Source organism: Marmota monax, unplaced genomic scaffold, assembly GCF_021218885.2.
Source record: "Marmota monax isolate L192 unplaced genomic scaffold, Marmota_monax_Labrador192_F-V1.1 WCK01_AAM20220418_F8-fsc00155, whole genome shotgun sequence".
Classification (NCBI taxonomy): Eukaryota; Metazoa; Chordata; class Mammalia; order Rodentia; family Sciuridae; genus Marmota; species Marmota monax.
Window position 1 is genome coordinate 3170664 of NW_026694554.1, and position 72089 is coordinate 3242752.

Sequence of the window (72089 nt, forward strand, 5' to 3'; positions counted from 1 at the left end):
AAACAAGACAGAGCTTCCAGACTCTGGTCCATTGGCATTCTTATCCTAATGCAGAGAAGTTAAGAGATCACAGTCATGGGCTGGGGGTGTAGGTCAGTGGTAGGGCGCTTGTGTAGCATGTGTGAGGCCCTTAGGTTCTATCCCCAGCACCACATACATACACAAAAGAGAAGACAGCAAAGACACCCCCAGATCTCTAGGCAAAAGATAATATGAGCCTGTCAGAACCAAGAGACAGGGTGTGTAGCCAGAGCAAAACTGTGAAACAGGAGAATGTGCCTTCTGTCTCCATTCACGCCTCTCATTCCCTGTTCTCCTGCTGCTACCTACTCACACCTCATTGACTCATTCATCCAACACGCACTTACTGAGTGACAGCCACATGCTGAACCCTGCGCCAAGTACTGGAATGACAGGATGGAACTGTTGGCTTCAAGGAACTCAGCCTGGTAGAAAGACATGGAAAGGGAGGGTGCAATAGATCCAAAGGATGTCTGTAAAGAGGAGGCAAACCATGAAGGCCTATGTCAGCCTCAGAGAGTCAGGAGAGTTGGTAAAGACACTTGAAGCTTCACTGATGGGTGGGGGAGGGAAAAGTACCAGAGAGTAACAGGTAGCTTTCCAAAGACAGGGACATGTACGAAGGAGGCCTTTAGACATGGAAGAATGAAGCAAGTTCAATGCATTTCACACAGATAAGTTGTGCTAGAATATCAAGTGCTAGATGAAGGGTAGGTGATGAAGCCAGGCAGACTGGAGTCAGGTGAGAGAGGTGCCAACAAAAGGAGGTTTTATTTAAATCTGAAGGCAATAGGAAGTCACTGGGACATTTTGAAGCAGAGCATGATGATCCAAATTATCTCTAAGAAACACTGCTCTCTAACCGTGCACATGCCTGTAATCCTAGCTACTCAGGAGGCTGAGGCAGGAGGATTGCAGGTTCAAAGCCAGCCTTGGCAACTTACCAAGACTCTATCTCAAAATAAGAAATCAAAAGGACTGGGGGTATAGTTCAGTGGTAGAGCACTCCTGGGTTCAATCCCCAGTGCCATAAGGGCAGGGAGAATAGAAACACTGCTTTGGCAGCAGAGGTGCCAGAGTATTGAGGTAGGGAGATTGAGGAAGAGGCTGTTGCAGAAATTTGAGTTATATGGATTCAAAGCCTAACTAGGGCATTGGGGGTGCAGTGGAGGAGAGGGGGAATCTGAGAAGCCTTAAATAAGCTGGATCAACAGGACATGGAAAGTGTTGGGAAGCAGGAGATAAGTAGCAGGGATCATGCTAGGAACAATCTTTTTTTCTGGATGGAGTGACTGGATACATGGTGGTGGTAAAACTGGAATTTTGAGATGAGGCCAGATTCTGTGCTTCTATTGGGGATGGGGTTTGTGCTAGTGGCCCATCTCTGTAGCAGCAACTGCCCACTTTAGTGTTAGCAGCTACACAGGACAGGAGACAGCTACCGGGTCAGCCCTGAGGGTTGTACCTGGTAAAGCTGGAGTTTTCCATCACTGTTGAGTGGTGTGGTGCAGCAAACCCCAGTAACTTGGTGCCAATTCCCTTCTGGGTTCTTCTTCAATTTGTCTTGCAAATTTGAAGAATAAAATCCACAGACAATCACAGAAGAGAAGAACAAATGGAGGAGAAGTTATTTGAGAAGAGAAAAGACAGAACCCTCACGATGCAGGAGGGGACCTGGAAGTAGGATATCATTTTGCTGTGCTAGCTCAGGGGTTTATATAGGTTTGGGATATGAGCATCCATCAAAATCTACATAAAACAGGCATTGAAAACACACCAAGGTTATTGCCTTGAGTTTTAATCGGGTTCACCTCCACTTTCTGAGTTGTTCTCACAGGTGAGCATCATAGATTTTACATGTGAAGAAGGCCTCTATGGTGTCTACTATTGCCTTTATTGATTAGCTTCCTGGTGTGGTTGAATGAGGCCCATTACCCTGACTGCCTGCTATCTTCATTCAGTGGCATTCACTGAAACTGGGAGCATAGGGAGGACCCAGGTTGGGTCAGGAGATGAAGATGAGAGCCACTGTGGATATGCTGGGTTTGAGATACCTGTGGAACATCGATGTAGAGATGTCTAGTAGTCACTTGCATATATAAGCGTTCCATTCAGTAAAAAAGGTCTGACTTGGAGATACAGATGTGAGTGTCTTGATCACTGAAGCCAAGATCAAGAATGAGATAATGATTTTTTTGAGAAGAGAACTAAGAATGGAGCCCTGGGGCTGGGGATGTGGCTCAAGTGGTAGCGTGCTTGCCTGGCATGTGTGCAGCCCAGGTTCGATCCTCAGCACCACATACAAACAAAGATGTAGTGTCCACCGAAAACTTAAAGATAAATATTAAAATTCTCTCTCTGTCTCTTAAAAAAAAAAAGAATGGAGCCCTGGAGATCACAAGCATTTAAGAAATTTAAATAAAGTGGCAGAGAGCCAAGCATCCTAGAGATGATGAAGCTGCCCCCTGAGCCAGGTGCAGCAGAGGTAAGATAAGAAAGACAGGGTTGACACTGGGGATTGAAATGGAGCAAATTTTGTTATATGCATTTATGAATATGTCAAAGTGAATGCCAACAATTATGTAAAACTGTAATGTACCAAGAAAATGATATAAGTTTAAAAAAAAAGACAGGGCTGGGGTGAAGGTCAGTGGTAGAGCACTTGCCTAGTACATGTGAGGCTCCGGGTTCTATCCCCAGCACTGCAAAAACAAATAAGATGGGGCTGAAACAAAAAGAGACATACCAATGCAAAAGCCAGACTACAGAGAGCTGGTACAAGAAACTTAATTGGAGAAGGGCAGGAAACAACAGAAGGCGGGGGTTGGGGTGGGGGCTCTGTGTCAAAGGAAGTGTTTATTTATTTATTTATTTATTTATTTATTTTTTGTGGTGCTGGGGATTAGAACTGAGGGTCTTGAGCATGCAAGGCAAGTGCTCTACCAACCGAGTCATATCCCCAGTCCAGGAGGTAGTTATTTAAAGTACTTGTTCAAGTTCACATGCTGAGGAAAACAGTTGGGGAAGTTGAAACTTTAGGAAAGACAGGAGATAAGTGATTAATTCCAAGGAGAGGTGAGGGAAACCAGACCTGAGCAGGTGAGGGAGATGGATATCGGCCTGGGGCAGGAGGAAGGAGTTGTGGGAGGGGAGGAGATTCACTGAGAGGCAGACTCAGGGAGGAGATTGGTAAGCAGGAGACTTATTCAGGGGTGCTCTGGGGACCAGAGGGGAAGGGAACATATGGAGCAAGAAGGAAGCAGGGAGATATTGGGCTGCAGTGTAGGCTCCAGCCTATGGCAAGCTCTATATTATGATTTGGAACATGGGGTTGGGCCTATATTACCCTGTATCAGTCACTCGCTGGATGCAGGCTGCCCTGGGGAGGGAGCATGCCCCTGGACAAAGAGCTCCCTCCAAATGAGGCAGTCAGCAAAGGAGTCTGTCTGACCACAAAGGCAGAGTGAGTCCTTGTCCAGAAGCCAGCTCTGGAAAGCACATCGCAGTGTCCATGATCGAGAGGAAGAGGGCGCTGTTGCATTTGAGGTGAATCCACCGCCAGAGGGCCTGAAGCAGAGAGTTCACACTATTGGCCTGAATTCTGCTCTGTGAAAATGAAAGTGGAGCTTTCTGCTGAAAAAAAGGGCTAGCTAACTCAGATTGGCAAGACTGGAATGGCTGCTTTGGGATACTGGAGAGGAGCTTTACCAGGGGCATACAATAGGATTGCCAAGTGGTGTTATAAGGTCTCAGTTGAAACTAGAGAACAAATCATTTTAGCAAGCCCAAATTGTTCCCATTTCAAGGTCCCCTTGTCCTTAGTCACTTAGATCTGTCCTCCCTCCCTCAGATTTAATTAGTTCATACCAGGAAATGTCTATATTATTCAGAGAGGAACATCTTATGAAACTATGTTCCTAAATTCCCCAATTTTTTTAAACCTAAATTATTTCTGGAACAAGTCTTAAATTCAAGGACATCGGTCTATAATGACTATTTTGTGTTATGACAATAGTTACCAATGCTAATGACAACAATCTTGCTGATGGCAAACAAAACTGTGTGGATATTAAAATATTATAAACCGATTAGAAAACTATTTCAGGCTTGACAATGAAAGAAATAAACACTTGTCTACAAGTAGATGAATAAAAATTACAGGAGTCAGGATTAAACCTAATTATACAGAATGTAGAAAATTACAAAGGAAAACTAATTATGAAGCTACAAAGGGAAAAAAAAACTGCTGCTATAATGATGAAATATGGGACAGGTGGCTCATCAGGTACTAGAGTGATAATAGCCAAGTACACTGCCCAATTAAATAGGCTTTTAAAATCCATACAAGAATTATATGGATAATCATTCAAAATGCCTCACTGTTCTGAGAAGAAAGGATCCCAAATGAGGGAAAACATATAATGAGAACTCACTGGGCTTGAAGCATGGGCTAAGTACCCAACTGTGCCTTGCTCAGGAAAACAGCTTGACATATCCATGAGTTTTATGGTTTGGGGTGAAGTGTCCCCCTGAAGCTCATGTGTGAGACAATGCAAGAAGGTTCAGAGAGAAATGATTGTGTTGTGACAGTCTTAACCCAAACAGTGAGTTAATCCCCAGGGGATTAACCCAGTGGTAAGGTGTGGCTGAGGAGGTGGCAAATGGGGGCATGGCTTTGGGTGTATGTATATATTTATATCTGGCAAGTGGAATCTCTCTCTCCATTTCCTGATGGTCATGTGAGCTGTTTCTCTCTGCCACACTCTTCTACCATGGTTTTCTGCCTCACCTCATGCCCCAAGGAATGGAGCTGACCTTCTATGGACTAAGACCTCTAAAACCATGAGCCCCTAAATAAACATTTCCTCCTCTATAATTGTGCTGGTCAGATCCTTTTAGTCACAGCTATGAAAAAGCTGACTAAAACAACGAGTAACAAGAAGCAAGTTCCAACAACTTTCCTAGCCAGCAGTAGCAATATGGCTCTTAGAGAGAAGAAAGGAAATATCTAATTCAGGAACAAAGTCAATAGTGGTGAAGGGCCTCACCCCACTTCCCTGTCCAGATTTGCCACTGAGCTTACGTGTCAACAAATGCTGTTGCTTAAGCTATTAGCGACTCTAATTAGAGAAATTTTAGGACACAGAAGATGGTAGACTTGTAGGGGAACTATTCAGAAGTTATTACCTCATTGCATCCTAAAATCACTCTAGATATAGGGGGAGTCAGTCCTGCTTCCAGACCACTTTTGGAGGAGAGATGGGGATATGCACAGCTTCCATAAGTGTATTACTTGAAGGAAGTATAATTTTACAGCTCTTTCCCACCAACCCTGCCAGACCTCTAGGCCTAATTCCAGAAGCTCCAACTATTATTCCCCACCCCAATCTCAGAATCCCAGAAACAAACAAACACACACACACACACACACACACGTACCAGTGATCTTCTGAATCTTTGAAGATAATACCTACTTTATCATGTTCCATGCAATATACTCAGGGCTATGTGCTTATTACCTCATTTTTACCTCTCAAGAATCCTATAAAGGTCAGAGTGGTGGTGCACGCCTGTAATCCCAGCAGCTCTGGAGGCTGAGGCAGGACGATCATGAGTTCAAAGCCAGCCTCAGCAGATGTGAGGTGCTAAGCAACTCAGTGAAATCCTGTCTCTAAATAAAACACAAAATAGGGCTGGGGATGTGGCTCAGTGGTTGAGTGCCCCTGAGTATTGTCAATCCCCAGTACAAAAAAAAATCCTATAAAGGAGGTACTTCTATGACCCCCATTTTATAGATGAGGACACTGATGTACAAAGAGGTAAAAGGATGTGCCTAAAATTACAGTCAGCGGGTGACATAAACTAAGGCAATCTGCTGGTATGGGTGTAAATTCCCATAATACTATGATGCCTCTCACATTCTGAGGACTCAACCAATGATTCCTAAACATTCTTTCTTTATGCCCCACCAAAATCAAGTGATCAATGCATCCTCTCCCCAGAAAAAATGTTCCATCTGTTCATATACACACTAGACATGTTTAATTTCAAGGGGTTTGGGAATTCCCTGATGTTTATCCCTGAACCCCGTGGAACCAAGCTTAAGAGCCTCTGTTGAAATAGGCAGTGGAGAGAATTCTGAATGTTCCCAATACAAACAAATGGTAAATCTTGGATGTGACGGATATACAAATTACAAATTACCCTGGTCTGATCATTACACATTGCATACATGTAACCAAAGGCCAAATATTCTCACTGATATTTGGATGCTAATCAACAACAAGTGGTGGGGATAGTTCATTGGATTAGACAAAGGAGAATGAAGGGAAGAGAGGAGGATGGGAATAGGAAAGACAGTAGAATGAATAGGACATAACTTTCCTATGTTCATATATGCTCACACGACCAGTGTAACTGCACATCATGTTCAACCACAAGAATGGGATCCTAATTAGAATAAGTTATATTCCATGTATGTATGTCAAAATATATTCTACTGCCTTGTATATATAAAAAGAACAAATAAAAAAGTCACACTACCCCCTATAAATATATGCTAATACTATTGTCAATTAAAAATAAAAATTTAGGATTGGGGATGTACCACAGGGGTAGAGCACTTACCTAACAAACATGAGGCCCTGGGTTCAATCCCTACCACTAAAAACAAAACAAAAAATATTTATTTTAAAAAAAGTCATAGGCCTATCCTTAAAAACCAAAGAAAGCACCTCTGTGTTAGGCTAGTCCTACTTCACTCACCATCTCCTCTGCTTAGAGGCTACTCTCAACAGCTGAAGCTCAGAATGCCCTGGCTTTGAATTCTATTATTTGTGCTCTTGAATTTTCCCCAACATATCATGCCCATGCCAATTCCTATTGCACCCAGATGAAGTTTCTACTGGGCTACCCAACCCTGGCCTGGAGAAGATAAGCTATAAGTTTAAGAGAGCAGGGCAGGGGCTAGGGTGTAACTCAGTGGTAGAGAGTGTGCTTAGCATGTGCAAGGCCTTGGGTTTGATCCCCAGCACCAGAGAGAGAGAGAGAGAGAGAGAGAGAGAGAGAGAGAGAGAGAGAGATGGATAGATAGAACATGTGCATGAGTACACAGGGCATGACACATACTTAAAGGACAAAAATGGAGAAAGGGAAATCAAACTCCCGGAGAGCAACTAGAACCTGGTGAAGACAAGGGGCTCCTTAAGCACTGCCCCAGGTGAGAACTAGAAGTTCAGTCAGAAAGGATACAAGAGGACAGAGATGGAAACACTCAGGGAAATTTAGTGAGAGGCTTCACTGAAGTCTGTACTACCCCACCAGAAATTCAGTAGATTTGAGCTGTTCCAAGAGTGCTCAGCAGCAAAAAGAGTCACACCTGAGCTCAGGATAGGTGGGGCAATACCTTTGTAGTTCTTTCATTCAATCAACAGATAGTATTCATTTTATTTTTGGTACCAGGGATTGAACCCAGGGGTGCTTAATCACTGAGCCACATCCCTAGCCCCATTTTAATTTTTGTGTGGGGGGACAGGGTCTTCTCAAGTTGCTCCGATACTCACTAAGTTGCTGAGGCTGGCTTCTAACTTGTGCTCCTCGTGCCTCAGCCTCCAGAGTCACTGGGATTAGAGGCATGCACCACTGCACCTGGCAACGAATAGTATTTGGCATGAGTCTCCTTACCAAATACCTATATGCCAGGTGCTGTTCCAAGCATGTTATGAATATCAACTCTTAATTCTCACAATACCACAATCAGATGGGCACTACTATTATCTCTATTTCTCACACAAAGATCCTGAAGCAGAAGAGAGATTTAACAACTTGTCTTGAGTTATACAGATATAAGTGGCAGAAGGCTGGGCTAGGTCTCAGTGGTAGAGTGCTTGCCTAGCATGTGTGAGGCCCTGGGTTCGATCCTTAGCACGACATAAAAATAAATTTTAAAAAATAAAGGCATTGTGTCCAACTACAACTAAAATATTTAAAAGAAAAAAAGATATAAGTGGCAGAGCTGGGATTCAGAGATTCAAACTCAGGCAGTCTGGTCTACAGCACCCCACACTCTGAACCAGGATGCTCTGTAGTTAGTGTGATCCAGGGACTTAGTTATCAGTAACAGAGGAGTGAAAAGGACAGATGTGGTCTCTGCCTTCAAGATGCTTATGTTCCAGAGTGGTCAATGGGCAAGTTCATCATGTTATGATGAGTTCCATGATGTAAGTGCAGGAGCCTGGGACTGAGCTCCAGAGTGCGCCAGGGTTCTGGGGTTCAAGAGCAAAAGTCAAAGGTTTCAGGGACTCCTTTCTTAGGCCCAGGATCAAAGAAGCCAAACAGGCGCAGAGGAATCATTTCTGTTATGGGTATGCCATTCAACTCCCACTGTGAAGCCTGGAAACCAAAGAGCTGTGAGCAAGTCTCACATCAGAAACTGCAGGAGCACTGGAATCAGGCAAGTGGGGTCTCTCTGTCCAGGGCATCAGAACAGCAGGACCATACAGACCTGTTTCTTCATCAGTCTCTTCTTACAGAGACCATATGCTTCCCAAGGGCAAGACCTAGGCCTGCATCTTTCTTTTGCCCAGGGGTGTGTTTCCACTGAGTTACATCCCCAGCCCCCTCCCCACCTCACCCCACCCCTTTTTTTTGGAGACAGGGTATCTCTAAGTTGCTGGGGCTGACCTTGAACTTGTTATCCTCCTGAATCAACCTCTAGAGTCACTGGCATTACAGGTGCACACCACCATGCCTGACTCCTCTTTTTCTTTTAAAATGTTTTAATTGACATAAAATAGTTGAACGTATTTATATGGTATACTGTGATGATTTGATACATGTATTCAATATGCACTGATCAAACCATGGTAACTAGCATTTCTATCTCAATTATTATCATGTCTGTGTGCTAGGAACTGCCAGGTTTCTGTTCTCACGACTAAAAGGCTTAGGGGTCACTCTAGTTAAACTGGACTAACTGGGCTGCACGAAATAACCACACAAGAGACACAAATACCTTTTTCTTTGGGGTCGCTGTGACGGCTCCTCTGACCTTAAGGGTCCGCAGAAAGAGAGAGAGCGAGAGCATGCACTGACCCCTTTTATTGAGGAGAAGCTATTCAAAAGAGGCAAGGGGTCAGGTTTCAGGGGGCTGAGTATCTTCATGATGTCCACTGTCAGCAGGTTGACTGACACCTGGGTAGGCCACACCCAAGGGCACAGTAAGAGGAGGGGACACACACAAGGCACTTCCATGGAAGATTCTATCCTAAACAGGGCAAGTGGTTATATTACAAAGGAACAGGTGAGCATAGCTTCACCCATGGGGCTGTAGCAAGACACACCCATTTCTGTGACTGAGCACCTCAGCACCCAGCCGGGGAGTGTAACTCAGTCACCCGTAAGGTTGGCCTCCCACAAGGAACCTTCAAACTCTTCTCCTCCAGGCCTGCATCTTACTCTATCATACATTCTTTCAGTGTCCAGCACTGGTTGCCACCTACTCAGCACTCAGTAAATGTTTACTCAGTTAATTCATTCAACTGATATTTATTGAGGACTGGGAGTGTACCTCAGTAGTACAGCACTTGCCTAGAATGCACGAGGCAGTGGGTTCCATCCCTAACACTACAAAAAAGCATCAACTAATATTTATTGAGCATCTACTACATTGCCAGGAACTCTACTAGGCTCTGGGATGCATGGGTGACCCCCCAAATCCCTGTCCTTACTGAACTTTGAGCTTTCATTACACTGAGAATACAAGCTATTAAATAAAATGATGAAAAAATATATAAGGATTTATGAGGAATCTAAACTAAGGAAGGGGACAGGAAGTATGGAGTGGTGATGAAATTTAGATACAATGGTCAGCAAAGTCCCTGAGAAAATGATATTTTCTCTCTTTTTTTTCCATAGCTTTTTTGAGGTAAAATTGAAGTACAATAAAATGTACATATTTGAAATATAAAATTTGATCAGTTTTGACATGTATGTAACCAATACAATCAATATAAAAAGGGCATTTTCTTAAAGAACATCAAGACCTGAAGGAATTGAGGGAGGAGCTCATGCAAATACCCAAGGGAAGCCAGGTATGGTGATTCACACCTCTAATCCCAGCTACTGAGGAAGCTGAGGCAGGAGGATCACTAGTTTGAAGCCAGCCTCAGCAATTTAGCGAGGCCTTAAGCACTTAGCAAGATGCTATTTCAATATTAAAACGGGATGGGGATATAGCTGAGTGGTAAAGTGCCCTAAGGTGGGAATATCCCTGGCAGGGAGGAGACCAGTGTGGAGTAAACTCAGGGAAATCACAGTATGCATTAAGGTCAGAATGAATGAACAAGTGGAGACCAAGAAGGTTCTCCAGCCTGGAAGCCTCCTTGGAGGAAAGGCAAGGGTATTCCTTGAGTGCATTTCTCCTGCTCAGTTGAGAATTAGGGCTGAGCTGGCAGGAACAAGCTGAGACTGAGAACGGACTTGTAGACTTTACAGAGTGCATCCTTCCTCCAAAGAGATGCTACAATGGAGGGTGTAATGTGCTTTGGCCATCTTCTCCCTCTTGTCCTTCTGAGAGAAAAACCTTCAATTTGAGTCTTTATACCATAAATTTCTTTCAAAGTCCCACTTTTCCAAATCCCCTCCTCACTCTGGCCCTACTACTAGAGACAAAAAGAATAGTCTTCCCTTGAAATCTATAGGGTATAGGTTCCAGGACTCTCCTTGGATACCAAAATACACAAATGCTCCAGTCCCTTATATAAAATGGTGTAGCATTTGTATATAACCTATGTACATCTTCCCATATGCTTTAAATAATCTCTAATTATTTAAAATACCAAATATTGTTTAGGGAATAATGACAAGAAAAGTCTGTACTTGTTCAGGACCGACATGTTTTCTTTTCAATAATGGGGACTGAACCCAGGGGTGTTCTACCACTGAGCTACTTGCCCAGCCCTTTTTATATTTTTGAGACAGGGTCTTGCCAAGATTCCCAGGCTGGCCTTGAACTTACCATCCTCTTGTCTCAGCCTTGTGAGTAGCTGACATTATAAGGTGTGCCATTATATTCCATTTTCCCCCTGAATATATGTTTGATTGAAGCCACAAATGTGGGACCTGTAGATACAAAGGGCCAACTGTAACTGGCACTGCTATCCTTTCAGTATCCCTATGTCCAAGGACCTGGGCCTGAACTGTCCCCAAAGAGTCCAAAGTCAAACTATCCATTTTCTAATAAAAGATGACTTAGGAGGGGCTGGGGTTGTGGCTCAGTGGTAGAGCACTTGCCTAGCATGCCTAAGGCACTGGGTTTGATTCTCAGCAACACATACAAATAAATAAATAAAATAAAAGTACTGTGTCCATCTACCACTAAAAAAAATATTTTTAAAAAAGATGACTTGGGGGGCTGGGGTTGTGGCTCAGTGGTAGAGAGCTTGCCTAGCATGTGTGAGGCACTGGGTTTGATCCTCAGCACCGCATATTAATAAAAATAAAATAAAGGTCCATCAACAACTAAAACAATATTTAAAAAAGATGACTTAGGAATTTTTTTGAATATTTTAGATACAACTTCTTTGCCATTTTTCTGTATTATATTACATATATTTTTACCTATGCTGTGGTTTGCTTTTTCACCCTCTTCATAGGGTCCTTTGATGAACAGAAGATCTTAATTTTAATACAGTTAGATGTATCCATCTTTTCTTTTATGGTTACTGCTTTTAAAAATATATTTATTTATTTGTTTTTAGTTATAGGTGGATACAATACCTTTATTTTTTTTTAATGTGGTACTGAGGATCGAACCCAATGCCTCATGAATGCTAGGCGAGAGCTCTACCTCTGAGCCACAATCCCAGCCCTGCTTTTGTGCTTTGATTAAAAGGTCTTCAGTTTCCCAAAGATAATGAAAATATTTTGTTATTTTCTAGAAGCTTTACCATTTTACCTTCCACATTTAAGTCTATGATATACCTGCAATTTACTTTTGTGGATGATGTGAAGTAGGAGGTCAAGTTTTCCTTTTGCCATATGAACAGATACTTTCTCTAGCAAAATTTATTAGAAAAAATCTTTTCCCTACTGAACAGCACTGGTGCCTCTGTTGTATATTTGGTGACTGTATATGTGTAGGCCTGTTTCTGGACTCTATTCTGTTTCACTGGTCTATTTGTCTATCACTGGGCTAATACCACACTGTTATAATTACTTTCAATATATGATAAGAAAATATCTAGTAGAAGAAGTCCTCTCATCTTGTTCTTTTAGCGTCTTGGCTATTCTTAGCCTTTTCCATTTCTGTATAAATTTAAATTAGTTTGGGAAGTCCCCTATGCCTCTGCCACCCAGTAACCCCTCTGCACACACAACTGTTGGAATTTTGACTGAGATCTCATTGGATCTATACAGCAGTTTGTAGAGAACTGACACTTTATTTTTTTTTTTCTTTTTGGCACCAGGGATTGAACTCAGGGGCACTCAACCACTGAACCACATCCCCAGCCCGGTATTGTATTTTATTTAGAGACAGGGTCTCACTGAGTTGCTTAGCACCTCACCATTGCTGAGGCTGGCCTTGAACTGTGATCCTCCTGCCTCAGCCACTGGGATTATAGGCATGTGCCACCGTACTAGGCAAGAACTAACACTTTAAAGCTATTGTGTCTTCTAATCCATGAACACAGTATATCACTTAATTTACTTTGGTTTTAAGTTTTCTCTTGGGGCTGGGGATATACCTCAGTTGATAGAGTGGTTGTCTTGCATGCACAAGGGCATGGGTTCAATCCCCAGCACCACACACACACACGAAGTCTGGGGGCTGGGGATGTGGCTCAAGCGGTAGCGCGCTCACCTGGCATGTGTGCGGCCCCGGTTCGATCCTCAGCACCACAAAAGATGTTGTGTCCGCCGAAAACTAAAAAATAAATATTAAAAAATTCTCTAAAAAAAAAAAAAAGTTTTCTCTATAATGCTTTATAATTTACTATGTAAAGGTACCATGCATTTTCCCTATATTTATCTCTAGATATGTTTTATGCTATTATAATGATTTATATTATTATTATTATTGGTTTTTATTTATTTTTACAGTTCTGGGGACGAAACCCAGGGCCTCATGCATGCTAGACAAGCCTTCAACCACTGAGCTACACCCCAGCCCAATATATTTCTAAATTTTAAGTTTCCAATTGATGGGTGCTTATATACAGAAACAGAACTGATTTTCTATACCGACCACATGTCTAGCAACCTTTCCATGTTCATTTGTCAATTTATATATTTATTCTTCAATTATTTTAGATATTCTATATACATAATCATGTTTTTTTTTGTTTTTGTTTTTGTTTTTTTTTGGTACTGGGTTTCAACACAGGGCCTTGCACATGCTAAGCAAGCATTCTATCTCTGAGCTACATTCTAGGTGCCCCCCCACCCGACTTCCAGCCTTTTTTGAGACAGGGTCTCATTAAGTTACTGAAATTGGCCTCAAACTTGTGATCCTTCTGCCTTAGCCTCCCAGTAACTGGGATCACAGGCAAGCACTACCATACCCACACACCACACTCATATTTTCTACAAACAATGATAGCATTGTTTCTTCCTTTCCAAGCTTTAAACTTTTTGTTTCTTTTTCTTCTCTTATTGTACTGGCTAGGACTCCCAATATGATGGTAATAAAGGGAATCTTTACCTCATTTCCAATATAAGGAGGTAAGCTTTTTTTTTTTTTTTTTTTTTTTGGTACTAGGGATTGAATCAAGGGGTGCTCTATCACTGAGCTACATCCCTGGTCCTTTTTGTTTGAGACTGGATCTTGCTAACTTGCTTAGAGTCTGCCTAAATTTCTGAGGCTGGCCTCAAACTTGCAATTCTCCTGCCTCAGCCTCAGTCTGACACTTTACAGCTTTTGATTACAGGCTGACACCACCTCACCTAGCTATTCTATTTTCATATACAGGAGAAAGTTATCTTTTTCTATTCTCTGAAACAGTTTAATAACTATTTGTTCATTGACATTCTTCTGGAACTCAATGCCACACACTCACTGCCCAGAGACCACTGATTTTATCATCTTAATGCCTGTCTGTTTGGATCTCTACCACTTTCCTCCAACCTCTCTCCCTGCCTTCCCTCTCCCTCTTTCCTTCTGTATGTATATACAAAAATAAGTGTGTGTGTGTGTGTATGTGTGTGTGTGTATATATATATATATATATATATTACTGTACATACTGTCCTACAAGATGCTTTTTTCAGTCAACAATCCCTACCATTTTAATAAATTTTCTTTTCATCTAATACCCCATATTTACATTTTCCCAATTGACTCTAAAATGACCTTGACAGTTTGTTTGCCCAAACCATAATCCAATCCAGAACAAGGCAACTGGTTGTTTTGAAAAGGAAAAAAAATTCTAATAATTGTATCTGTCTTAAAATGGAAATGGCTGCTTTGGGAAAGTCTAAGTTTACCATCACTGGAAATTTTCAAGCAAAGACTGGAATGATATGTATCTGGGAAGCTGAACAGGAAATTCCTGCATGCAGGCAAAGGTTAGAGTGCATGACTTTTATAGTCTTTTCCAAATGTGTTACTGAGTTTCTTTCTCTCTTTCTCTTTCTTCCTCTTTCCCTCCCTTCCTTTTTTGCAGGGCTGGGGATAGAACGTGGGGCTTCACACATGCTATGCAAGTGCTCTACACTGAGGACACTCCCAGCCCCAACTGACTTTCTATAAATCCTATTATTGTACCACTCTGTACCAGATTCCATCCCCTCCTCCATACTCATCACTCTAGTAATCCTCTCTCCTGCATTATTTTTACTTGTCTTGGCTTTTTCCTTATCAGTATTCAAAAATGCTGTTTTTTTTCTCCATCTTGAAAATATCTACTGTAAATCTCACTTCTCCCTCCACATACCACCCCATTTCTCTCCTTCCCTCTCACAGTGAAACTCCAAAAAAAGGGGTGGGGGAATTGTCTTTATTCACTGCTTCAAATTCTTCTTTGCCTACTCTCTCTTGAACACACTCCTGTCAATCTTTTGCTCTTGCCTCTCTATTCAAACTGCTCTTGTTGAGGTCACCAACCATGTCATTGCTAAATGCAAAGAACATTTCTATATTCTCATCTTTCTTATTTGTGGCATTTGGCAGATGATCATTTCCTCTTCCTTTAAACATGGCTGGTCATTTGCCTATTTGCTCTCAGACCCATTCCCTTCTTCCTCTGCTCTGCTAAGTATAGTAGATGATAACATTTCCCAGGCTCCTTTCTTTCTCAACTCTGGCCTTTGTGTGTGTGTGGGGGGGGTGGGTGGGGGGGGTACTGGGATCAAACCCAGGAGAGTTCCTCCCCTGAACTACTTCCCTAGTCCTTCTTTTCTTCTTTTTTTCCCCTTTTGTTTATTTCTTTTTATGTGATGCTGAGGATGAAACCAGTGCCTCACATGTGCTAGGTAAGTGCTTTACCACTGGGCCACAATCCCAGCCCTCCCTAATCCTTCTTTTAAATTTTGAGTCAGGAATAAATTATGGAAACTGGTCCTCAATTTGTGATCCTCTGCCTCATATTGCTGAATTGTTGGGATTACAGGCATGCAACACTGTGCCTGGCTTGACTTTGATTTGATAGGTTTGGCCAATGGACATCATTGACAGATTAGAGAGCAGGAGGGAAATCACGAGTATTTCCTTTCCTTTCCCTGTTTGAAGCATCATGCTTTGAGTATCGTCTCCAGAAGAGACTGTATCTCCTCTTCGGCTCCCATTGGATTGGTGCTCCCTCCATGGACCAAGCTCCTGTTGGGCCTGCCTTCCTGATTCTTCTGGGTAGTCCCAGATTCTGAACTTGAGTAATGCTACCTTCTACTTTTTTCCCTCCTGCCCTAGAAGTGAACCTTTCTGCTGTTGCCATATCTCTGGGTTAATTCACCACCTGCCTCCTTAGCTTCTCAGCTCTTCCATCACCCGAATACTTAGTTCCTCATGTTAAAATTTGGAATGTAGGGTGGGGAGGTAACTCAGTGGTAGAGACCCTGTGCTTAATCCCTAGCACTGCAAAAAATAAAATTCAGTGTAGTTTCTGATTTATTAATTACACCTTACTGATATAAAACACTTGCTTCTCCCCCCACCCCCGGTTTTATTACCAGGCCCCTCTTCAATGCCCATCCCTGAATTACCCATCATTCTCCATCACATCACAGTGTGTGTGTATAACTTTTTTTGTACTTAGGGATTGAACCTGGGGTGCTTTACCACTAAGTTACATACCCAGCCCTTGTTTCTTAAATTTTTGACACAGAGTCTTGCTAAGTTGCCCAGGCTGGCCTTGAACTTGAGATACTCCTGCCTCAGGTTCCTGAGTTTTTGAGATTAAGGTGTGCACTACTACCACATCTGGCCAGGACATCACACTATTTTTTTTAATATTTACTTTTTTAGTTGTAATCGGGCACAACACCTTTATTTTATTTATTTTTATGTGGTGCTGAGGATCGAACACACGGCCTTGCACATGCTAGGCAAGCACTCTACCACTGAGCCCTAACCCCAGCCTGATATCACACTATTTTATCTAATATTTTTTCTAGTTCATTTATTTGTTGATCACCCCTGCCCTCAAAATATGAGCTGCTTTGTTCTCTACCATCTCCCCAGTTCCTAGTGTAATAACTGACCCACAACAGATACTTAATATCTTAGCTGAATGACTAAAATGTAGTGGATTGGCCTTGAGCAAGAAAGAGGGTATCTTTTCCCCTAAGACTGCAAGGACAAAAGGATAGGTACAACCAAGTATGCCCCTATGTTCTTGGTGTTTGGGGGAGGGACGGCATCTTCTGAGAGAGAAGGCTTGCAGAAAAGGTTTGAGGAAATAGGTAAACAGGAGAGTTGCTGACCTAAAATATAATGGGCTGACTAACAGTGATGAGAACCCATCTGGGAACTGGAAACATCAATTCATGGAGTCAAACATCTACTCATTTACAAGACCTGGCCACTTAACTATCTGGGTTAAAAACCAAAAAAAAATCAATGAAAACACACTACAGGACTGATTCTAAATTGAGAGGCTACAGGATGAATGTTATAGCCATAGTATTAAAAAGACGTAAGATTTACAATAGCACCAGAAAAAATGAAATACCCAGTATAAATTTGAACAGTATGTGCAGGATCTGAACATGAAAAACTACAAATCACTTATGAAAGAAATCAAAGACCTAAATAAAACGTAGAGATACATCATGTTCATAGATCAGGAGATTCAATATTATTAAAATGTCAATTCTCCCCAATGTACTCTTTAGACTTCACAAAATCAATCAGAAAGAACACAATATACCAACATGCTGATTCTAAAATTTATATGGAAAGGCAAAAAATTAGAGTAGCCAAAAATAATTCCAAAAAAAAGAACAAAGTGGGAAGAATCATGCTACCTGATATCAAAATTTTAACTACAGGGCTAGGGTCATGGCTCAGTGGTAGAGCACTTGCCTACCATGTGTGAGGCAAAGGGTTTGATTCTCAGTACCACATATAAATAAAATAAAATAAATGTCCATCAACAACTAAAAAATATTTTTAAAAAATTTTAACTGTAAATCTACCATAATCAAATCAAGACATTGTGTATAATAACCAAGTGCAGTAGCCCATGCCTGTTATCCCAGCTACTCAGGAGGCTAATGTAGGAGGATCTCTTGAGCCTAGGAGTCCTAGAACAGCTTGGGCAACATAGCAATTCACTATCTCAAAAAAAAAAATGTAAAGGGGATTCAGGGTATATATCAGCAGGAGGGTGCATGTTTAGGATGTGTGAGGCCCTGTGTTTGATCACAGAACAAAAAAAAGTTATCAGTAAAAGGATAAAAAGTCTAAAAACAAATTTATTTTTGATAAAAGTCTAAAAGCAAGTGAGTAGAGAAAGTCAAGTCTTTTCAACCAATGGTTTGGGAACAACTGAACATCTGTATGCAAAAAAAAAAAAAAAATGGACACACAAGTCACTCATTTTATAAAAACTAACTCAAAATACATTATAACCTAAATGTAAAATGTAAAACTTCAAGAAGAAAATCTGTATGACTTGGGTCATGAAAGGCACTACACTATTAAGAGAATGAAAAGCCAAGCTATAGACTGGGTGATATTGCAAATCACATATCTGATAAAAGACTGATATCCAGACTACATAAAGAGTTCTTAAAACTCAACAATAGAAATGGATAGAAAATCTGAACAAAGAAGATATACAGATGGCAAGTTAGCATGTAAAATATGCTCATAATAAAAATATTAAATAACCCATTTAAAATGGGTAAAGGACTTGAATAGACATTTCCCTGAAAATGATATATACAAACAGGCAATAAGCATATGAAAACATGATCAAGCTGAGTGTGGTAGCACACACCTGCAATCCCAGTGAGTTGGCAGGCTGAGGAAGGAGGACTGCAAATTTAAAGTCAGCCTGCGCAACTTGTCGAAATTCTGTCACAACATAAAAAATACAATCAATCAACAAATATATGAAAAAATGTTCATCATCTCTAGCAATCAGAGAAATGCAAATCAAAACTACTCTAAGATATCATCTAACTCAAGTCAGAATGGCAGCTGTTATGAAGATAAACAACAATAAGTGTTGGCGAGGATGTGGGGGAAAAGGTACACTCATACATTGCTAGTGGGACTGCAAATTGGTGCAGCCAATATGGAAAGCAGTATGGAGATTCCTTGGAAATCTGGGAATGGAACCACCATTTGACCCAGCTATCCCTCTACTCAGTCTATACTCTAAGGACTTAAAAATAGCATAATACAGGGACACAGCCACAGCAATGTTTATAGCAGCACAATTCACAATAGTTAAACTGTGGAACTAACCTAGATGCCCTTCAGTAGATGAATGGATAAAAAATAATGTGGCATATATACACAATGGAATATTACTCAGCAATAAAAGAGAATAAAAGCATGGCATTTGCAGGTAAATGGATGGCATTGGAGAAGATAATGCTAAATGAAGTTAGCCAATCCCCAAAAAACAAATGCCAAATGTTTTCTCTGATATAAGGAGGCTGACTCATAGTGGGGTAGGGAGGGGGGGCATGGGAGGAATAGACAAACTCTAGATAGGACAGAGGGGTTGGAGGGGAAGGGAGGGGGCAGGGGTTAGCAAGGATGGTGAAATGTGATGGTCATCATTATCCAAAGTACATGTATGAAGACACGAATTGATGTGAACATACTTTATATACAACCAGAGATATGAAAAATTGTGCTCTATATGTGTAATAAGAATTGTAATGCATTCTGCTTTCATTTATTTTTTAAAAATCAATTAAAAAAAGAAAGAAATGGTAGGGGATATAACTCTGTGGTAAAGTGTCTCTGGATTCAATCCCCAGTACCAAAACAACAACAACAACAACAACAAAAACCCACACAGAACTAGAAAAAAAAAAAAAAAACAGTCCTTAAATTCCTTTGGAAGAATAAGAATCCCAGAATAGCTAAGGCAATCCTGAACAAGAAGAGTGATGCCGGAGGCATCACAATACTGGACCTCAAATTATACTACAGAACTATAGTATCAAAGCAGCATGGTATTAGATCAAAACAAGCATGAAGATAGAATAGAATAGAAGACACAGAGACAAACACACACACTTACAGCTATCTAATACTCAACAATGTAACAAAAACATATGTTGGAGGAAAGATAGCATTTTTAACCAATGATGCTGGGAATCTGGATGTCTATATGTAGAAGAATGATCCCATATGGTCCCATCTCTCACCCTGAACAAAAGTCAAATCCAAGCGCATCAAAGGCCTAGAAATTATATCAGAAACTTTGGAACTGCTAGAAAAAAAACATAGGGTCAACACTCCAACATATTGGCATAGGCACCAACTTCTTTAACAAGACCCCTAAAGCTCAAGAAATCAAATGGAGAATCGATAAGTGGGATGACATCAAACTAAAAAAGGTCTGTATAACATACATAGGAAACAATTAAGGGCATGCATACAGAGAGCCTACAGAATGGGAGAAAATCTTTGCCACCTGCTCCTCAGAGATGGGATTGATATCCAGAATATATAAAGAACTCAAAAAACTTATTGCCAGGAAAAAAAAAACAAGAAATAAATGGGCAAAAGAACTAAACAGACACTTTTCAAAAGAAATACAAATGGCCAATAAATATGGGAAAAACTGTTCAACGCCCCTAGTAATCAAGGAAACGCAAATTAAAACTACACTGAGATTTCAGCTCACTCCACTTAGAATGACAATCAAGAATACAAACAACAATACTTGCTTGGTGAGAATGTAGGGGGAAAAGTACATTCATTCATTATTGGTGGGACTACAAATTAGTATAAACACTTTGGAAAGCAGTATTGAGATTCCTCAAAAGATGAAGAACAGAACCATCATATGACCCAGGTATCCCACTCCTTCGTATACACCCAAAAGTACACTATAGCGATAACAGGCACATCAAAGTCTATAGCAACATAATTCACAATAGCCAAGTTATGGAACCAGCTGAGGTGCCTGTCAATAGATAAATTAATTTAAAAAATGTGGGAGATATATACAATGGAGTTTTCTTCGGCCACAAAGAATGAAATAATAGCCAGGTGCAGTGGCACACACCTGTAATACCAGCAGCTCAAGAGGCTGAGGTAGGAGGATCTCAAGTTCAAAGCCAGCCTCAGCAACTTAGTGAGGCCCTAAGCAACTCAGTGAGACCCTGTCTCTAAATAAAATACAAAATAGGGCTGGAGATTTGGCTCAGTGGTTGAGTGTTCCCGAGTTCCATACCCAGTACCCCAAAAAAGAATGAAATAATAACATTTGCCAGTAAATGGATGGAACTAGAGAATATGATGCTAAGTGAAATAAGCCACACCCAGAAAGTCAAGGGTCAAAAGTTTTCTTTCATATGTGGAAGCTAGAACAAAGGGGAAAAAAGATAGGGGCAAATCCCATGAAAATAGAGGGGAGATCAGTGGAGTAGAGAATGAAGTGGAGTAGAGAATGAGGGGGGACAGCAACAGGAAAAAAATGTGGAATGAAACTGACAAAATTATACTATGTACATATATGAATATATCACAGTGTATCCCATCTTTGTGTGTGTATGTCTCTCTCTCTCTCTCTCTCTCTCTCTCTCTCTCTCTCTCTCTCTCTCTCTCTGTGTGTGTGTGTGTGTGTGTGTATAGCACCAATTCAAAAACAAATCAAAACAAAACACAAGTAGTGACACATACCTGTAATACTAGTGACATGGAAGGCTGAGACAAGAGGATCATTAAGTTCTCAGCAACTTAGACCCTAAGAAACTTAATAAGAGCTTGTCTCAAAATAAAAAAAAAAGGGCTGGGGCTGTAGCTCAGTGGTAAAGGGCTCCTGGGTTCAATCCCCAGTACCCAAAACAAACAAACAAACAAAAGGGAAACAAGGAGAGGAAGGAAAGAAGGGAAAGAGGAAGAACTGAGGACTGAAATGGAGCAAATTATATTCCATGCCTGTATAATTAGTCAAAATGAACTCCACTATTATGTATAACTATATGTACTACAAAACATTTAAGCCTAAATAAATAAAATAGGGAGAAAAAAAAGGAAGGAGATCTTGCCGCAAGATATAATATGGATGAACACTGAAGACATTATGCTAAGTGAAATAAGGCAGAAATAAAAAGACAAATACTGTATTATTTCAATTATAAGAGTTATCTAAAGTAGTCAAATTCACAGAAACAGAAAATATAATGGTAGTTACTAGGGACTGGGGGAAAAGAAAAAGTAGGAATTGTTTAATGGGTAGAGTTTCAGATTTACCAGATGGAAAAGTTCAAAAGATCCAAATCACAAAATGTGAATGTACTCAACACTACTAAACTGTATAATTAAAATGGTAAGGTGTTAAGCTTGTGTTATGTGTTTTTTTACCATAATAAAAAAAACAGTATGTTCATCATCATTTGTCATTAGGGAAATTCAAATTAAAATCATTAGATACAGCTGGGACGGGTGGTGCAGGCCTATAATCCCAGTGACTCAGGAAGCTGAGGCAGGAGGATTGCAAGTTAGAGGCTAGCCTCAGCAACTTAGCAAGACCCTGTCTAAAAATAAAAAATAAAAAAGGGCTGGGGATGTAGCTCAGTGGTAAAGCACCTCTGGGTTCAATCCCCAGTACCAAAAAAAAAAAAAAAAAAAAAAAAAAAATTAAGAGCAGAGAAACTGTTCTAAAGACCTTAAAATGGTTGAGACAATCTAGCCTTTTATTTCATTTTATTTTTTTGAAACGGGGTCTCAGCATATTGCCAAAGCTGGCCTTTAACTCCAAGACTCAAGCAATCTTCATGAGTATGGGGACTATAGGCTTGTGCCATTGTCCTTAGCAAGGCAACCCAGGTTTTAAAAAGCTTTTCAATTTCTCTTAAACAATAAAGTTATGTTACAAAAATGTCACCAATTACTACAATGGGAATATTTCACACACATTTTAATATTTTTCTCACAATGGATATTTTGCAAAAAGAAAAAAAAAAGGAACAAGACCCTCCAAAATTTCAATATGGCTCTTTATCTCTTTGTACTAACATTAAAACACTGTATGTGCTATAATATGAGTTAACAGATTAGAGGAACTATGTTATTTTTTAACAATTATTTCAATATAAAAGAATAAAACATAATGAAGAGCATATGTGGCTTGGTGTTAATGACATAACATTTCACAATCATATAGAAGAAACAAAATGCATAACTTGAACCAGATGTTGAAATGGTTTAGAACTAGTATCTAAAGACAAATATTTCAGAAAATATGTAGAAATGTAACTACAGATTTATTATAAGGAGTTCTCTATGCAAGAATTTTTATAATGCACTTTATTTGGTTTCTCAAAATGAAACTGCATTCTGATCTTAATAATATATATTTTAAAAATTCCACAGGAGAAGCAGTTTTCCTGTTCTAGTTTTAAAATCAAACTTTTGTCTTTACCACATACTGACTAGGGGATCTTAGGAAACTTAAACTCTCTGAATGTCAGAATACTCATTTTTAGAATGGGAATAGTAACATCTAAACTTTAAGAATTATCGTGTTGTTTAGGTAATACCTGTAAAGTACTTTCCCTGGCACCTGACACATAGTAAATACTCAATAAAGAGTGGTGAGTATTTTTGCTATTACTACTACTACTATTTTTCATTATTTACTACTAACAATCACCCTTCAAATCTAAAAACAAAACAGCTTCAGAAGAAGTGAATGATTGTGATCAGAGAACAAAATATTGGATTTCAGAGGTTGTGTAGATGATATCCAGGCTGTAATCATGGGAGCTTATGACTAAAGTGAAGTAAAGGTAGAGGTCATTGTCTGGAGTTGAGGTTAGAAATTGTGAGGAGGTCATCCACGTGATTGTTACTTCTTTCTCAGAATAAGGACAGGAAATGAGGTGAAGAGAAAGACTCAGTTGCAAAAAGCCTCATGGAATGTAGAATAACCTGGAAGATGGTAACACAGCCCTATTTTGGGCCTTCTCAGGACTCCATCCCTCTTTTGTATATCTGTTGCTAGATTATATCTACTCTGATTCCAACCTACTTTTCTGTGCAATAAAGAAATCAGAGGCCGGGCACGGTGGCACACTCCTGTAATCCCAGCAGCTCAGGAGGCTGAGGCAGGAGGATCATGAGTTCAAAGCCAGCCTCAGCAATTTAGCAAGGCACTAAGCAACTCAGTGAGACCCTGTCTCTAATAAAATACAATATAGGGATAGGGATATGGCTCAGTGGTTGAATGCCCCCGAGTTCAATCCTCAGTACCCTCCCCCAAAAGAAAGAAAAACAAAAAAAATCAGAAAAGACACAAAGAAAACTGTTCTACCATTTCCCAGCAGCACCTCACAAACAAATCTTGGATGCTTGCTAATAACTGTGATCCATTATAGATAATATGAGGAGGTTAACATGCTTTCTGACCCTACACTGTGTAATACAGGGAATAGATAAAAATATTAATACAAATATACAGATATTGATATCACTGAAGCAGCATGACATAAAATATTTATATACACAACATTCCTCTGCAAATAACAAATGTAAAATAAACAATACCTAGCAGAAAATTTTATTTATTTCATGTACCCACACAGAGAAGCAGTACACCCAGCTGTTTCACTAGATAGCAGCTCCCTTGGGTTACTTAATAAGATCCTTTTATAATTCAAATCTGAGCTAACCAACTCTCTCACTACACAATCTGGCTTTTCACTTTGGGGTGTGTGTGCATGTACACACGTATGTGGTGCTGGGGATGGAACCCAGACCTCACACATGCCTCACATGCACTCTATGACTGAGCAATATACCCAGCCCTGTAGCTTCTCCTTCTTTAAGTATAAAGTCTGATATGGTATGGCTCACCTATAACTCTTAATATTTGAAGTAAAGAGAACTTTATGCAGATTTTGACTTTCAATGGAACTCTGCTGACAGGACAAAGATTGCCAATTCTAAGAGCCATTATAAGACCAGAGACAGAGTCACTTAAAAAGGATATGACTTGCTGTAATTTTACATATAATTCATGCTACTTTTCTCTATGACACACCATAATATTTTTCCAAAAATCTTTCAATATTCTATTAACTGAAAAAGGAATAAAAAGTCATTTTAGAAACTAGACACACTCAGCACTAATCTATTCATAAAGTTTTTATGTAGCTGAAGAATTTTATATCAAATGGACAAAAAATAGTTCATAAAACCTACGTAAAGACTTAGAAAAATTCATCTCCTAGAAATCAGGTCAAATGGACTCAAAGACCTCACTGAATGCAAGAGAATCAATCGGAAGCAAAATAAAGACTCCTCCTAGGGAATAAACAGAAACCAGTCCATGTAATCAAGAAGTTATTTTTCTTCTTGATCTAAATGCTTGCCTCCAGTCTGGGCTCAGAGAAAAGTCTTGGTCATTTGAACTGGTTGTCAATCAAGGTCCCCTTCATTTTAGCTTTCTTGGCTTCCAGTTCAGCCTGGAAAGGAAAAAAAAATGTATGCCTTGATATATCATTCAAAAGTCTTATTTTTCCTTCCTTATTTGAAGAAAACACTTGGAAACACTCTCCCTTAGTGATATTGGCCAAACTATACTGTCATTTTGTGTGCATGTATGAATATGTAACAACAAATCCCATCATTATGTGCAACTATAATACACCAATAAAAAAGATGGAAAGAAAAAAAAATACAAAGATAGGAAAAAAATGAAACCCTCTACCTTAGTACACATATAGTGTACAAACCAGAAGTGATTCTAAAATCTTTATGTGTCTGTACAACTTCTTTCCAACCCTTCTGATGTTACAGCACAATCAAAAAATGGTACTTGTAGGCAAAATACAGGCAGAGATACAAGGCTGTGGCTTAAGACAATGAATGCAGGGATTCCAGGAACCCAGCACCTCCCAAGGGCTGAGGGAATCAATGTCATGGCATATTCTATCCTTATCCTATTCTTGGCAGAATAGGGAAGAACACCATTCCAAAACAGTGCTACTAAATTTTGGAGTCCATGAACTATTTGTTAATCAGTCATGCAACATACATGCAAAAATCAAGAGTAAACATTAAGAAACTTTTATAGCAATTTGATAGAGTAATAATAAAATGAAATAATTTAATAATACAAATTGAGGTCAATTCAATATTTATATTTTATAAATTACAAAATTGGCAATTAAAAAGAAAACATTGTTTTTTTCATCTTATAAAGTTTGAGACTACTCTAGACCACTATTGCAAGGTAAAACAGCAACCAAAAATATACCAGTCAGGAGCTGGTGTTGTGGCTCAGTGATAGAGCGCTTGCCTAGCATGTTCGATTTTCAGCACCACATATAAATAAAGGCCCATCAATGTCTAATATATATATATATATATATATATATATATATATATATATATATATATAGCAGTCATTAGAAGAAAATGGTATATGTCTTTTGATAAGGCATCAATGAAGCACTGTCAGAGTTTAATAAAATATTAAAAGCAATTATAAAAAAAGAGAAATGTAGGCACCATCAAATATAGATATGCATGCTCAAACCCTGGAATAACACAGGAAACTACCAGTGCTTTAAGAAGTAATAACCGGGGCTGGGGATGTGGCTCAAGCAGTAGCGCGCTGGCCTGGCATGTGTGCAGCCCAGGGTTTGATCCTCAGCACCACATACAAACAAAGATGTTGTGTCCGCCGAAAAACTAAAAAATAAATATTAAAATTCTCTCTCTTTAAAAAAAAAAGAAGTAATAACCACCCCAATGCAGGTACTGCCAATAACACTATCATGCATCATTACATCCTGGGAGAGTATCCAGAAACTCTCACCTTTAAATGCCTTACCTTGGACCATAAATAGCAGATTAAAATATCATCCTAGTTAGATAACAGGTATTATAATTTAGGGCCTGGACCCTGCAGCCTCTACTACAGAGAAGGTTATACCAACAACCACAAGCTAGGGTTAGCAAGTCAGCAGCCAACTATACTGGTCACCCCCAAGAGATTTCCTAAAGTATTTCCCTGCCTGCTGGACAGTTGTTCAGAGATGAAATCCAAACAAAGAAGCCAGAGCCTTCCTATCCCATGGCACTCACCAGCTCTTGCAGTCGCCTCTTGCTCATGCCTTTGCGCTCCAGCTGTTTTTCAATCACTTTGGCATTCTGTGCATATGAGTCAGCAACTTCCCTCTGAAGGAAAAAAGAAGCATCCTTAAACTAGCTCTCTCACTGAGGAATTATAATAAAGACCATAGCAACAATTTACAGTGTTCAAGTCATGAAATCATTACTAAAATGACAGGCCTCTGTTTCCTTTTCAATAATCCAGAGAAATTCAGGCTTCAACCAAAATCATTTTAAAAATAACAGCTCACATCTCTCCATAAACTTCATTCTACTGAAGTAACAGAAAGGTAATTGTGGCTGCTACTGCTGCAGCTGCTGAGAACAGACTGCCAAACCATCAGAGCTGGACTGGAAAGGCTCTAAAATAATTTAGTCCAGTAGTCTTCAAATTTAAGAGGAATGAAAGAGTTCAAACTCTCTTGTGCACATCTTACAGCTATCCCTGAGGTCCTGGGAAACAGGCTTTAACCCAGTGTCACATAGTTTCTTACTAGCAGAGCAGGGTCTGAAAGCAATGTCTCTAATTGTTCTCTGGTACATCATGCTCTAGCTCTGGAGTTCCCTTTCTTAACCCACCCCAAATTCAAATTCCCTTGAGAGGTGAAGCACTTACAGCCTCAATCTCCTCTTCCTCTTCATCAATGGTAGACACAGTGACAGAGCTGAACTTGCCCATGTCTTTAGTCCGTTTGGTCATCATCACCTGAAACAGCAGGAAGAGGAGTTAGTCTAGTTCACCCCAAGAGGATCCATAAGTCACATGCGAGTGTGAGTGTACACACACCTGTGTACAGGGTGGGGGGCACTGCCTCTTTGGGACAGGCTGCCTATCTAAAGGTGTCAATGTTTTTATTTACATTTATATTTTTATAACATTTGGCACCAAGGGTTTTTAAAATGTTTTCTAAAATTTAGCCTAATTAATTTACTGTTTAATTATTCACACTGGAAAAATAATTTTTAAGGAAATAAATGAGAATAAAAACTACACATTTTCTAAGATTACTCATGGGGCAACTGTAGGAAAAAAAGAATAGGTGTTACAATTCTGTAATATCTGCTTAAACACAAAATGACATTCTCTTAAAAATGAATACATCTAGGGGCTGGAGTTGTAGCTTAGTGGTACAGTGCTTGCCTAGCACTGGGTTCAATCCCCAGCACCACATAAAAATAAATGAACAAAAGTATTGTGTCCATCTACAACTAAAAATTTAAAAAATGAAGACATCCATAAAGGGCACTTTCTTGTGTACTAAACCCTTATTTTAAAGTATGGGGGCTGGGGGTGTAACTCAGTAGTATAGCATTTGCCTAGCATGTATTAATCCCTGAGTTCAATCCCTAGCACCACAATAAAAGACATTTGGGAGGAAATCTGTAGCTGTATTAAGCAGTCTGTCTCCTTCAATGATAATTACCTTCTTTGGAGGCTCTTGTTTCTGAGTATATATATTTGTTTTCCCAAAACCCTGACCAAATTTCACTACTGCTCCATCCACAATGAAGGTCACAGGGGCATTCTTCGGCTGGGACTGGTAGAACAGTGGTAGTCCACACCTGCAAAAGGCAGAATGAACCTCTAGAAGAACTCTGATTCCAAATTCCCTCAGAGATTTGCAAAACATATGTAGACCCTGGGAATATTTTTGTGTCATAAAATAAGGATTAGCTTTTCTCAATGACTGATTCCCAAATGGTGCTTGTTAAAATTGCTGTTAAGGGGCTGGGGTTGTGGCTCAGCGGTAGAGTGCTCGCCTCGCACATACAAGGCCCTGGGTTTGATCCTCAGCACCATATACAAATAAATAAATTAAATAAAGGTATTGTGTCCAACTACAACTAAAAAAATAAATATTAAGAAAATTGCTGGGCTGGGGCTGTAGCTCAGAGGCAGAGTGCTCGCCTGGCATGCGTGAGGCACTGGGTTCGATCCTCAGCACCACATAAAATAAAATAAAGTTATTGTGTCTACCTATAATTAAAAAATAAATATTCAAAATAAATTGCTGTTAAGATTCCTAGGTCACTCCCAAAAGATCCTGATCCAGCAAATGTAGGGAGTGAGGACTGTGAATCTGCAAGTTTATTGAGCATTTCAAGTGATGTATAATATTCAACAAGTCTGATAAACCCTAGCTCATGTTATTGATTGCTTTGCAGTCAAAACTGCCACTATTCTTCCCAGTCACCTGGGTAACTGGTTTGAGCATTTTGTCTAGATTTTTTTCTGTTCTGTTTTGTTTTTGTAGTGTTGGGAGGAGTGTAAAGGTTCCACTGTAGTGGTTGGCAACCAGTCCTGGTAGTAATCACCACTTTCTTTGGCTGACCATTATTACACTTATTGAGCTAAACAAAGTAGACCTACAAGAAATGATAAAACCAATTTCATCAATCCAATATGGCTGGGAGTGAAAATGCATTCTTATCCATTTTCCTCAGCTTTAATCTCCTAGTTTGAGTCTTCTGAGAGACAAACTATAACCGTAGTTTCATCAAGATTGAATTTTTTAGTTTAATAGTCACTATTAATAGCCTAAAACTGGAAATACACATAATATTCTTTAAGATTCTTGAGTCTATGATCCTATAATAGACTTTACAAATAGGTCTGGATTAAGTTACACTAGTTTCGTTTACCATATGGCCCAGTCAATTCCACTCCAAGAGAAAATACATGTTCACACTATAATTTATACTAGAATATTCACAGCAACTTTACTTATAATAGCCCAAACTGGAAACAACTAAAACACCGTTCATCTCAAATGGGTGAATGGGCAAACAAACTTGGATACATTGAATTCTGCTTATTAATAAACAGGAATAAATGATTAATGACATAATAACTTTTTAAAATATTTATTTTTTAGTTGTAGTTGGACACAATACCTTTATTTTATTTATTTAGTTTTATGTGGTGCTGAAGATTGAACCCAGGGTCTCACACGTGCTAGGTGTGTTGAGAGCCACAGCCGAAGGGGCCCCAGCAAACTTCCAGGAGCCAATCAGTTGGCAGCTAGAAGTTTGCTGGGGCCGCTGTGAGCCAATCATCAGCTGGCAGCTGGAAGTTTGCTGGGGCCCCTTCGGCTGTGGCTCTCAACAAGGTGAGGGCTCTACGGCTGAGCCACAATCCCAGCCCCATGACATAATAACTTGAAGGACTAAAATAAGAGGTGCAAAAGATAAATACTATACATATATAACACATATTGTAGAATTTAAATTTTAGGAAAAGCAAAACCACTGTTAACAGAAAGCAGTGCCTAATGGGAGGGTGGGGGTTGGACTGCAAAGGCATATGAAATGCTGGAAATGTTTGATATCATGATGATGGTGGTATTACATGACTATATTCTTTTGTCAAAGCCCATCAAACTGAACACTTAAAATGGGCACGTTTCATTACATATGGATTACATCTCAACTTTTATAAAATTGCACTATGTTAAAAACTCATTTTTGTGGCCAGCTAGTCAGGGATGTAACTCTGACTAGTCTCTTTAGGAAATATATTAGTATTTGGTTTGAAGGCAGTTGAGATTATAAAAACAGAGACACAACAGAGTATTGTATCCAAATAGTTATTTTCGTAATCTATTATGCCTCTACTTGCCTATTTCTGGAGAAACCCACATGGTTAACACTTACTTTGCACACTTCTTCCTGTATTGTCGTTCAATGCCTTCAGGCCTGTACAGAAAATGGAAGTAAAAAGTAAGAAGGCAGGAGTAAATCCCATAACCTATTAACCATACCATCTAATTTCTTCACATACTAAAAAGGCCTTTCAAAAGTTTTCATTTCAGGACTGGGGTTGTGGCTCAGTGGTAGAGCACTCGCCTAGCATGCACGAGGCACTGGGTTCGATCTTCAGCACCCCGTAAATGTAAAATAAAGATACTGTGTACACCTAAAAAACCAAAAAAATAGATATTTTAATTTTTTTTTCATTTCATAGATCAATTGGTTAAATGTGTTAATTTTAAAGTTCCAACATTCCTTCCTTCCGTCCTTCCTTCCACAAGCATTTATTGAGCCCCTAAAATGGTTACCCAGACAGAAGAGGAAGAGGTGCCATATAACTGTCATAGTAATGATTATAGTCATACTAACAATGATAGCAGCAACCACTTAAATAGTTAGCCCTCCACATGCAAGGGTTCCTCATGTGTGGATTCCACCAACTGTGGATCAAAAATATTCAGAAAAAAAATTGTGTCAGTACTGAACATGTACATTTTTTGTTATTATGCCCTAAACAATACAGTATAACAATTATTTACATAGCATTCAGGTTGTACAGGTATTATAAGTAACATAAAGATGTTAAAGTATGTGAGAGAATAAGTTATATGCAAATGCTATGCAATTTGATATTAGGGATTTGAGTATCTGCAGATTTTGGTATCTACAGGAGGTCCTGGAACAAATTCCACGTGGATACAGAAGGAAAATGGTATAGCTTTTACCATATGCTATGAGCCATTCTAAAATATTAAAATTATTTTAAGGATTACATGAGTTAATAAATATACATTTATTAACTCATGTAATCCTTACAATAACACTGTGAGGTAGGATATATTATTATTCCCATTTTACAGATGAGGGAACTTAAGCATGAATTATAAGATTTGCACAAAATTGTAGTGCTAGGAAGTAGAGGAGGTTGAATTCAAGCCCAGGCAGTCAAACTCAAGAGTCCACATGATACTGCCTTAGAAAACCAACACATTGATTAAAAGACTCAATTCTACCCACCCAGTTGCTTAACAGAAACTTGGAACTCATCCTTGATTCTTCTCCTTCCCTCATTTCTCACACTTACTTCATGAACAAATCTGATGGATTTAATCTCAAAAAAAATTTCTTGAACATGTCTACTTTTTTACACCTTCCTGCCACCATTATCAATTCCCTCTACTACTGTAACAACTTCCTGACTGATCTCCTCACTCAACCCCTCTTGCTTGTTTCAAAATTTTAATAGTCAACATAGGCATAAGATATACATACAAGAATAAAATGAAAAATAAATATCCATCCTACCTGTCCCCTACACACCAAGTTCCCTTCTCCATAGGCAAAATCCTTCTGATTTTTTTGTGTTCATCCCAGAGATAGTCAACGCATGTACAAGCAAAGAAGACTGACAGGTACACAGTAGGCAAGCACTCTAGGCTTTTTTTCTGTGCTGGGGATTGAACCCTGCACATGCTGGGTAGGCACTTTACCACTGAACTATATCCCCATCCCTGGTACATAAGGAAACACCTTTTTTTCCTTTTTTATACGAATGTACCATATTTTACACTATTCTTCACCTTTTAAAAAAAATCATTCAAAATGTTTCTTAAATGGGTGAAAAATGAGATCTTCAAATTTGCATTTATTTTTTAAGACAGAAGTTATACATGTTTTCATAAATTTAACACACACACACACATATATACACACACACATATATATGCATGTGTGTGTGTGTGTATGTATGTGTATATATATATATAAACATATACACATATATATGATTCTTCCATATAAATAGATAAAGAGCTGCTTCATTCTTTTTAAAATTTTTTTGATACTGGGGATTCAACCCAAGGGCACTCAACCAATGTGCCACATCCCCAGCCCTCTTTTAAATTTTTATTTAGAGACAGGGTCTCACTGAGTTGCTTAGGGCTTAAGTTGCTGGGGCTGTCTTTGAACTTGTGATCCTCCTGACTCAGCCTCCTGAGCCACTGGGATTACAGGCCTGTACTACTGCCTCCAGCTTGCTTTATTCTTTACAAGGGCTACATTGTATTTCTTTATGTGGTAAACCCAAATGTCTTTTCTCTGTTGCATAAATTCCTAGAAGGGTATACATTTTTAAATACTGCCAAATTACTCTATAGAACTTGAACCAATTTATAGTCCTAATATTAATGTATTGAGATCTGTTTCCCTACAGTCTCATCAACATTATGTATTAAACTGCATCCCTGTCAATCTCATGGGTGAAAAATGGGATCTTCAAATTTGCATTTATTTTTTAAGACAGAAGTTATACATGTTTTCATAAATTTAACAGCCATTTGTATTTTTTGTGAACTGTCAGTGCATATCTTTTGTCTAATGAGTTATCTCTTCATTTTATATTAAGGAAACTTGGTATTTAAACTTGGTATTTAAAGGGTCTTACAAATATTTCTTCCTTCTTTTGTTTTTCTCTTTTTATGGGTACCAGGGATTGACCTAGGAGCACTTAGCTACTGAGTCACATCCCCAACCCTTTTTTGAGACAGGATATTGCTAAATTGCTTAGGGCCCTCTAAATTGCTGAAGCTGACTTTGAACTTGAGGATCCTCCTGCCTCAGCTTCCTAAACTGCTGGGATTACAGGTATGTGCCACCATGCTTAGCTCCTTGCAAATATTTCTTCTCAAGTTTGTTATTTGTCTTTGATTTTGTTTTCCTCATATGGAAATTTTAGATTTTTCTGTGGTCAAAGCAATCTTTTTCTTTTTTCACATGAGTATGTCATACTTAGGTCTTCCTCACTTTGAATTCAAATCTAACAAAAACATAAACATAAAATCTAACCACTTATTTTAGGATCTGTTTCCTCTACTATCTCACTCTAAATTATTCTCTAAATAGAGGCAAGAATGGCTTCCACAGACACCTAGAATAAAATCCAAACTCCTTACCATGGTCTACCAGGAGCTGAGTACACAACTGGGCCCCTGCCTAATCTCATACACTGTTTCCCTCCCTCCCTACACACTGGCCACACCAGAATTTCTTCTGTTCTTTGAACAAACATGTACTTTCCAACCTCTGACTTTCACATACATATGCTCTTCTCACTGCTTGGAATGCTCTTCTTACAATAATGCCAAGGCTGTCCCATTCGTACCTTTTTTGCCCTCACCTCATACATAACCTAGTTAGAGAGGCCTTTCCTGACCATCTTTTCTATGAAGACCTCATGTGATATCAGTCCTCTATTTCATTAATATAGCTTTCCATAATCATTATTACTTGATTTTTCTGTTTACTAATTTTGTCATCCCATCCATGAGAACACTTTTCTCAGAGAAAAGGCCAGAACCAGAGGCATAAGGTGAATTTTACTCAAAGTTCAAAAAATAATTCTATAATGCTTCACATTTTTTTGGAGAAAAGAGAAGATGAGGGAACACTTCCCAATTCATTCTGTGAGGTTAATTTTATACCAATATCAAACCCACACAAACATATGACAATAAAAAACTAGAGATATATCACTTAAGAATATTCATACAGGCTGGGGCGTAGCTCAGTGGTAGAGTGCTTGCCTAGCACCTGCAAGGCCCTGTGTTCAAACCCCAGCACCACCAAACAAGAAAAAAAAAAAACAAAGCAAAGAATATACATACAAATAAAAGTCCTCAAAAAATACTGGCAAAGTGAATCCAGGAGCATGTAGAAAAAATTGTGCAACGGGGCTGGGAATATAACTCAGTGGTAGTGCACTTGCCTAGCATGTGCAAGGTCCTGGGTTCAATTGAAAAAAAAAAAGAAAAGAAAAGAAAAGAAAAGAAAAAAACTGCAACATGGCCAACTGGAATTTCTCCCAGGAATATGAGAATGGGTCAACATGCCAAAAAATAAAATCAGTGCAAGAATAGGAAGTTCACAAATAAACCCAGGTATTTATAGTCCTGATCTTCAACAAGGTTGACAAGACCACACAATGAAAAAAGGATTCTTTTTTCAACAATGGTGCTGGGAAAAGTGGATATCCACAGGCAAAAAAAATGAAATTGGACCTTTATCTAACACCATTTATACATAAATTAACTCAACATGAATTAAAGGCTTAAATATAAGATTGAAAATGTAAAACTACTAGAATAAAATTTGGGGAAAAAGCTTCTTGACATTAGTATGGTCCAGTGACTTAGTGATTTTTTTTTTTTTTTTGGATCTGACACCAAATGTACAGGCGGCAACAACAACAACAAAAGCAGGATTACACCAAACTAGAAACTTCTGCACACAATTCAATAGCATAGCAAAAAATCAATTAAAATGAGCAACACACCTGAATAGACAATTCTTTTTTGGGGAGGGGGGGTTTACTAGGGATTGAGCCCAGTGGCACTCTGCCACTGAGCTACATCCCTAGTTTATTTTTAATTTTTTTTTTTTTTTTTTTTTAGTTTTCGGCAGACACACATCTTTGTTTGTATGTGGTGCTGAGGATCGAACCCGGGCTGCACGCATGCCAGGCGAGCCACATCCCCAGCCCTTTAATTTTTAATTCAACTTAGTCTCACTAAGTTGCCCACACTGGCCTCAAATTTGTAATAATTCTGCCTCAGCCTCTTGACTAAATGGAATCTGAATAGATATTTTGATTTTTGTTGTTTTTGTTATTGTTTTTGGTATCACAGACTGAAACCAAAGATGTTTAACCACTGAATAATATCCCCAGCCCCTTTTTATATTTTATTTAGAGATAGGATCTCACTGAGTTGCTTAGGGCCTTGTTAAATTGCTGAGGCTGGCTTTGAACTTGTGATCCTCTTGCTGAGCCTCCCAAGCCGCTGGGATTACAGGCACTGTGCCTGGCTGAATAGACATTTCTTAAGAAGACATACAGGACTGGGAATGTAACTCAGTAGTAGTGTGCTTGACTAGCATGCACAAGTCCCTGGGTTCAACCCCAGCACCACACACACACATACACACACACACAGGACAAATGGTCAACAGATATATGAAAAAATATCCAATATCACTAATCATCAGGGAAACCACAATGACCTATGACTTCATTCAAGTAAAAATGGCTATTTTCAAAACAAATGACAAAAGATATTGAGTGCTGGTGAGGATATGGAGAAAAGGAAACCCTTGCATACTGCTGGTAGGAATGTAAATGAGTAGAACCACTATAGAAAGCAATATGGAGGTTCCTTAAAAAATTAAAAATAGAACTATTTATGATCCAGCAATTCCATAACTAGATACATATCTAAAGGAAATGAAATCCATATGTTGAAGAGACACATGCACTCCCATTTTTATTGCAGCACTATTCACAATAGCCAAGAAATGGAAACAGTCTAACCATCCATTGACAAATGAATAGGAAAAGAAAAGGAGGCATGTCCACAAACAAAAATAATATTATTTAGTCTTAAAGAAGTAAATCCTCCATTAGTGATAATGGGGATGAACTTAGAGGACATTATGCTAAATGAAATAAGCCAGGCACAGAAAGACAAATCCTGCATGATCTCATTCATTTGTAGAATCTAAAATTGTCTGGGGCTGGGGATGTGGCTCAAGCGGTAGCGCGCTCTCCTGGCATGCGTGCGGCCCAGGTTCGATCCTCAGCACCACATACAAAACAAAGATGTTGTGTCCGCCAAAAACTAAAAAAAAAATAAATATTAAAAATTCTCTCTCTCTCCCCCCCTCCCTCTCTCACTCTATCTTTAAAAAAATAAATAAATAAATAAATAAATAAAATTGTCATACTCATAGAAGGAGTAGAATAGAGGTTCCCAGGCACTGGAGGTGAGGGAAATAGGGAGGAGTTGTTCAATGGGTATGAAGTTTCTGTTACACAAGATGAATGAATAAGTTCTGGAGATCTACTGTATAGCATGGCAACTATTGATAACAATTTTGTATTGGTATACTTTAAAACTGTTAATATCGTGGTGAGAAACTGAGGCTTCTTGATATCAGTTAGCATAAAGCTGTCAACCATGTGAGTAAGCCATGATGGAAGTAGAACCTTCAATCCTGATCAAAACATAAAATGACTGCTCCTCTTAATGACCTCTTAATGACCACAGCCTCATGAGAGACTAGAACCATCAAGCTAAGCTTATTCTTAAATTTCTGACCAACAGAAATTATAAGAAAAGACAAATGTATGCTGTTGCTTAAAAAAATCAAGGGACTGCCAGGAGATGTGAATGGACAGAATGGTATAGGCCAGAGGCTGGGGTTGTGGCTTAGCGGTAGAGCGCTCTTCTAGCACGTGTGAGGCCCTGGGTTCGATCCTCAGCACCACATAAAAATAGATAAATAAAGGTATTGTGTCCAACTACTTCTAAGAAATAAATGTTAAAAAAAAAAAAAGAATGGTACAGGACAGATCATAAGGAACCTTCAGGCTGGGATTTTATCCTGCTAATCAGGATTTTATAACCTGTGCTCCAGAAGCAGGGGATGTAGCTCAGTAGTATAGCGCTTGCCCAGCATGCAAAAGACCCTGGCTTCAATCCCTAGTACCATAAATAATAAAAATAAGCTCAGTGGTAGAGCACTTGCCTTGCATGCGTGAGGCACTGGGTTCGATCCTCAGCACCACATAAAAAATAAATAAGTAAATAAAATAAAGGTATTATGTCTATCTACAACTAAAAAATATGTAAAATAAAAATTATGCTCTGCAAGCAGGGAATAGTTGTGCACAACTATAATTCCAGCAGCTTGGGAGGCTGAGGCAGGAGGATCTCAAGTTCAAAGCCAGCCTCAGCAACTTAGCAAGGCCATAAACAACTCAGTGAGACCCTGTCTCTAAATAAAATATAAAAAGGGACTGGGGATGTGGCTTAGTGGTTAAGTGCCCCTGAGTTCAACCCTGGTAGCATTAAAAAAAAAAAAAAAAGTTGTGCTCTGCAATGATTCTTAAATGCAACCACTTGAGGAGGCATCAGTCCTTATGGATTAGGCTTAACTCTTCCCCAATCAGAGGAGCTTCATGCTTAACATTTTTATTTATACTCTGGATAAGAATTTCACTGAAAAAGTTACTTGTCTGAAAATGTTTGAAAGGCACTGCTATAAGTAATGAAGAGTCTCTGAAAGAGGTGAAGCAGGGAACTGATATAATGTGCATTTTAGATAATCCAGGCAGGAGAAAATAGATTGAAGGAGAGAAAGAAAAAAAAAAACAAGCTAAAAGGCCATTTCGATAGCCTAAGCAAGTGATCTTGGGTACCTGAATGATGGCAGTATAGCAGGGCTAAATGGAAGGAGACAGTTCTAAGAGAAATTAGAAGGCAGAATGACAGTATACAGTGAGTAACTGGGGGTGTGCAGGGGATGCTGGGGGTGGTGCTGGAAGTGAGACTGACTCCCAGATTTGTGACTGGGGCCACCTTATGAATCATTATTTCATCATAAGAGGAGGAAAAGAAAGAATAGCATTTGTCTTGATAGTAACAGAGACCTGACTGCAATGGCTTCAACATAGGAGCTTGTTCTCTCATATAAAAGAAGTCCAGGTTGGCATGGTGGCACACACTTGTAATCCCAGCAGCTCAGGAGGCTGAGGCAAGAGGATTGGGAGTTCAAAGCCTGCCTCAGCGAAAGCGAGGCACTAAGCAACTCAGTGAGACCTATCTCTAAATAAAACCCAAAATAGGGCTGGGGATGTGGCTCAGTGGTCGAGTGTCCCTTCATTTAATGCCAGGAGAAAGAAAGAAAGAAAGAAAGAAAGAGAGAGAGAGAGAGAGAGAGAGAGAGAGAGAGAGAAGAGGAGGGGAGGGGAGGGGAGGGGAGGGGGGGGAGGGGAGGGGGGGGAGGGGGGGGGGGAGGGGGAGGGGGGGAGGGGAAGGAAGGGAAGGAAGGAAGGAAGGAAGGAAGGAAGTCCAGAGGAGGGCAGTTCTTGGCAATGGCTGAGACCCAAGGATAGCAGGGCAAGGACTCTACAATTCTTGGGGCCTTCCTATCCAGTCCCAGGATGGCTGCTAGTGCTCCAATTATCATGTATTTCCATGTGTTTTCCAAAAAGCAGGATGGAATAAAGAAAAAGTAGTGAAAAGGGATTCCCTTGGAAGTCTCACCCAGCAACATATACTTCCACTCCTTTTGCTTTGCAAAAGCGCTTTCACAGAGTCTTAGACATTGGGAAGATGGTATGGAAATTATTCTCTAACTTTACAAATGCTAGTATATAGGAGAAAATAATAGAACATTGGAGTGGTGCTGAGTGAACCAATCTACAGTACTTCCCAGAGTCAGAGAAATAGGAGTTTGGCTTTAGTCATGTTGGTTCTAGGTAGGACATCAGGTAAAGAGGCACAGAAAACAGATACATAGTTCTGGGAAACAGGAGAGAAATGTCAACAGATCTAGATTTTAAGTGTCATGAGCATGCAAGTATAATTGATGCCATGGAAGGGGTGAGAATACCCAAGGAGGATATAACAGAAAGGGGACAAAAATCAAGGTCCAAACCCTGGGAAATAATAATACTTAAGAAGCAGGGAGAAGAAACAGAATCCAGAAGACTGAGAAGACCAAAGGAGGAGGAGAATCATAAGAGTAGCTTCACAGATATCGAAGAAGTTAATAGCATCAAGGAAGGCGTGATAACAATGATAGGGTCAGAAAAGCATCCACTGAATTTGCAACTCAGGAAGTGAAAACAGAAAGGGGGTACTAGGTAATGGTAGTGTTTTGAGGGTTACTTTGGAATGGACAGCCTTGGAGGTAGAAAGGAATAAGTTTCAGGGCATATGATGAGCAGACTCCTCTATTTTCAGTAACTGGCACTTTCTTTAACTCACCTGGATGAAAAAGAGGAAAGATCAGACTTCCACCATGGACAGTAGGGGAGAGGAGTGAGTGGATTCTTGGAAAGACTGCTTGTGATTACAGCAGGAACTAAATCAATCAAGGATTACCCTGGCTTTTTGACAAATTCTAAGAACTCTATAGCCTAACAGTCACTTGGTCAGAGTAGAGCAGCCTGAGCACTTCCTGGCACTAAGGCTTTCTCACCTCTAGGATCAGACTGATTGGATTACAGTGTTTCTACTTCACTCTAGGGTCACCCAGTAGTTCTCTGACTAGTGGTGAGGACATCTACCTTATGATATCATAGGAGCCTGTGGCCTAGTTGTATTAGATTAGTTTATGTACTAACTGAATAATACATATTAACTTAAGATAGATACAAAATGCTATTATATAATTATTCATATTACTGCTACATATAATTATATACATCAATATTTTAGTGATCCTAAAGATAGTCAATATTTTCAAAATCAGAATGTAAATAATGGTGGAAGACAGACATAAGAAAATAGGCTGGGCGTGGTGGTGCACACCTGTAATCTCAGCAGTTCGGGAGGCTGAGGCAGGAGTTCAAAGCCAGCCTCAGCAACTTAATGAGGCACTTAGCAACTCAGCAAGACCCCGTCTCTAAATAAAATACAAAAAAGGGCTGGGGATGAGACTCGGTGGTTAAGCACCCTGGGTTCAATCCTCAGTACCAAAACAAACAAACAAACAGAAAACATAAGAAAATGGATTAGCCTTAAATAGAAAGTGTTATTTTTAAATCTTCCCACATACCATAATGGACTATTTACCCAATGTTTCCTGGAGGCCTTCCTTTGCAAATTTCATCAGTTTTATCATCTGTATTCCCATCTGCACCTTGTATATAACCTATTTTTCTCTTCAGCTGCTCAATTCTAGAAGCCCTGTTGTTATAATGGTGCTGAGGTCTGATTGGTTACTGAAATCACCTATTGGTGGTCTCTAACTCTTCATTAGTGTGGGCTAACAATAATTTGGTTTCTTAAATTAAACATAACTAGATGCCAGCCTATAGCTTTTCCCTATATAACACTAGAATATAAGCTCCATACGTTCTTTACTTGTTGTACTGGGTTGAACAATATTCCTTTAAAATTTGTGTCCTTCTAGGAACCTCAAAATGTGATCTTATTTAGAAACAGAGTTATTGCAGATACAAGCAGTAAAGATGAGGTCAGAGGGTTGGGGGTATAAAGAGGTGGCAGAGTGCTTGCCTAGCAGGCACAAGGCCCTGTGTTCATTGTCCAGCACCACAAAACAAAACCAAAAAAGACAACGTTAGCTGGGTGCAGTGGAACATGCCTGTAATCTCAGCAACCCAGAAGGCTGAGGCAGAAGGATCACAAGTTCAAGGCCAACCTTAGCAATTTAGTGTGGATCTAAGCAACTTAGAGAAACCCTGTCTCAAAACATAAAAACACTAGCCAGGGGCGGTGGCACGCACCTGTAATCCCAGCAGCTCAGGAGGCTGAGACAGGAGGATCGCGAGTTCAAAGCCAGCCTCAGCAACAGCAAGGTGCTAAGCAACTCAGTGACACCCTGTCTCTAAATAAAATACAAAATAGGGCTGGGGATGTGGCTTAGTGGTTGAGTGCCCCTGAGGTCAGTCCCCAGTACTAAAAAATTAATAAATAAGTAAAATAAAAAAGGCTGCTGGGCACAGTGGCACATGCCTGTAATCCCAGCAGCTCAGGAGGCTGAGGCAGGAAGATTGTGAGTTCAAAGCCAGCCTCAGCAACTTAGTGAGGCCCTAAGCCACTCAGTGAGACTCTGTCTCTAAATAAAATACAAAAAAAGGCCAGGGATGTGGCTTGGTAGTAAAGTGCCCTTGGGTTCAATCCTCAGTACCAAAAATATAAAAATAAAAAGGCTGAGGATTGTAGCTCATTCGTAGACCACCCTAAAGAAGATGAGGTTAGAGTAGAATAGGATGGGCCCTTAATCCAATATGACTGGTGCCCTTATAAAGAAGATGACACTAGAAAAATACCACATGATGATGCAAGGCAGATATTGGAGTGACACAGTTAGAAGCCAAAGAAGGGCTAGGCTGTGGCTCAGCGGTACAGCACTTGCCTAGCACATGTGAGGCCCTGGGTTCAATCCTCAGCACCATATAAAAAATAAGCAAATAAAATAAAGATATTTAAAAAAAAGAACACTACAAAAAAAAAGAAGCCAAGGAACATTAAGGACTGCTAGCAAAAACCAGAAGCTAAGAAGGGGCAAGAAGCTAGAATCTTCAGAGAGAACATGACCCTACAGACACCTTGTGGACTTCTTTTTTTTTTTTTTTTTTTTAAAAGAGAGCGAGAGAGAATTTTTAATATTTATTTTTTAGTTTTCGGCGGACACAACATCTTTGTTTGTATGTGGTACTGAAGATCGAACCCGGGCCGCACGCATGCCAGGCGAGCACGCTACCGCTTGAGCCACATCCCCAGCCCACCTTGTGGACTTCTAGCCTCTAAAACTATGAGACAATTAATTCCTGTTGTTTAAAGCCACCCAGTTTGTGGTATTTTATTATGGTAGCTCTAGCATTCTAATATAGTGGCATATTCCAGGCTTCTAGGATAGTACCTGGCATACAAAAGGAGCTCAACAAAAGGAATATTTAATGAACAAATACATGGACTTAATTACCTAGGATTGACCTCTCAGTGCCATTTGGCACCTCTTTATAATGGGCACCCCCACACCTGATGAACACACATACATACTTGTTAAAACTCTCCTCTCTTGTTTTCCACATCACTACTTTCTCCTTGTTCAGTAGTTACAATTCTTTTATTTTATTTTTTTTTCCAGTACCGGGGATTGAACCTAGGGTCACTAACCATTGAGCCACATCTCCAGCCTTTTTTATTTAGAGACAGGGTCTCACTAAGTTGCTTAGAGCCTCGCTCAGCTGCTAAACTCACAATCCTCCTGCCTCAGCCTCCTGAGCCGCTAGGATTACAAGCATGCACCACTGCACCTGGATAGTTCCAATTCTTTAATGTGCTTTGTAAACCTTCATTCCTCTCTTCTTGCTCCACATTCTTTTCATGTAACTTTATCCCTATGCAGGCTTCAATTTCCCATATATATCAAGAATTCCCCAATCTAAAACAGATATAACCATGTCACTACTCTGCTTAAAAAATGGAGACTGGCTCTTCATTGCCTGCCTATAAATCAAAGTATAACCTTGTCCCCTTTAGCACAGTACTCTGTTCTCACCCCAGTATGCATGAACCCCTTTCTGTAAAATAACCTGTGCTCTGGCCACAAAGGACTATTCAAATTTCTCAGGTACACCATATTTAATGCTTTCAGTGCCTCTAGATTCCCTCCACCTGGAATGTTCCTAATCCCCCTCATCTACCTGATGAAATCCTAGTTCAGGCCAACCACAAATGCCACTATCTTTTGAAGCCTTTCCCATAACCTTCTGTTTATAACACCAGAGCTATTACCTCTTTAATGTTATAGCTGGTAGTTTATTCATTCACAGATCCAGTACCTAGCTCAATGCCTGGCATGTGGCACACTCCAAAAAATTACAGGTTGAATGAATTCATTCAAACCTGTCAAATTTCAGCTATCAAATGGCAGTAGAATCAAATCTCAGCACTACTTCACCAAAGCACAATGAAGATTTTGCTGCACTATCAGAATTTAGAAAACTACCACAAATGTCAAAGAATTGGGCCCAAATAGATGAGCTGCTCAACATTAGATGAATATTTACTCTTCAGAAACAGACCCTGACACAAGAGCAAAATCCTAGACAGAGCATCAACCCCTTACCTCCGAAGATACATAGTCTCCTCATCTTCTGTATTACAAAATTTGTGAGCATGTTTGGCAGCATCAATCACACGGGATCGGTCCCGGGGCCTCATGGGCAATTTCTCTAACTGACAATCTGAAAGAATGGAGAAAGATTTGGTCAGTAGAGTCACTGAAAAAGGTCTTGATCCAATCAGAAGTTTTCAGTGGCAGCTGTAGCACTATAACTTTTACTATAATTACTCTGCTGATGGAAGCTTCCAACTAAAAATGACTTGGTGTCAGGAAAACCTTGGTTTTGGCCCCAGCTCTGTAGTTACCCTGATCATCTTTGGCAAATCACTTCCCACTTCAGGGACTTTTTCTTCATTGAAAGATCAGTGCACTGGGAAGAGGCTGATGTCTGATGCCAACCATACGTTCCTGCCTTGCACCCCAATAGGTTTACTATTTTTAATTAGTGAAAATATGTAACATTAACAATTATCTACTAGTACAGATGGTTGACACTTTTCCCTATTTTCCTCACTTTATGGAAGAATCAAATAAAAGAACATTTATAAAACCAGAGGACAAAAGGGGGTTGTTACTTTAAAATTATATCAATTTTTTCCCTCTAGGTGTAAAAATACTCATTCTTTAAAAAACGTTCTTTTAAAAATCCCCCTTCCTGGGGCTGGGGTTGTGGCTCAGCAGTAGAGCACTCACCTAGCACATGTGAGGCCCTGGGTTTGATCCTCAGCACCACATAAAAATAAATAAATAAAATAAAGGTAGTCTGTCAACTACAACTAAAAAATATTTTTTAAAATCCCCCTTCCAGGGGCTAGGGCTATAGCTCAGTGGTAGTGCACCTGCCTCTCACATGTGAGGCACTGGGTTTAATTCTCAGTACCACATAAAAATAAATATTTTAAAAATTCCCCTTTCCTCCCCTCAAGTCAGCTTTTGTGCTCCCGAAAATTTTCTATTTCATAAGTCTGATCATAAAACCCTAACTATTAAAATAATTTGTACTTGTAGAGAGAAAAGTGACTTTTTCAAAATATACAGGGGCAGCTGCTAAATTGATGTATTATATATTGTGGTTTCTGTTTCTTGAAAAAATTTTTCATTAATTTTACATCTAACAAAGGAAAAACAATTTAAAAAGAGGGTAAGAAACAATTCCAGTGGGATGATTTTAACTTGTGAAATGTCCCTGGGATTTTTTCTTTGCTTGCTTTCTTTCTCCTTACCATGCCCCCGCCCAAATACACATATACACTTTCTGTAAAACTTGAAAATAGAAAGCAAAAACCCTCTACTGTTGTAAATCATGCAATTAAAGCTGATTACTTATAAATATGAACTTTGGGTCACTATATACACTGTTAAATTCGATTTATTATTACATATTGTTAAATAAACTGTGAGACAGACACACACACAAAAATAAAAATTTTAAAAAAACTGCCAGATGTGATGCACATGCCTGTAATCCCAGAGACTCACAAGGCTGAGACAAGAGTATCACAAGTTCGAGGCCAGCCTCAGCAACTTAGTGAAGCCCTAAGCAACTTAGGGCTTGTTTCAAATTTAAAAAATTTCATAATTCATAATCCGCTTGAATCAAATGTATGAAATATGATACGTCAAGAACTTTGTAATGTTTTGAACTAATAAAAAAAATTAAAAATGCTGGGGGCTGTGGCTCAGTGGTTAAGTGCCCCTGGATTCAATCCCCAGTACCCTTCCAAAAAAAAAAAAAAAACCTTCCCAACACCGCAACTCAAGTTCCTATGTGTATTTCTGTGATTACAGTACACTTGGTTTGTGCTACAATTTATTAGAGTTAGAAGAGTCAACCAAGTATCCAAGCCTATGAGGAAGGCAATAGGAAAAGTGGGTAACTGTTAAGGACAAAGTTATATATATGCAAATGACCCATCCAAGTTGGAGGAGGTTAATCTGAAAACAAATATGAAATGAAACAGGTACAGTTATAAAGCAGATAGAAATGAATATAATGCAAATCTAAAGGTCCACAGAGGAAGTCAAGCATCAAAGTGATTTGAGATTAATGGAGGAAGTGAAGAGAATTAGAGAACAGTAGGTAGTTTACACATTAGCTTGTTCACTCCTCTCAGTGAATGAATTGCAGTATCACCATTGCAACAGGGAACACTATAATCAGGGCAATTGGAGAGCAGCGGGCAGGAGATCATGAATTCAATTCTAAACATGATATATTTGAGAGGTCCATTAGACATCTGAGTGGAGATATTGAATAGGTAAGTGGAGCTTAAGGAGAGGTTCAGGTTAAAGATGAACATCTGGGAAGTATCAGCAAATAGGTGGTATTGAAAGCTGGGGTCTGGTTGAGATCACTGAGGGAGTGAGTACAGACTGAATATCCAAACAATACCGAGCTCTAACTCCTTGAAATCTCTAGAAATCTGAGAGAAAAAGGAGCTAGACACTGAGAAGGGACAACATTTGAGGTAGGAGAAAAATCAGGAGTGTGTCGAGTCTTGGAAGTAAATAAGAATATGTCACAAGAAAAATGGCATGATCATATGTTTCAGATGCCACTGACAGGGTGATTAATTAACACGAAGATAATTAGCCACCAGACTGGTATCACAGTGTTTAGTCAGTAAGCTTAACAAACACGGTTTTGAAGGTGAGGGGTGGGAAGGAAAGTCTAACGGAAGTGGGTCGAGACAACAATATAGACAACTTTTTTTTTGTAGTTGTCAATAGACCTTTATTTTATTTATTTATTGATATGTGGTGCAGAGAATCAAACCCAGTGCCTCACACATGCTGGGCAAGCACTCTACCACGGAGCCACAACCCCAGTCCTTAGGCAAGTCTTTTGATACAAACGCAGCATAGGGGTGGGGTTATAGGTGGAGGGAAATGTAGAATCAAGGAGGGCTTTATTTTTATTTATTCTAAGACGACAGCATCTTTGTATCCAGCAGAAAATCACAAAGTATTTGGAGTGAATTGAGGGGGGAGATTGTGTGTGTGTGTGTGTGTGTGTGTGTGTGTTTTAACAAGGAGTTTAGAGGGAGGTCTGTAGACATTGTCACAAGGTTAAGCAGAAAATGAAACAAACAAAAAAAAACGTCAAGAGTGGAGAAAGAATGTGTAGGGAGGATTCTGACGGTAAGGGAAAAGCCACTAAACTTCAGTGAGAGGTGGCGCCCAGATGACAGCCGGAGGAAATTCACCCTCAAGGACCCACAGACTAATCCGGGTGCGAGCGCCCGCCTGTAATCCAGCGACTGGGGAGGTAGAGGCAGGAGGGTTGCAAATTCCAAGCCAGACTGGGCAACTTGGCGAGATCCTATCTCAAAATAAACTGGACTGAAAAATAAAATAAAATAAAATAAAATGAACTGGACTGGAGATACAGTTCAGTGATAAAGCACCCGTGGGTTCAATCCCCAGTACCCACTGGCTCCCCTCAAAAAGAACCTGCAGTGAGGCATTGGGTTCGACCCTCAGCAACACATAAATATAAAGATATTTTTAAAAAAAAATTTTTAAAAAGAACCCACAGACTCGCTCCTTGAAGACGCCTTCTAGTTCGCGACTACTCACCCAGAACCAGGACCATCTGGCCGCACAAACAATAGTAGACGTGGAGAGGCTTCTCGCCGTCGTCATATTCCTCGCGGTCCCGGGTGTCGGAGCAGACAACCGACCGGGACACTACTTTAGGCATAGTTCCCAGAGGCGGCTAGATACCTCAAAGACAACGAAGAAAGTAGCGCAGAAATGACGTCACAAGCGCGCCGCACCTTTTCTCTCCAAGCAACGTTGAGTCACGTGTCAGTAGTAGTCTCAAGAACTTCCGGGCGGTCCCATCAGGCTAAGATTCGCGGGGGCTCACTCTCAGACTCCCGGAACTTCCTTCACCTCGGCTAAGTTAGCTGGGACTGCTTTAGTTGTGACATCTTCAGTATTATTTAAATCATTTATTTAAATTTCTATATGCTCATGGATATTTAAATTATACATGTATATATATATATATATATATATATATATATATATATAACCTGATATAAAAAGACTGTACATTACACATTATATATGCATAATACAGATTTTTAGGTGTGTCTTTATGATTTTTTTCTTTAATGGCACTGTTCAGGATGAGTACCTAATGAAGCATATTTTCATTATTAGATATGATTCATATAAAATTCATTCTTGGGGGCTGGGGTTGTGGCTCAGTGGTAGAGTGCTCGCCTAATACATGCGAGGCCCTGGGTTCTATCCTCAGCACCACATAAAAATAAAATAAAGATTAAAAAAAATTCATTCTTTATATTCACAAAGTTGTTCAACCATCATTATCTAATTAATTCCAGAACATTTTCATCATCTCAAACTATATTATTAATACCTATTAATAGTCACTGCCTGCCTCCTTCCCAGTCCCTGGCAAACACTAGTCTACTATCCTATGGATTTGCCTATTCTAGTATTTTATATAAATTTAATTATATAGCATGTGATCATTTGTCTGGCTTCTTTCGCTTAGCATGTTTTCAAGGTTAATCCATATTGTATGACTTCATGTCTTTTCATGGTTCAATAGTATTTCATGACATGGATATACCATATTTTGTTTATACATTCATCAGTTAATGAATATTTACCTTGTTTACATTTTTGGCTGTTATAGATAATGCTGCTATGAATATTCATATATAAATTTTTGCAAGGACTACTGTTTTCCATTCTTTTAGGTGTGTACATAAGAGTCAAATTACTGGCTCAGAGAGTAAGTGTGCATGTAAATTTTGGGGGGGAGAGGAGGTAACGGGACTAAACCCAGTGGCACTTAAACACTGAGCCATTCTGTCTCCCTAAGTTGCTTAGGGCCTCGCTAATTTTCTGAGGCTGGCTGTGAACCTGCAATCCTCCTGTCTCAGCCTCCCAAGCCACAGGGATTACAGGCATGTGCCACAGTGCCTGGGCTACATGTAAATTTTTGAGAAACTACTAGAGGGTTTTTAAAAGCAGTTGCACAGTTTTACTTTCCTACCAGCAAGGTATGAAAGTTCTAATTTCTCCATATCTTTGCCAATAATTTTTACCATCTTTGTTATTATAGCTATCTTAATATTTCTTTTTTTAATATTTTTTAGTTATTGAGAGACCTTTTCATTTATTTATATGTGGTACTGAGAATCGAACCCACTGCCTCACACATGCCAGGCAAGTGTGCTGCTGCTGAGCCACAGCCACAGCCCACTATCTTGGTATTAATTTGCAGCTTTGATTTTCACTTTCCTGATGGCTAATGATGTTGAGCATCTTTTCATGGGCTTATTGAGCATCTATATATCATCTTTGGGAGAATATCCATTCAAATCCTTGACACATTTTAATTGGGTTGTCAGTTTATTGTTGAGCTGTAGGAGTTATTTATATATTGTGTATACTAGACCCTAAGCATGTAAATTATTTGAAAGTAGAGGAATCTTAACAGTCCTATTTGGCCCCAGGTAAAAGGGAACATCATCCACCCTTTCTTCTCCAACCCAGAAACTCTTCCCTGAATTCCTTTTGTGGATAACAGGAACCTGGGGGATATTCCAGTATAAGTAAATTCAGACAATCTATGTTGGATAACTTCAATAATCCAAGTGATGGCACCAGAATAGTGGATTTTTAAGACAGATATTACTAAAGACAGCAGGAGTTTGTGGCTAGAAAGAAGATGTAAACCAATGGAAATTTAAAACTCTTGAATGAACATAAGAGAAACCCATTTAAGCCTTAGAGAATCACAGTGTTTTCTACTTGGGTTTTAGTCCAGGTTCATCCCTATGATTATATTATTGAATATTATTGATCTTCTACTATGTATCAGGTACTGTGCTTTACACTGGTTGGAAGTGATAAATAACACATAATCTTACCTATGGCTTAGTCTAGTGCAGGGTGGGCAAACTTTTCCTGTAAAGGGACTACCCCTTGGTATGAGAGCCAAGAAACAAAATAATTTCCACAAGTGTTTTATTGACAGAATTAAAAATACAATGTTAGCGCTTGTTAACAATTTAATTAACAATGTTAATAATTTTTTTGTAATAAACATCTACTAGTGAGAAGAGGGGAATAATATTTCACTTACTGTTCAAAGTGAGTGTTCTCAATCATTAAATCCTTCTGATGACAGAAGCCCAGTCTGGAGTGATGCAGTCACCAGCCAAGGACATAATAGATTATGATAGTAGAAGTTGGCAGAGGCAAAAAATAGATTTTCCTCTGGAGTCAGTTGCAAATATTAATCTGTTAAAGCTTATTTGTAACAACATTTCTGTATTTCATCTTTGAATTTTTTTCACACAAATAAATACTGCCCTATACTGATATCAGTTCCCAAGTCTGTGATTTCGAGCATATTCATCTCATAGAAGGCATTTATAGAATTCTATTAGAGTATTCTCTTGACCAAAATTGCCTTTTACTATGTCCTTGCATTGAAGATTAATCATTTCCAATTGAAGTTTAGGTAAAAGATCTTCAGTTGAAGTTAAATTGATTTTGAAATACAGAATTTCCTTTGCACTTGCATCAAGTCTGAAAAACACTGTTGGAACTTTAATTTGAGCTCAGGAAATATACTTACTGTAAATTTCTGTAGGAATAAAAAATCTTGATTGTTGTTTTTTAACTTTTGACAGCACAAGAATCAATAAAAGCAAATGATGATTCTTGTGATTCAATGTTAGTTGTCATTGAATAACTACTGCAATATAAGTGTCACATATAAGCACTGTTTTGCCTTATAATTTTAGGTTAAATTCATTAAGAAACATCATTAAGTCTATAGCAAAAGCTAATTTCAAAAAACTGTTCAATAATAGTTGTCAGGGGTGGTTTTTCTCATCCTGAAATTTTTTTACATATTTTTTAGTTGTAGATGGACACAATATCTTTATTTTATTTATTTACTTTTTATGTGGTGCTGAGGATCGAACCCTGTGCCTCATACTTGCTAGGCAAGCATTTTACCACTGAGCCACACAGCCCCAGCTCCTCATCCTGAAAATGTTTAATCTGAGGTCTTAGTTCCTATAAATCTCAATAGAATTTTACCACTATTAAGCTATTGAAATGCTATGGGGAGGGCAACTCAGAAATATTCAACGTCTACCCAGGCATGGGCATGCATTCCAGCAATTTGGGAGGTTGAGGCAGGAGGACTGCAAGTTCAAAGCTAGCCTCAGCAATTTAGCAAGGCCCTAAGCAACTTAACAAGACCCTGTCTCAAAATAAAAAATAAAAAGGGCTGGAGGTGTCGCTCAGTGTTTAAGTGGTTAGGTTCAATCCCCAGTACCAAGAAAAAGAGGGTAGGGGGAGAGAAATATTCAAGCTTTCAAGTTCTAGTTGTGGGTAAATTAAGAATCAGGAGATAGGGAAAATATCCCACATTAAGTGGGTAGGCCTGATGCAGCAACACTGATCCTTGCAAGAGGGATGAAGTTAGTCAGGGTTCACAGAAAAAGCCATGTGAAGACAGAAGCCCAGTCTGGAGTGATGCAGTCACAAGCCAAGGACATAATAGATAGAAGCAGGCAGAGGCAACAAATAGATTTTCCTCTGGAGTATCTAGAAGAAACCAGGCCAGTCAATGAGTTTGGTTTTAGACTTCTGATGTCCAAAACTCCAAGAGAATAAATTTGTGTTCTCTCAAGCCACTAAATTTGTGATAATTTGTTATAGCACTGTAACAAATATAAAACTATATCTACAAAAGCTGCAGTGTTGTGCATTGGAATTCAATCAAACCAGCCACAGACCAGGGAACTACAACTATTATAGTCTGTTATAAGATACTGTTTTTAAATTTCTGATTCTTTTAGTCTTTTTTTTTTCTTTTTTCCTCTTCCTTAATTTGTAGTTTTTCTAACCATTGCTCTGCTATGAATTTGGAATATTGTGACAAGTGTGTAGTCCGGTAATATCAATGCACATTGTGATATGTTTAGCAATGCTACAGTGTCATTGTGTATTGAACACAATGCTTTAACATCTAATTCCATAACCAATTATTCCACATCCCAGTGTACCTCAAAAATGTGACATTCAAGGGCTGGGGTTGTGGCTCAGTGGTAAAGTGCTTGCCTAGCATGTGTGAGGCACTGGGCTCAATTCTCAGCACCACATAAAAATAAAAAATAAAATTTCATCCACAACTAATATATGGCATTCAAAGTCCACTTTTATCTCCTTGTGTTTTTATCTATCTATCTATCTATCTATCTATCTATTTTTTTTTTTTGCAGCACTGGTGATTGAACATGATGCACTTTACCACTGAGCTACATCTCCATCCATTTTTAGTTTGAGACAGGGTCTTGTTACATTGCTGAGGATGGTCTCGAACTTGAGATCCTTCTGCCTTAGCCTTCCAAATTGCTGGTATTAGAGGTGTGCACCACTGCATCCAGCTTAATCTTCTTGTGTTAATGGGATATGTATGCACTTGTAACTTTAAAAAATGCAGTGATATGACAATAAATGTGACACTCAAAATGCCCTCGAGTTTTACTGCATCACTGCAGTTTGTAGTGCATTGGGCAACACATGGTCAAAACTACTCAGCTCTGCTATTATAGCACAAAAGCAGCCACAGACAGAATATCAATGAACAAGCATGGCTGCATCCCAGTGAAACTTTCTTAATGTACATTGATATTTTAATTTTATGTAATTTTCATGTATCATGAAATATTATTAAATATTATTCTTCATTTGATTTGTTTCAACCATTTCTTAGCTTGCAGACCATAGTAAAAAGTTGGATTGGTTGGTTGGTTTGAATTGAATTCCAATGCACAACACTGTAGCTTTTGTAGATATAGTTTTATATTTGTTACAGTGCTATAACAAATTATCACAAATTTAGTGGCTTGAGAGAACACAAATTTATTCTCTTGGAGTTTTGGACATCAGAAGTCTAAAACCAAACTCATTGACTGGCCTGGTTGCTTCTAGATACTCCAGAGGAAAATCTATTTGTTGCCTCTGCCAGCTTCTACTATCATAATCTATTATGTCCTTGGCTTGTGACTGCATCACTCCAGACTGGGCTTCTGTCATCACATGGCTTTTTCTGTGAACCCTGACTAACTTCATCCCTCTTGCAAGGATCAGTGTTGCTGCATCAGGCCCACCCGCTTAATCTGGGATATTTTTCCTATCTCCTGATTCTTAATTTACCCACATCTGAAAAGTCCCTTTTGCCACATAAGGTAACATATTCACAGGTTCCAGAGATTGATTAGGACATGGAGATGGGGGATCATCTCATTCAGCCTGCCACACCATATTTTTGTGCTCTTGATTCAGCAATTCAGCAGCTACATTCAAGGCCCTAATTTGCCCATTTCTCTAAATTCTGATAATCCTAGAGGCAGTAGATGGAAAACAAACTACTACTTGCCAAGAGGCACACTGTAATAAGTGTTGCTTCTTATAAGTGGTTCTCTGGACTTATCTTGTAATATTGGAGTCAAGAAAGAACTTTTGATTTTATTTTCTTTTGTTTCATTGCTTCATTCTTTCTTTTTCTTGGTACTGGGAGTTGAAATTAGGGGTGCTTTCTACTGAGCTACATCCTCAGTCCTTTTTTAAATTTTTTATTTTGAAACAGTGCCTTGCTAAATTGCTGAGGATGGCCTTGAACTTTTGATCATCCTGCCTCAGCCTCCTGAGTTGCTGGGATTACAGGGAATGTGCCACCATATCAGGTTCTATTGTTTCTTAGTTGCTATTTAGACTAAATATTATCATTAGAAGTGGAAGTCTGCTAGGCACAGTGGTACACACCAGTAATCTCAGTGATTCAGGAGGCTAAGGCAGGAAGATAGCAAATTTGAAGCCAGCCTCAGTAATTTAGCAAGGCTCTAAGCAACTTAGTGAGACCCTGTCTCAAAATTTAAAAATAAAAAGGGCTGGGGATGTGGCTCCATGGTTAAGTTCAAAGCCAGCCTCAGGAATTTAACAAGGCCCTAAGCAACTCAGGGAGATCCTATCTCAAAAGAAAAAAATAAAGCCGGGCATGGTGGTGCACGCCTGTAATATCAGCTACTCGGGAGGCTGAGGCAGGAGGATTGCAAGTTCAGACCAGCCTCAGCAAAAAGCAAGGCACGAAGCAACTCAGTGAGACCCTGTTTCTAAATAAAAATACAAAAAAATAGGGCTGGGGATGTGGCTCAGTGATAGAGTGCCCCTGAGTTCAATCCCCAGTACCAAAAAAAAAAAAAAAAAGAAAAAGAAAAGAAAGAAAGAAAAAGAAAGGGCTGGGGATGTGGCTTAGTGATTAAGTGCCCCTGGGTTCAATCCCTGGTACAAAAACAAAGGAAGTGGCAGTCATAGGAAAATAAAAGTCTATTGCCTTCACTAAATACTAGAAATATAAACCTTAAAATATAGCCTTATAATTCAATAAGTGATAGTTATTCCATATCTTCCCTAATCCAAAATTCTGACTTCAGGAAAGTCAGAATCCATTCTGCATGATGAAATCTTCATGAATGAAACTTCACAATTTCCTTAGTCATATAATATATTCCCACAATTCACAGTTCTCCCTTTTAGGAAAAATTTCAAATCTGGAATCTCTTATCTTCCCAAGGGTTGAAAGACCTGTGAAAACCCACAGATTAATTACCAATACACCTTTTCTTTAAATTAAAAGGGCTTCTCATTTCTTGGCCCAGTCTCTTGAGTGGAGGCGGGGGTGAGGCTTGGCTGTAAAGAGGGTATTTCTTCAAGATGTCAAGGTGAGAGGGGGTGGAAGGAATGCTTGGCCAACGGTGCTATAGTTAGTATGTTCAAGCCTGATAATCGTCTGTGCTGGGAAACAATCTTCTGTGTTACTGCTTGCTATGACAACCCTGCTTCTTTTGATGAGGAATGTGGGGGCACAGTGTTCCTGCGATGTAATTCCATTCTACAGTCAGAAAAAGCTATTCCCAAGGAGATGCCATGGGGGCTTCCAAACTGCTTTGGTTCATGCTCTTGAGTTGTCATGATTATACAGTCCAAGGAAGGAAGAGAAAGGGGGTTTCCAAAAAAAGGAGAAGCACACAACAAATTCAAATACTTTTTTCCCCCCACAGTGCTTGGAATCTCACCCAGGGCCTCACGCATGCTAGCCAAGCACTTTACCACTGAGCTACATCCTCAGCCCCCAAAATACATTCATGTCTTGCAATGAATCTCAAACATTTATATTTAGTATCAGAGCTTCCCAGTCCCTTTCATACTCTTCAGGACAGTGTGTGCTGCTTCTCAATAGGATTTATTCAATATATTTCTCTCATGCTCAACTCTTAGAAGTACTGCCCATCAAACCTAAACTACTGAGCTGGGGCTGTAGCTCAATGGTAGAGATAGCACATGTGAGGCACTGGGCTGCCAATCTCTCAGCAACAGAGAATTTCTCTTCCATCAAATCCTTCTCATACTTTGAATCTTTCTTCAGGGAGAACCCAGTCCACTTTGAGGACTTACCTGATTAGACCAGGCTCACCATGGATAATCTCCCTATCTTAAAATCATCTAATTTGGGACCTCAACACCACACAAAAATAAATAAAATAAAGGTATTTTTAAAATTCTAAATTCCACTTTAAAAATACTAAATTACCTATCCATGCATTTGAAGGTATTTAGTCAACTTCCATCACTGTCATTTTTCCAGGCTGAAGAACCTCTCCATTAGCCATGCTAATTTGCTTGCTTTGAACTCAAGATCCCCCTGTCTGAGCCTCCTGAGCTGCTGGGATTACAGGCGTGTGCCACCACACCCAGCTTTTGCAGATTTTATTTACTTATTTGTTTGTTTTGCAGTGCTGCGATAGAACCCAGGACCTTGCCAGTGCTGGCAAGTGCTTTACCACTTAGCTATTTAGAAGATTTAATTAAGGTCCCAAATTAGATGACTTTAAGATAGGGAGATTATCCAGGGTGGGCCTGGCCTAATCAGGTAAGCCCTCAAAGTGGACTGGGTTCTCCCTGGAGAAAGATTCAAAGTGTGAGAAGGATTTGATGGAAGAGAAATTCTCTGTTGCTGAGAGATTGGCATAGCTCTAATAATTTCACTTCCTTGCTCAACCATCTTGCAAGTAGTAGATCATGTGGTAAGGATTGCAAGTAGCCTCTAGGAGTTGAGAGTGGTCCCCATTTGTGAGCTGGTAAGGAAATAGGGACCTTAGTTCTATAACTGCAAGAAACTGGAGTTGACCTATACCGCAGTCTGGCTGGGCACAATCAGGAGCCACTTGTCAAAAGAAACTAACTTTATTTTTAGAACCACACACGACAAACAAAATAGTCTCTCAGGAAAAACCCTCAGAGCCTCAACTGCCACCACCGGCTTTCCCCAAGCCTCTCTCTCCCACACAAGCTTCTCCCCACCTCCCACAATCCTCCTGCTCTTGAGGCCGATTGGCTGGGTCACGTGGGCGGAGCCAAAAAAGTCCCCCAATGAGCAGCTCCGTGGTCTGAAAGGGCAGGGAAACAGTCCAATGAGCATCACCGCACAGGAGCCAATCAGCTAGATGTTGCTGGGGCCGAGGAGCCAATCAGCTAGATGTTGCTGGGGCCGCTGTGAGCCAATCATCAGCCAGCAGCTGGAAGTTTGCTGGCAGCTGGAAGTTTGCCGGGGCCCCTTTGGCTGTGGCTCTCAACATCTCCCCCTCTCTGTTTAAACAACAAGCATGTGGCTTAGGGACCGTGCCTGTTAGGCAGTCCAATTCAACATATGGTCCTTACCCGTCATCGGATGAACTGACCTCTAGGCGTCAGCCTCCTGTCTTAGGTTGGTACCACTGCAATTGGATCATACCCGTCACTGACTACCGGTCCAGCATATAGCCATACTTGTGGATAGGCCTTTGCACCTGTGGGGGGGTGAGGTTCTTTGCCTCACCTCTGTTGGCCCCCAAATTTTAGACCATCACTAGTAGAGGAGGATGCAAAATGCCATGACATTAAGCCAATTGAGGGCTCCTAAATTGTACCACCGGTGACACCATCAGCAAAAATACTCCAGCACTACCACAATTCGCTGTACCAATAGATAGTTCACAATGCATACAGGTGAGCTCACAATGTGTCCAGGCAAGTTCTGCAAGCAGTTCAGTGATGGCTATTGTAGAAGCTGTAGATTGGTTTTATCTTTGACTTCACTAGCACTGGGATGAAGATAGGAATTCTGGCAATAATGGCTAAAGAAAAAATTGTGTAACATTACAGAAGGCACTAAAAGAAAACAATTTTCTTAACAATTTACATTGTCTTCACCGGCACTGGGATGAAGATAGGAATTCTGGCAATAATGGCTAAAGAAAAAATTATGTAACATTACAGAAGGCACTAAAAGAAAACAATTTTCTTAACAATTTACATTATCTTTAAGAGAATTATTAAATATAATGAAAAGGAAAGGTAAAAGTAAACAAACAGATCTGTTAACCTTCTTTTTTGTTTACATATTAAAACAATCCTCAACAGTTGTTTACCCAATTTAAATTAAACCATATAAGTCACGTGAAAAAAAATATTTGGATCCATTTTATCATGAGCGCTCATCATATATGATATATGGACATACGTACATTCAAACATATAACACAAAACACAAGTGTGCACACATAATATAATACATACAACACATAACATTATAGTAAAGGCCTTATAACTTTTTACAGGTGAAATCTCCATTGCAATGTTAAAAAACTCTATAGTCAAAAAATAGAACTGATCAGCAAAACATTAACCTAGGTCTGTATGAGCTCAAAAAACAAAATAGAACTTCATGATATGGCAAAGGGCAATAATAAAATAGATATTGAAAAAAGCATCCTGGTTCTGTTGCAGATGTAAGAATAGCCAAACTGGAGTTTTGGATATCAGTTGTTATGGATTTGAGCCAAATCATCTTCTTTTTGGTCTGTAGAAATCGCTTTAGTTAATCTTTCTGGAATCCAAATCGGCTGCTGTTCTCCCTGTGGAAACACACAAACAGACCCCCGACTCCAGACAATTACTGGGTCAGGACCTTTCCATTGTCCTGTTAGAATATCCTTCCAAAGTACCTTGGGCTTATGTACATTTTTTGGACACACATGCCTTTCTGCAGCACTAAGTCCTGATGAATCCAAATTTAAAAAGTTTAGAGTAAAAAGGGTTATTTTAAGTTTATCTTTGGGGAATATATACCCCTTCCCAATTCCTTCTTTTTGCTTTAATAAGTACATTTTAATAGTTTGATGAGCTCTTTCAACTATGCCTTGTCCCTGTGGATTGTATGGGATTCCTGTTATATGAGTAATGCCAAATGTTGAGCAAAATTGTTTAAAAGAGGTAGAAGTATAACCAGGGGCATTATCTGTTTTTAACTGTTTTGGAACACCCACAGTGGCAAAATTTTGTAAGCAATGAGCTATAACATCTTTAGTTTTTTCTCCGGCATGAAGGGAGCCCATCAAAAATCCAGAAGAAGTATCAACTGTAACATGCAAATATTTTAATTTTCCAAATTCTGGCAAGTGTGTGACATCCATCTGCCAAATATGGTTAGGTATCAATCCTCTAGGATTGACTCCAAGATTAACTTGTGGTAAAAAGGTCACACAATTTTGACATTGTTTTATTATTTGTCTAGCTTGTTCCTTATTTATTTTAAAACGCTTTTGTAAAGTATTAGCATTGACATGGAACTTTTTATGAAAATTTATAGCTTCTTCTAGTGTAGAGAAAATATGTATGTCATGTGTAGTTTTATCTGCTAAATCATTGCCCAAACTAAGGGCTCCAGGCAATCCTGTATGTGCCCTGATATGTCCTATGAAGAATGGATCTTTTCTGTCCCAGATTAGACTTTGTATAGTGGAAAGCAAAGAGAAAACAGTAGAAGAAGGGGAAATCCTACCAGCATCTTCAAGAGATACTATAGCATTAACTACATACTGACTATCAGAAAATCAATTAAATACAGAATCTTTAAACATCACAAAAGCTTGTAAAACTGCATTAAGCTCTACCTTTTGAGCTGATTGTTTGGGTACTAAAAATGTAAAAGTTTGATCAGGGGTAACTACTGCTGCTGTACCATTATTTGACCCATCAGTGAATATATTTGGAGCATTCATGATAGGTGTTTTTCTTGTCATTTTTGGAAAAATTACAGGATGCAATGACCAAAAAGACAATAAAGGATTAGATGGTAAGTGGTTATCAAATGAAACATTAGATTTGCACGTGATTATTGCCCAAGTATTTAACTCATTAGCTAACTCATCAATTTGATTTATAGTATATGGAGTAATAATTTTATTGGGAGAAATTCCAAACACTCCTTTTGCTGCTTTTATTCCTTTGAGTATTAATTGTCCTACAGCCTCAGGATACCTAGTAAGAATAGTGTTAGGAGAATAAGATAAATGTATCCATAATAATGGACCTTCTTGCCAAAATACTCCTGTAGGAATATTTTTTGTTGGTAGTACAATAAATAATAAAGGCAAACTTATATCAATTCTATCCAAATGCATATTTTCTATATATGTTTCAATGATTTTTAATGCCTTTCTTGCTTCAGGCGTTAACATTCGGGGTGAATTTGGATCTGATGGACCTTTTAGGATATCAAATAAAGGTCCCAACTCTCCTGTTGGTATACCTAAATAAGGCCTTATCCAATTTATGTCTCCTAATAACTTTTGAAAGTCATTAAGTGATTTGAGTTGATCTACTCGTATTTGAATTTTTGGTGGACGGACCATGGTTGAGGATAATAGAACTCCTAAATAATTAATTGGAAAATTTAATTGTACTTTATCTATTGCTATCTCTAGATTATAATTTTTTAATAAGTTTGTAAGTGTGGCATAACATTCTAGCAATGTGTTTTTATCTTTGTGTGCTAATAATACATCATCCATATAGTGAAATATTTGTAGTTCAGGATTTTGATTTCTAAGTGGCTGGATTACTTTGTTAACATAAATTTGACACATAGTTGGGCTGTTAGCCATCCCTTGAGGGAGTACTTTCCATTCATATCTCTGATCAGGACCTTCATGATTCAGTGCAGGGATAGTAAATGCAAAACGTGGACTATCCTCAGGATGAATTGGAATTGAAAAAAAAACAATCTTTAATATCTATAACTAAAACATACCAGGTTTTTGGCAAAGCAGACAACTGAGGAATCCCTGATTGAGCAGGTCCCATAATAACCATCTCATTATTAATGGCTCTTAAATCTTGCAATAATCTCCATTTACCAGATTTCTTTTTGATGACAAAAATGGGAGTATTATGGGGAGATACAGAAGGTTGTATATGTCCTTCTGCTAATTGTTGTTTGACCAGGTCATGGGCTGCTTGTATCTTTTCTTTAGTCAGGGGCCACTGAGGAACCCATACTGGTCTTTCTGATTTCCAAGTAATTTTTATTGTCTCAGTGGCCCTTTCTGAAAATCCAACCCATGTCTGTCTCTCCCTTGATCTATTTGTATTGGTGCTGCTATACCTTGTTCTTGTTTTTCTAATCTTTTTCCTTTCCTAAAACCTTGTCTAGTCATAATAGTGGGTGCATTTTGGTTGATGTTATTTGTTAATGTCAAACCTAATTGATCTAGGACATCTCGTCCCCATAAATTTACGGGAAGATGATCCAATACATATGGCTGTATAGTTCCTTCACATCCTTCAGGATCCTTCCAATCTAATACCATTGCACTTCTATGGGGATTAGTCGCCACTCCTAGGCCTCGAAGCGTTTGAGTGGCTTGTTGTAATGGCCAATGTTTTGGCCATTCTTGACGAGAGATGATGCTAAGGTCTGCACCTGTATCCAGTAGCCCATTAAATTCATGTCCTTGAATATTTAGTTTTAGCATGGGGCGAGAATCTAAATTTAAAGAAAGCATAGCCCAATCTACACCTGTGGAGCCTAATCCCTTGGAACCTCTTTCTACAGTACGACTGGAAAATTTATCATGTAGGCTGGGTATTATTAGTAACTGTGCTATTCTATCTCCTGGTGAAATTACTGATATACCCTTTGGAGAACTGGCTATAATTTTTATTTCACCTTCATAATCGGGATCAATTACCCCAGGACTTATCATAAGTCCTTTTAGAGTAGAAGAGCTGTGTCCCAATAATAAGCCTACTGTTCCTTTGGGAAGAGGTCCTTTCACCCCTGTGGGAATGATTTGAACTCCCATCTCTGGAGTTAGTACTGCTCTGGTGGAGGCGCAGATGTCCAACCCTGCGCTCCCTCTGGTTTGTCTGATGAGGGATCTGATGGACAATGTGTCCTGGGCACTACCCTGATGGGGTTGCTGGGTTCCTCCAGTGCTCCGTATATTTGTGGTTTTGGGCCCCGGAGCATTGGGCCCCCCTGTCCGTTTTTTGGCAATGGAGCCCGATGCCTTTCTCCACGATATCGTGGATAAACACCTGGTCCTTGTTCGTTTTTTGATAATGGAGTACCCTCTATGGTGGTTTGAGAACGGCATTCATTAGCCCAATGTCTCCCTCTACGGCATCGTGGGCAAATACCTGGTATTCTACTCCTTTGATACCTAGTTTTGTTAAACCCTCCTCCAATGGGGCAATTCCTTTTAAAATGTCCTGTTTGTTCACAATTGTAGCATGTTCTTGGCCTGGCATCTAAAGCCTGTTTTACTGCAGCTGCCACGACTTGCTCTTGTTCATTAATGTCTCTACGTAATTTAATATATGTGTTTAAATCTTCATGTTTCCATGGTCTAATGATATCTCTGCACCAACGATTCGCTTGCTCATAAGCCAGGTGTTTTAGTAATGGCATTGCTTGTTCTGTATTCCCAAAAACTCTGGTAGCTGTTTGAATAAGCCTATCTACAAATTCAGCATAAGGTTCATTAGCTCCTTGTATTACCTTAGATAATTGACCTTGTAAACCTCCATGTCCTTGTAAAGTCTTCCATGCCTTAATTGCATCTGCAGCAATTTGTGCGTATACGCCAGGATCATATGCAATTTGTTGCTGCTGATCCTCATAAGGTCCCTTTCCTAACAACATATCTAGATTTCTCTGAGGATAACCAGCTGCTGCATTTCGCCTAGCCGTCTCCTTGCAAAATTCCTCATTGGCAACCTTCCATAACAGGTATTGTCCTCCATTTAGCACAGCTTTACACATATTAGCCCAATCTGCTGGCGTCATGTTCAAGTTGTTAATGGATTCGACCAAGCTTACAGTGAAGGGTGCTTGAGGACCATAGGTTGTTACAGCCTCTTTTAGCTGCTTCACTGTTTTGAAATTTAAAACTTGGTAAAATCGCTGCCCTCCTGCCTCAAATACAGGGCATGTTAATATTTGAGATCTTGTCTCAGGATCCCAACTATCAACTGCGGGGGTTGGGGACCTCCCAGCATATGGAGGTGGCCTTGTTAGTTGGACATTTACGTCCTCTAGTGATAGAAAGGTGTTAGTAGCAGTCTCCTGTTGTAACTTTCCCCCTGATGGCTTTTTCTGTTTTACACTTTCTTTCTCTGTCTGACTAGCTTGAGAGGCCTTCTCTTTTACTTGAATCTTTTCCTCTGTCTGACTAACTTGAGAGACCTTCTCTTTTACTTGAATCATTATGTCTTCTCCTTCCTCTACCATTGTCTGAACTGAAGGCTTTGGACTAAGCAAACAAGATACGAATGTCCACAATGGCAATGTGCCAACTGGCAGAGTCCCTGGGCTTTTCTTTTCTATTCTTTTTAAATCTTCACCATGATGGTTCCATTGTGATATATTTAACAACTCCTCCTTAAAAAGCCATGGGCTACATTTTTGTATTGTATCAACGTATGCCCTGATTGTTCTTGATTTTACTGAGATGCCTCCTTCCTCTAACAATTTACTTAACACTCTTTCAGTTTGTTTTTTACTAATTTCTGATCCCGTATTTCTACTATAATACAACCTAACAAGATAACGCCTAACAAAACTGAAACTGAGTGAAACAAAATTGGAACAACACAAAATCATTATAATAGCCTCCTGAAATGTCCATCCGTCCTTTCTCCCTATCTGTTCCTCAGATGTGAGCGGTTTTTCTTCCATCTTACACATCTCCAGGGACAGGCAACTTAAAACAAAAGTGAAACAAAATAACAAAAGAAGAATCTTAAAATGGCTACCCATCCTCTCGCCCTGCCCTCAGGGGCGAGCAGTTCACTTACCCTCAGTCGCTCCCCGTGCGAGCCACCAAATACCGCAGTCTGGCTGGGCACAATCAGGAGCCACTTGTCAAAAGAAACTAACTTTATTTTTAGAACCACACACGACAAACAAAATAGTCTCTCAGGAAAAACCCTCAGAGCCTCAACTGCCACCACCGGCTTTCCCCAAGCCTCTCTCTCCCACACAAGCTTCTCCCCACCTCCCACAATCCTCCTGCTCTTGAGGCCGATTGGCTGGGTCACGTGGGCAGAGCCAAAAAAGTCCCCCAATGAGCAGCTCCGTGGTCTGAAAGGGCAGGGAAACAGTCCAATGAGCATCACCGCACAGGAGCCAATCAGCTAGATGTTGCTGGGGCCGAGGAGCCAATCAGCTAGATGTTGCTGGGGCCGCTGTGAGCCAATCATCAGCCAGCAGCTGGAAGTTTGCTGGCAGCTGGAAGTTTGCTGGGGCCCCTTTGGCTGTGGCTCTCAACAGACCTACAATTTGTGGTAATCTGTGATAGAAAACAAATTCCTTTGCTTTTGCACATCTTGCTTTTGTTGATTTCATATGTGTGTGTTTAGTAGACTGCAAATTCCTACATTCAAGGAAAAGGATTTTTAAATTTATTTTGGCATCCACTTCCCACCACAGCTATATGATGCTATTAGAGAGACTTGCCTTAACTGATAAGTTGGAGTTAATGGGAGATACAAATCCTTGACCATGAAGATACCTGGTGTTAAGCAGCAGCTACAATCATTACCACTGTCAAGTGGCTCCTTACTCCCATGTTAAAATCCAATTCCTGCATGTCTGATTCCTCCTGGACATCTTCATGTAGATGTCTCATCTGTCCCATGAACTCCATAAATCCTACTCAAAATTCCCTCTTCCAAACTTGACCCCTCCCCCTCTATATGCTAATCCTGATAATGGAAACTTGGAATTCCCACTTATCTTGGGACTTAGCATATTGTTGATTTCTGCTACTCTCTTAGCCTCCGCAGTCAATCTGTTGCCAAGTTCTCTCCATTCATCCCATCCACTCCTTTATTGGCATTGCCTGGTTCAGTATCTCTCACCTAAAATGCTGCGAGAGTAGGCTAGCTGCTCTCCTGGGGCCAATCTCTGATTAGCACAGCTCTAATGATGTCATTTTCCTGTTCAACCACCTTCTAAGGAATCCATTAGCTTGAAATTCAAAACTGTCCATGACTTAAGCCTACCTTTCTCATATTTTCTATAATTATTAAATGAGCATTTTTCCCACCTTCTAAATTATTTTGAATTGACCTTTAAAAACTCTTCTTTAAAAATGTTATTGCTTTTGCAGGTCCACGTACTAACTGTGACTCCTCCCTGAAACCTGCAGCTTTTCCACGCACATCTTACTGTTATTTTCACTCCAGATCCACTATCCTTCCAATTCTCTGCAGTCGGATACCTTGGACTCTTCTGAACATATACTAGCTGCTTGGCTTGTTGAACTGCCAAGGGGGAAATGTGGTTCCAGAGCCAAATTGTGAGTGCCCAGAACTAAAACAAACAAACAAAACAAACAAACAAAAAACATATTGTACTTGCCTTAAGCTCCCATTCTCTCCCTGAGGACACAAAATGGCATTTTATTTGGCTTTGGGGTAATCACTGACCCCTAAATGTTAGGATCACAATCCTGAACATTCATTCTATATAAAAGGGACCCAGGGCCTCCTTTCATAGTCAAGGCGGATTTATTCTTTTGCTTTTCCACGATCTTAACCAATTCCCCACCCCCACCCCACCTCACCCCCCCAGCACCCCCCACTCCCACCCCCGCACCCCCCACTCCCCCCCCCCGCACCCCCCCCCCCCCCCCCCCCCGCACACTCCCATCCGGGTCTCCTAAATCTGCCTGGGATTGTACCCTAGAGTTCCCGCTTTTTGAGAACCGGTTTTGCCTCCGCCCACTGCTACTTCCACTAGTTTGGGATTTGGTGATCTTCTCCTCTCCTCTCCTCCTTTCCCCACCCCAGCCATAGTGTGCACTTTAATAAATGATATGGTCTTAAAAGAAAAAGGAGGAAAAAAAGCAGAAAACTTCCCAGGGTTCGTCTTCAAATTGGCAAGTAGAGACAGACCCGTTCCACCACTAAATCCTTGTGAATTGTAGGCTTCGTTTGCCCCGAAGCTTGCCTCTCACCCTTGACCATCCAGGAACCACTCCCTGCTTCCTAGCTGGGATTTAATGACATAAGCAACTTTCGCTCTCCCCCCGCCCCCGGCTCGTGTTGGTACGGCCTGTCCGGCGTAAGGCGTTCCACCCCCCCCCCCTTTTCCTTTCAGGTTGGTTCAGCCCCCGTATACTCCGGGGTGGTGCTTAGCCGGCGCCAGACCGACCCTCGACTTCGGAGAGGCAGTGCTGTTCCTCTGGGTGCTTCCTCCACATCTTCTTCAGCTTCTTCGGTCTCCTTGGCCTCCTTACCGACCGCGGGGACCCGAGACTCTGGTGTATGCCCCACCTCTGACCCTGCTAGAGATATGTCCACCCCGGCTCGGCGGCGCCTCATGCGGGACTTCAAGAGGTAAACCGTCGGGGATAGCGGAGGCCGTGGTCTGCCCGCCGGGGCACAGGGCGGGTCCCGAGGCGGACCGGGTCGGGTGGGGTAAAGGTAGCGGAGGGCGGACGCGAGTGCCGGACTCGGGGGCCCCTGTCTGTGTCTCTAAAGGTTGCAGGAGGATCCTCCAGCTGGAGTCAGTGGGGCTCCGTCCGAGAACAACATAATGGTTTGGAACGCGGTCATTTTTGGGTGAGTCTGCGTTCCCGGTGCTGGCGAGGGATCGGGGAAACCAGCCGTCTCAGTGTGCTTTCCGGGTCAGGCCCCTTAAGAAGGCGGAGGGTGAAAGGGAAAATGTTTGGGTTTGGTCGGGCCTAGGCGCCACCCCGGAGCCTGTGCCTCGATTAGTTTGGTTCCCGCTGCCGGGGGAACCGTTGGGAGTTCTAGGGGGGCGGGGTGGGGAGTGGTGGAGGTTAGGCGCGGCGGCCTGCACTGTGTTTCTGAGCCCAAAATGTGTACTTGTAGTGGTTTTCAACCTAGGCAGCCGGTGGTTGACCAGAGATAGGGATGGCAGACCTTGGATGGCCATCCCCTTAAAATGAACCGGGAGAAGGGAACCCTTTAAGCGGGAACTGACTAGTTTTCTCTGTGTTGCAGGCCTGAAGGGACCCCATTTGAGGATGGTAAGAGAATTTCTTTACCCACCTTTCAGGAGCTTGATCAGCTGGGGAAGGGGTTTCCAGTCATCCTGCAAGTGCCTCCTACTTAGGAATCTGCTTCTGCCTACTAAAGGCTTGAGTGGAATCCAATGTGTGGCAGGTTGTTTTAGAACTTGTCTGCTTAACTAGATTTGCACCTTTTCTCTTGCTTTCTTTTAAAAACAATCTGAGTAAGGCGATCACTTGTTAAAAGGAGTATCATAGCACTGGTACTAAGAATTTTGAGATTTGGGCTGTGATCCTGGCAAATTCAGCTCTTCATTAGAAATACTGAATTAATATGAAGCCAACCAGTTGCTGACAATCAGCAGAGACCCCTAAAGATCATCTAGTTCAGAATTCTATCCCAAGGGCAGGAATTGTATTCAGGAGGTGCTTAATATGTGTGTGTTGGATGCTGACTGGATTCAAGAATCCCTTACACATAATTATCTGTCTTACGTTGAATGCCTGCCAGCCTCACTACTCTAAGACGGTCTTAAATGCCTAATTTCAGTATAATATTGTTTCTTGATTTTAAATGAATTTGTAGTGTGTGCTTTTCATCAAGACTTTATGATCACTACTCAAGGCAGCTTCAGAATTGCGGTTAGCCTTAATTGTACCCTCTTGACCAGTGTCCAGCTTATTTGAAGGTACTACATATACCAATAGGCACATATTTTTAAAAGTTATTTAGGTTTAATGTTTAAAAACACAAATGTTAATTGCTCTTTAAATACTCTTTATTTTGAGGGCTGTGGATGTGGCTTAGTGGTAGATTGCTTGCCTGGTATGTGTGAGGCCCTTGGTTTGATCTCCAGCACTGCAAAGAATTAAAAACTTTCTATTTTGAGATAATTACATATGCACTTGGAAGAACTACTATGTAGAGACCCTGTATATCTTTCATTTATCTCCCCAATAAACCCCTGTTTGGTAACATCTTGAATGACTATACTACAATATCACAATCAGGAAATTGATAGTGATATAATTTTACATGTACTCAATTGTGTGTGTGTGTGCTTGTGTGTTTAGTTATTGTTCTTTGAAAGTTTAATACATTTAAAAGATGATTAATATTAAACATATTTGAGCTCATGAAATTCTTTATTTTACATATTTTTAAAAACAAAAGAATCTTTTATTTTCTCAATGATTTATCTTCCTTTGGTCACATAGCATGCATACACACACACACACTCACACACACCCTTCAGTTTGAAGATGGGAACAAAAACATTTCTGCAAACTACATAAAATAAACTTATGTCATGGAGTGGATTGCTTTTTGATGCTGCCAGTCCCCAAAATGCTGTGAGGTAAGTCGAGATCAACCAGTTTGATAATTTGCCTCAAATACTGAGATTTCCTTAGGAAACTGGACAGTCACCTGAATACTTTTAGCTTATGTTCTACTTTACCCCCTGGGTAAATAGCACTGTTCTTCAGTGCTTTGATAAAAAGATATGATAGGAGGGAGGGAGGGAGCCTAAGGACATATTACTTTGGTGCAGTTAATCATTTGAACTGATTGGTGCAAGAACTAGCTAGATTTAATTTTTCTCTACTAGATTAGTGCTAGTTTTGTTTTGCACTGAGGATTGAATCCGGGGATGCTTAACCACTGAACTATATCCCTTTTTATTTTTTGAGACAGGGTCTTGCTAGGTTGTTTAGGACCTCACTGAGTTGCTAAGGCTGGTCTTGAAGTTGTGATCCTCCTGTCCTAGCCTCTGGAGTCACTGGGATTACAGATATGTGCCACCACTCCTGGCTGGTGCTAATTTTTTTACACTTAAGCTTTGCATGCAGATTAACTGTTTTTGCTTCAGGTCTAGTAGGCTGTGTTTTCATTGTCTTTTTCCCTCATTTTATTCAGACTGTTTTATGCTAGGCACAGTTTATTAATAATACATTTGCTGGAGGTTGGCTACTTAAAATTTCAAGGGTGCTTCTCTTGTTTTAAGTGGTATGAATTGAAAAGGTACTTATGGAATCCATTATCTACCTGGACCGTCCCTTTTGACATTACTGACTCTATTTTTGATGATGTGTATCTCCATTCTGGCATTACTGAAAGGAATTACTCAGGCTAAATGACAGTAGCCTTCTTAGATTCATTCTGTCAAAGAGTCTGATCTCCACAGATGCCTAGAACTTGCTGTAAAAAATATGTTTGACTATTTTATGAATACCCCTATTTATAGTTGGGGAATTTATAGTTAAGGAAAAGACTGATAGGGATAAGTAAACGTAGTTGACTTTATTATTTCCAATGTGTTTATACATATTAAGAACCCTCAAACTACTTTTGCTTCTTCCTGTAAACCATTCACACATGTAGAAGTTTCTGGGACAGCCAGGCCCTAAATAGAGGAAATCTTAAGGAATTCTTAAAGGTAGTTTGACTTGACTTCATGTAATTAAAGTAAGATAATATGTTCTGAAGAACTTATACTACCAAAACATTGGGTTGAAATACTTCCTCATCAAAATGTCTTGGTATATATTAGTGAATACAAATTATAGAATATAATATTCATCATATCATCTAAAAATTGTTAATAGACATGGTAAGGTACTGTATTTGCTTTCATAATACATGTGTTCTTAAGAAGTCAAATGTAAATCTATTTTTTTTAATGAAATCAGAGTCCACTCAGGGTGTTCTTCAAATAAATCCTGTGATGAAAGAGTTTAGGGTATTATCTTAAAAATCATAATTTTCAGTTATCAAAAAAAATTTAAATTACATGTGCTTTACCTTGCCCTTGGGCAAAGTCACAGAGTACTAGCCAAATGGCAGAAAATACCTGCAGGGGGTTTTTCTTTGGCCAAACATGTATTTTCAAAAATTTGGATTTGTGTATATTTTTATGCAAAACATACAATCTCTAGTTCAATCCTGTCAGTCTTTATTGCCATATACTAGCCATTTAACACATTCATACAATTTTCCTGTTCTTTTTTTTAATATTTATTTTTTAGTTTTAGGTGGACACAATGTCTTTATTTTATTTTTATGTGGTGCTGAGAATCGAACCTAGTGCCTCACACATTCTAGGCGAGCGCGCTACCACTTGAGCCACATCCCCAGCCCTTTTTTTAATATTTATTTTTTAGTTTTAGGTTCCTGTTCTTTATGTATAGATGGATTGTTACTTTCCCTACAATATTTTGGCTTCCTCAAAACATTGAATAATAATGAACAAAACCAGTAGAAATTGGGTACAACAGTGATGAGGCCCAAGTTTTCAGTTATTTTAAAGCCTACCCTTCTAAATACTTTGAGAGTAAGCTGTAATTTCAAATTGTATACTATTAATTCTGAGAGTTTTGAATTTCATAACATTTGTCTAGGTCTTAGGAATTGCACTGAGGGTTGTACTAAAGAGGGTGTGACATTAAACAGTGTGGCTAAAAGTATGAAATACCCCCTTTCTAATGTGTACATTCAATAAGAATTTGGTTTTAACTTATGTACAGGTAGACATAAACAGGTTGCTTTACTTCTCAATATTAAAAGCTGTTTTAAAAGGTGTTTGATATACTTCTTATTGAACTTCTAGGCAAGTGTTAGGCAGAAAGCTCAAGTCAAGGAATTTGTGAGCCAACAACATGTATATTCAACTTGCATTTAACCGTGAGAGTTTGCTGTATGCCAGAAAGCAAGCACTATTTGATATCTGAATTCATTAACTGTGTATTTCTTACTGAGATTTAAGACTTTAGAATTATAGTTAAAATAATTTCCTATGTTTATGGAGCACTTAATTTTGTGGCACTATGCATATTTACCTTGTTTAAAGTAAAGCTCAGTAATGCTGTGGTGAGTGGTGACTGCTACTATTAACCTCACTTTACATATGAAGACTTTCCAGTTTATTCTTATTTACTTTGGTGGTGCTGGAGATTGAACCCAGGGCTTTGTACATGCTAGGCAAGCACTCTACCTCTGAGCTCCATCCCCAGCCCAAGGAACTTGAGGTTTAGTCAAGTTGAACACCGTCCCTGAGGTTTCACAGCTAGTTAGTAGCAAAGCAAGGACTTGTGCCCAGGTCTGTCTGACTACAAATTTTGTACTTTTACAAACGCTGTGCTCTTCTGATTTTGCTTATGCTTTCCTAATGTTAGGTTTTACCACCTTTAGAGATCATATTTAATGATAGTCTTGATTTAAGGTATGCTGTGAAGTCTGCCCAACTTTAGAGCAATTTCTTGGTTATCATTCACTTACCTATACTTTAACCAGATTTCAGCATTGATCTTGATGTCTTTACACTTGAGATACAAAAGCTGAATGTTTTGACTCTTTACCACTCCCACTTTTCCTGCATGTTATATTTTCAGTCCTACTGAAAAGGAAGGACTGTGCTTTCTTCCTCAAAAGGAGGAAGACTTAATGACCAGGTGGTGATAAAGGTGGAGTATGTTCTGATGGACTATGGTATGTTTGTCCATTCCATAATATTTTACTTTTTGTCCTTAGTTATAATACATAGTATCCTCATATATGGCTTCCAAAATCAAATAGTTTTTGGAGTGACAATAATTTGGGGGATATAACATGTTCATATGTTGCATTTATTTTGCAGCGCTGAGGATGGAACTCGGGGCATTGCACAGACATGCTAGGCAAGCACTGTTCCACTGAGCTTACCCATCCCCCAACGCTGTTTCAGTTTAAAGTATTCTGAATTTTGGGACACATGTTCATACCAAGGGCAACTTTGTTAGCAAATTGTTTCCTATGAGCTTTGTAATAGGAAAACATTTTGGGATTGTTATGTTATAGATAACAGCAGTAGAATGGAGATAGTATTCTTTTTTTCTTAAGCAGTAATAAACTTACTAATGGGAACAAGGAGAAAATAAATTGCTGACTCTGAAGGAGCCAGTAATAAGTTATGCTCTGTCTAAACTAGGTCCATTGTATTATAATAAATAATTTATTAAATGGACTAGATTAACATTAGTAGAACATGCATTCCCTTATACCAGATAATAACTTCAGTCTTTCGGAAGTTTACTTGAAGAGATTTTAGTCAGGTTGTCCGATTGTGTTCTTGAAATTATTTAACAAACCCAATTTAACGTTTTGAAGGAGATGATCTCCCCAGATCAAAATATCATACAATTCTTGAGTAAGATCCAATTTGTCTATAACTTAGTATGTTTTAGGACCTCCTTTGGGACTTTAGGGTAACACATATTCAAGACAAGTAATTTATTTTCAATAGTAGTAAACCAAACAAATATCATGAGAAAAAATAGGTTTGTAGAAGTTATGAGTGTGATATAAAGCAAATGTAATTTTTAAATGGTTTCTGCCATAAATTCCCTACATTAGTGTGAATAATTAACTTGATTTTATAGTGAAGTACTTTATGAGTCATACTGAAGAGTTTTAGAGAGGGGCTATGAAGTCTGTTCTTAGATTCAATTAAATTTTCATTATATAGTCACTATTAAATGAAAAGGGACCATTGAACACTTTTATACTTATATTCCCTTAATTTTAAAAACAACTTGATTATAGACTTGTATTTCTAGCATTGGTTTTTGACTCTTTGTGCTTCTATTCTTCCTAGTACATTTAAAATCACTGGAGAATTAAAGATGGCAGCTGAATTTGAAGTCTTTCAGTCTTCTAAAGGAAAAACGCAAAATTTGGGGGCCAGTTTTTTATCATTTTATTTTAAGCATATTTCCAAAATGCAGTGACCAAAGTTATCCTGCAGACAGTAATTTTGAATTCATGATGGAGGTATTTTAGTTTGGGAGAGAATAATGGCAAAACAAAAAAAATCACCTTTGGGTGGTGGTTTTTAGAATATCTGTCCTTCTTTAGAGCAATTAATAGAGATGTATTTCTTACCTGATCTGTCTTTCCTCTTTACATCTTTGCATTATTTCAATTAATACTTGAAAAAACTTACATTGTATTAAATAAAGTACTGTTTAACAAAGTGATAAATACATTTTCTTAATCCTTTCTTTTCTAACTACAGGAACATTTAAACTTACAATAGAATTCACTGAAGAATATCCGAATAAACCACCTACTGTTAGATTTGTCTCTAAGATGTTTCATCCAAATGGCAAGTATCACTTTTGATAGTGTTTTAAATGATTGCAATGTTTATTGTGGTGGTATTCAACATTTCCTGTTTATTTATCTATAGTACTTGGGTATTTGCTTAGGCATCTTGCCGTTTCCTGAAATTTGAACTCAGTCCCTTGCCATCTTGATCTGTAATCATAGAATTGAAGCAGTGAAGGTACTTTCCCTTGTTTAGAGGTTAAGCACCTCATAATTTTAACAATTTGTCATTTACTTATTAAACAAAAATAAGGATGCTATTGAAGTTTCCTTTTAATGCTAGGTCACATTGGGGTAACCATGTGTTGTGATTATCATTCCTAGCATGTAGAAC

At 39.4% G+C, this 72089-nt stretch overlaps 3 protein-coding genes across 7 annotated transcripts in view; 1 reads left to right on the top strand and 2 right to left on the bottom strand.

The window, feature by feature from the left end:
• Positions 1–11038: 11038 nt before the first annotated feature.
• Positions 11039–46944, bottom strand: Steep1 (STING1 ER exit protein 1). Of its 3 annotated transcripts, XR_009224602.1 has the most exons (9): positions 46760–46944; positions 43184–43301; positions 30428–30469; positions 28198–28336; positions 27390–27479; positions 26747–26839; positions 25027–25119; positions 12884–12946; positions 11039–11142 (listed from the first exon to the last, which is right to left on the bottom strand). XR_009224602.1 is itself a non-coding variant. In XM_058571678.1 (8 exons), the coding sequence occupies exons 1-7, from the start codon at positions 46881–46883 to the stop codon at positions 25057–25059; spliced, it is 669 nt and encodes a 222-aa protein (XP_058427661.1). In that variant the 5' UTR covers positions 46884–46944; the 3' UTR covers positions 12751–12946; positions 25027–25056. The 3 variants fall into 3 exon arrangements, 2 of the variants coding, with proteins under 2 accessions (XP_058427661.1, XP_046276860.1); XM_058571678.1 differs by lacking the exon at positions 11039–11142 and having other exon boundaries at positions 12751–12946; XM_046420904.2 differs by lacking the exons at positions 11039–11142; positions 12884–12946 and having other exon boundaries at positions 22555–25119.
• An 11578-nt stretch (positions 46945–58522) lies between these two features.
• Positions 58523–64624, bottom strand: LOC131423269 (endogenous retrovirus group K member 21 Gag polyprotein-like). 3 transcript variants are annotated; one of them, XM_058571677.1, is made up of 3 exons: positions 64318–64620; positions 63797–63947; positions 58523–63501 (listed from the first exon to the last, which is right to left on the bottom strand). In XM_058571677.1, the coding sequence occupies exon 3, from the start codon at positions 62388–62390 to the stop codon at positions 60441–60443; it is 1950 nt and encodes a 649-aa protein (XP_058427660.1). In that variant the 5' UTR covers positions 62391–63501; positions 63797–63947; positions 64318–64620; the 3' UTR covers positions 58523–60440. The 3 variants fall into 3 exon arrangements, with proteins under 3 accessions (XP_058427660.1, XP_058427659.1, XP_058427658.1); XM_058571676.1 differs by having other exon boundaries at positions 58523–63947; positions 64532–64624; XM_058571675.1 differs by having other exon boundaries at positions 58523–63947.
• A 113-nt stretch (positions 64625–64737) lies between these two features.
• Positions 64738–72089, top strand: part of Ube2a (ubiquitin conjugating enzyme E2 A) — a 9743-nt gene continuing 2391 nt past the window's right edge. The window contains exons 1-4 of the mRNA XM_046420903.2: positions 64738–64975; positions 65120–65200; positions 65606–65631; positions 71664–71753. Of these exons, the coding sequence (XP_046276859.1) occupies positions 64932–64975; positions 65120–65200; positions 65606–65631; positions 71664–71753 (241 nt within the window). The 5' untranslated portion in view covers positions 64738–64931. The remainder of the gene's footprint in view (positions 64976–65119; positions 65201–65605; positions 65632–71663; positions 71754–72089) is intronic.

Bases quoted from the DNA above. Each gene is read 5' to 3' on its own strand.
- Steep1 (XM_058571678.1), bottom strand. From the start codon at position 46,883: ATGCCTAAAGTAGTGTCCCGGTCGGTTGTCTGCTCCGACACCCGGGAC. The intron at 30,470-43,183 runs GTAAGGGGTTGA...TTTTCTGTACAG, and splicing joins GAGACTATGTATCTTCGGAG to GCCTGAAGGCATTGAACGAC. The intron at 27,480-28,197 runs GTAATTATCATT...CTGCTGTTTCAG, and splicing joins AACAAGAGCCTCCAAAGAAG to GTGATGATGACCAAACGGAC.
- LOC131423269 (XM_058571676.1), bottom strand. From the start codon at position 62,390: ATGGGTAGCCATTTTAAGATTCTTCTTTTGTTATTTTGTTTCACTTTT.